General features: G+C 44.8%; 1 protein-coding gene and 1 long non-coding RNA gene across 7 annotated transcripts; one reads left to right on the plus strand and one right to left on the minus strand.

The window, feature by feature from the left end:
• Positions 1-383: 383 nt before the first annotated feature.
• Positions 384-36,206, minus strand: LOC115341332. 5 transcript variants are annotated; one of them, XR_003923358.2, is made up of 10 exons: positions 36,001-36,206; positions 35,775-35,923; positions 27,900-27,933; positions 21,360-22,390; positions 19,137-19,321; positions 16,076-16,372; positions 11,707-11,860; positions 5,513-7,249; positions 2,739-2,888; positions 384-620 (listed from the first exon to the last, which is right to left on the minus strand). It is a non-coding gene; the product is annotated as an uncharacterized LOC115341332 (long non-coding RNA). The 5 variants fall into 5 exon arrangements; XR_003923357.2 differs by lacking the exon at positions 384-620 and having other exon boundaries at positions 2,657-2,888; positions 5,513-7,173; XR_005932429.1 differs by lacking the exons at positions 384-620; positions 21,360-22,390 and having other exon boundaries at positions 2,657-2,888.
• On the plus strand, positions 34,949-48,326 carry NR2F2 (nuclear receptor subfamily 2 group F member 2). 2 transcript variants are annotated; one of them, XM_030014113.2, is made up of 3 exons: positions 34,949-35,114; positions 43,097-43,624; positions 46,723-48,326. In XM_030014113.2, the coding sequence occupies exons 1-3, from the start codon at positions 35,072-35,074 to the stop codon at positions 46,995-46,997; spliced, it is 846 nt and encodes a 281-aa protein (XP_029869973.1). In that variant the 5' UTR covers positions 34,949-35,071; the 3' UTR covers positions 46,998-48,326. The 2 variants fall into 2 exon arrangements, with proteins under 2 accessions (XP_029869973.1, XP_029869972.1); XM_030014112.2 differs by lacking the exon at positions 34,949-35,114 and adding an exon at positions 39,835-41,252.
• The last annotated feature ends 22,877 nt before the right edge of the window (positions 48,327-71,203 follow it).

Below are 71,203 nucleotides of genomic sequence, written 5' to 3' on the forward strand. Positions count from 1 at the left end.
TTACCATAAGTAAGCATCACACTTGGAAAGAAACCCAAAGTGTGTCCCAGTTCAAGTCTTTGCAACTTCTATGAAAATGTGGGTATTTTACTAAACATTTGTGCTAAATGAAAATGTAATTATCTTTTCCCTCATTCTATAGCTGGCAGAGAAGTGTTTTTTTCTGTCCTTCGGGAGTTTTCAAGATTTCATTTTTTTTCAACTAATTCTCTGGCTAACCAATAAGCTGCTTAAAAAAAAAAAAAAAATAAAATCAGACTGAGCCATTTGCTTCAGTAATTTCAAAATATTTCATTTTTTGCTTTCACTTACAGATTAAAAATTAAAACCAAATATATTTCAAAGCAAATAAATGTTCATTTAGAAAAATTTCTATTGGGACTCTTGCAAAGATTTTGAAATGTCTTTAACATCTTTTTTTCAGTTGAGAAGCCTCATGAAAACCACATTATTCCCTCCAAACCTTTTTGCCTGATTGGCGCTTTCCAGTACAAAGTTTTCATGGAAAACCCTTGACATAATCCACTTGTATCATAAATTCAGTATCTCAGGGTGTTCTTGTTTGGGTTGGCTTCTGATGAGGAATAATTGAGAACTTCATGGTCTGAGTTGATCCGGCACTGAAAATTTAAAATACTGTTGAAATTATGCATACTTCTGAGTATCTGTTCATGTAAAAGCTTACATTTCTCAAGGCCTGTGTACCTATGGCCTGTTGTCCCTTCCATTACTCTCAAATAGGACTGATCTGAAGTGTTTCTGTTGAAGTAAAAATTTGTCATAGGTCTTGCACAACTTTTACACTATTTCTTTGCCAGTGTGTAAACTCTGTAGCAAGTCTGTTCGGACTCTGTCTGCAAGCAAAATGCATCCTTGATATATCAGAGGAAATTTTCTTTTCTGTCATGCCAGACATGGAATTCACCAAATAGGCAGAAGAACTAGCACTGTTGGAGTGGGTAAAGCCATATTCACCAAAGAACACACTATTTTTTGTAGACAAGGAATCACTTTTCAGTGTACAGTTAGCAACATTTGGTAAATAGTAATACTTTAACTCCCAAAGAAAATTACCACTTCTAGTTTTAACGCTCACTTGTTCAAGGCTTACGTAGGTATTTGTCATGAACAAAAGTTGGAGTAAATTCTCTCCAGAAGAAATGTTGAATCAAGAGTGCAAGATTGTGTTGATGTTTCAGTTCAGCTTGAAGGAGGGAACCTTCTGCTGTAGATATCAAGTGATGCTCAAGGGGAAGAATAGCACATACGAGGAGAAGAACCAGCATGCTGGTGGCCAAGAGCCTACCACTAGAGATAAAGCCTGGGGACCGTGTCAAGGTAAGGGCCCTCACAAGCCACTCAGCAAATATTTTCTTTGCAACTTGTGCTGCCCTGCTTACCCCTTCTACCTTACCATCTTGTTAGTTTTCCTCCTCCCATTCTGCAGAATGACAGGAAAACCTGAGGTTTTTCACGGGTTTCTGGAGAGAGGAGCAAGCTTCCAGACAACCATTTGTCTTGCCTAGAAGTAGCTGTGCTTGCTTAGACCAAAGGTCCAGATAGCCCCTCACCATGTCTGTGGCAGAAACCCCTAGCAGATATGCAGAAAAATGTCAGAAGTCAAACACAAACTAGTTCTTCTTCTGAGGTATTCTCCTTGTTCCTGTCGCTCAGTGCATTGCAGAGACTGACAATAGAAGTTGCATAAAACAAAAATGTTTAATGGTATCAAAGGAACTGTCTTCCACGAATTTCTAGTCCTTTTTTGATCTGATTATATTTTTGGTATTCTGTGGCAGAAAGTCCTGCAATTTAATTGTGCTGTACAACAAACAAATTTTTCTTCACTTTAAACCTCTTCTGCTCCTTGTACTAACATAGTGAATAAATATTCCCCTCTTCAGAACATTCTTCATAACATTTGTCATCGTATAAACCTCAGCCATCTCCTTTCAAAGAGTTCTAAATTATCTAGTTTTTCCTTGTGTGGAAGCAGATACGTACAATTACCCACAAGACAACCATTATCACACCCAACTGTTGTTACTGAGACTGAAACTCTTTTGAAAATTAATTTATTTAAAATAATCCAAATGGTGCAAATATCTGAAGATCAGGCAGATCTATAAAACCTGCCCACAGCAAAATCATGCAATTAGAATCATGCTCATAAGTGTTGGAGTCTTAAAACATTAATAGATCATTTTAATGGAAGGAGTTATTAAAATTGTATTTGATTTCCATTATTACAACACTGAATGCACTATGGAAAACTGAGTTCGTGAGAGAAGTACAGCACAAAACAGATTCTTATTATCTGAGTTGGAACTTTAAAATAGACCATGCTTTACAGTTCTGCCTGAATTTTCTTTAGTATTATTTCTCTTCTAAATTGATAAGAACTCCTGTTTTTATATTAGAAAGAAAATGAGGAGGAGGATAAGAAAACAGCTGGAGATTGAAATAAAGCCTCAGAAAAGTAATTTGAGGAGAAAAAAATCCTTTCCAATGTAAGTAATTTTTATCATATATGAGATATGTTGTTCTGATCATAATGACTATCAGAAGTCCCATGAATTGCAGGGTTGCTGTAGATGATTTAGGAAAAGTCGCCCCAAATGTGGAAGTAATTATAAAGAAATTCACGACTCACTAGTAAGCATTCCTTGTTTTATTTCTGTTACAAGTAGACTGTAATTTCTGGATCTCTATCTGACATCTCTTTCTTGGGCACTTACCCTCCCTGATGTGTTTATAAAATTCCACGTTTCATTAGTGGGACATCACCAGAAAATATGATGTACAAACATCTTCCATAATCCAGTAGAAAGCAGAGTTTGTTGGAGTCAATGGAATCATTTCCATTTCCAACAGACTTAGGAATAAACCTGCAAGGGTTAAAAAAAAATATAACCATGATCACAAAGTGGAGGAAGGAATACAGTGAATTTGCTCTGCAACTGAGATATTTTTAGTTTTGTATTCTTTAGAATCCCTGTAAAGGTATGTCCCTTATGCCCAGTTGTCGAAAATAGCATTTAGGCGTTTAGACTTGAGTTGATTTAATCCAGTACAGAAGTGTGCTCTAAATTTTTCAGTGCAGCACAAATGTGCAAAAATGGTGTCTTCATTTTCAAAAGCTCCGTATCATTTAGAAGAACTGTGCCAATAAATTAAACAAAGGAGAGTATTTATATTAAAAATAGAAAGTGTTCTGTAGAAAAAAATATTCTCTATCTTCTGAACTTAAAATATGGTTTAAAATTCAATGATCAGACCCTTAGCAGGTGTAAATCATCACAGCAATGATGCTGTAACACTTTACATGATATTACCAAATTGTCTTGCTGGTAATAAAGAATATCCTCTATGGAATAAGGACCAATGACAGGAGAAAGTATCAGTTGATATTGTCTCAGCACGCATAAGTGGTAGACAGAAATATTCATGTGCATAATCTTACACCTTGCCTACATGATACCCAGTGGGCTAAAGTAATGGCATACAAAATTATCTTGGAAAAGGCAATTCTCAACAGAAACTAAAAATCTTATGAGTTGTCTGTAAGTTTCTCATAATTATACATGGCAAAAATGAAAATAAAACTAACAGGCATGCACTTGGAAAATGTTTTTTTAAAGTTTCTTTAAAAATCCAGAGAATATAATACTCAAATGTTTTTCAAGCCCAATTTTTCTGTTTCATCCCAAGAAAATCAGTATCTCTCTCCCCATTCCTTTCCATGGGTTTATTATGTCTATATTCTACAGCCCATAGAAATAAATGTAATTCCTATTACTCAGAAAGGTGATGAAGTCATTCTGATGAAACATGACAAACTTCTGCTCTGAATTTCTGGGGTAAATTTCGGGGGAAAAGGACACCTCAATGCAATAGCCACTTCCATGAAGAGCCATACAAGCTACGCCGTCTGCTACAGCACAGTTCCTTTAACACACCAACATAATGTGTCTTTTCCAGAATCAAACTTTTCTTTAAAAAGCAAGTGCTTCCCTTCCTCAGTATTAAAAGTGCATCTCTTCTGATGCTTGTGAAAATTATTTTTAGCAGCTTCCTTAATATGTCCATTTTGAGCAGCATAATCTCAGGGTTGGGATCTCAGATGTTCATGAAATGTGCTCTGACCTATGTGTTCTGCTCATGGCTTTCGCCAGTATGCCATGGTTTTTTTGAAATCACTTGGTTTTAATTCAAGTCAAGTCACTATGGGGATGGTAGGCCTAAATTCCATGTAGCAAAACATGTAGCTGATGACCAATTCCCTGTTTTCTCATATTGGTTAAGATCAATTTTGGTTCCACTATCCCAAAAACTTTAGAAATAGTCAACTAAGGGAGGAAAAGTATAGTGCATAGTGGTGAATGATGCTTGGATGCATGTATTTAAAATGTCCTATAAGTCCAGAATAACCAGAATCATGATGTCATAACCAGATGACATTAAAAGGCCAAATATTTACCATACATGAAGACAAAAAAATAGTCTCTATAGATTACCTGTGGGTATCTTTATTGCAGATACTGAAGGATATTCTAGATTAGCAGAAATCGAGAAAGAATTAGGCATATATGTATGATTAGTCTTTGATCTCATGTAAAATGTAGAAGGCAGAAAATACTATGTATTACAGGTCCCTGAGCAAGAATCATTATCTAGGCATCAAGTACAAACACATTACAATCAGAAGACTTTTTCTGAAGTATGAAAAAAAATCCACTAACAGCAGGAAGCAGAAATATTGGAACTTTCCCCTTGAAGCCCTCAAAACTAAATCTGGATGCCTCTGTGTAAGGCAGGCTCCAGCAGCACTGTCTGTCCAGGAGCTCTGATCAGGCTGTCTCCTGACCTCAGTATCTGCACAGTCCAAGCAGGGACACATTGAATAGTAGCATCTTTCTGAAGCTGCTTAATGTATTAGGCTCTTTTTTAACCTGTCGGTATCCTGACTTCTTTTGTATCATGTAACATGGAGAAGTGTAGCCTTTTTCCTTATTAATATAGAACATATAAGTATCCTCATATGAAGACTAGCAAAGTGCCACCTGTTGTAAAACAGCAAATATTTTGTATAGAGGGAAAATTCTGTGACCTGCCTACTAAATGAGAAGCATAAACAGTTTACGTATGGCCCCCAGTGAACTCATCCCATTTTGTGCATATTGGAGCTCTGCAAATCTCCAGAGTTTTGTGTTTAGCAAAGCAGATGTGCAAATGGAGATCCTGGTGACCTCACCTCTGAGAATCAGGCCTTTGACATACATTACTCTCCTGCTGACAGCAAGAGAAGTATGGATCAGTTGGCATTTCACACCTGCAACTAATGTAGAAGTTGTAACGATGTAAGTGAGCATTAGGAGCAGAAGTGATGCCTTAGACACGAACCAGCTATATTTAACAGGAAAGGTGCAAATCCACATTACGACTCGGGATATGTATTAGCTGCAGCCCTTCTTTAACCTGGAAAGAAAGAATTATATCCAAGGGAACTTACCTCAGAGAGTTTCTCTTTCCGCTGGCAGAAGTGATGATTAGGCTAAAAGTGGCCACTGGTTTTATCTGTAGTTGGGGAATATACGATTTAGTTCATACAGCTTCAGCTGGTAGGCCAGTCTCAGTTCAAGATCCTGATCTACTGTAAGTACCTCTTCACAATCAATAAAGCAACAAACTTGGAGTAGAGCCGAGGACCTTGCCCAGCTCCTTTGGCCTGGCCTGAGCTGACCTGGTGAATCTGCAGGGGGATGAGATCTTGCTGAACATCCAGAGTTCTCCAACTCCCCTCTGCCTTGGGAAGTCTGTGCCTCCAGACAGGCTTCTGGGGCCAGGAATTACAACAGCTTTTCACCCACTATTTTCTTGTTGGTAACAGATGCTCTGCACTGCTCCTTGGGCCTTTTGGAACTTCTACTAATGCTGCAGGATGTATTTATCCTATAATATTCATCACTGATTAGGGCTTTCTTCACTAAACCGGATATATCAACTGCAGAGCATTTGGGGTTGGATATGTTTGTCTGTTACTCCATCGAGGAGTAACAAATCTTGTTGGGTGGGTAGGAAGGTATCATCACCCATTATATCAGCTTGCTTAACCCAGGAACTCATCTCCACTTGATAGTTTTTGGAGGGTTTTTTGTGAGTGTCTAACAAGTGGCTGCTCTGATGCCTCCCAGCCTACAGTCTGATGCCTCATGGCTTTCTTCCTGGCTGAGAAATGTCACAGATGGAAACGAACAGTTTTGTTTCCTCCTGCCAAGCCTACAGGGTGGAGAGGGTCACACCGGCACATATCTCCTTGAAAAGTCAGGGGATGCTACCACCACCAAAATGGGCCCCTGGGCAGTTATTTACGTGACATTTGGCTTGAGAAAGGAAACCGGTTTGTCACCTCATTGCCTAATGGTGTGATCTCAAGCCAGAGCTGGGGCGTACCTATGGGCGCAACAGATAAGATTACATTATTAACAGTATACTCATCATGTTCTGAAGATATTCTAGTTTCCAACCTCAGAATGTGATACAACATTAGAAACGTGGTGGGATTCTCCATTACATGAATACTAATTTATGGGTTCTCATAACAAAGAAAACAAATCAGTTCTCCCTACTCATCCTCCTGATATCTGTTAGAAGATACAACAGCTCCAAAGTAGATGAGAGCTATCATAATCCATGACCCCCTGACCTGAGAACTGTGTATACATGTAGGAAAGGGGTTCTTACCCAGAATAACGTAAGCTATAAATGAAGTATGTGTGAATACTTCTGTATAACATGATAGTGTGTCTATAATCTGCAAAATGTATTTTGGATGTAGTTGAGAATAGTAGTGTATGTGATTCAAAGTAATCAGGTACATTAAAACACATAGGAAGGCCACAGAAGAGACAAGGGAACGTACAGGTAAAGGCAGGAAAAAAGGAAAGAGAATAGATGTGGAGACAGCTAAAAGGATGACAGGTGTGACAGGCAGGATCAAGTAGGACAAATCCAAGTAGTTTATAAGAAGACGGAAAAATGCCTCTCTGGCATTGTACCTTTTAGTGTTTCTCCACGATGATGTTATAGTGCTTTTTCTACTCTTGATGCAAACCAAGTATTGAAGTTCTCCTGGTTTTGGGTTTTTTTCCCCTGTGTAAGATGTCCTTTACACTGCGATGAGATCACTGGTATATTAGTTCATTTTAATCTTTTCAGAAAGAATCCAGGAACTGCGGTGAGGTCATGACTGCAGTAATGTATAAAAGGATGGGTTTATGGAGGAAAGGAGAAATTTTCCTCTCATTTAGCAAAACTGTAACAGAATTTGTGGCTCTCAAGTGTGTTGGACAAGTTAAGGTTTGTTTATTTTTGTCTGTTGCATGTTTTTGCAAAAGACATCCTGCCTTATACTCTCTTTTTTTTCGAAGTATTGCATAAATCCAACAAAGCTTGCAGACAAAGCACCCTGCTAGAGCAGTGCTCCATTTGAACAATCATCTAGAAGCATCTTTACCCATGGTACCTCCCCAGTCATACAGTCAAGAGGGGGGCAAAAAAATCAGACTCCTGTGATGACCTGAATGTCCTCACATTAGACCTTCTGTATCCTTCAGAAGGCAGATGCCTCACTGAGAACATCCTAGTTCCCATCTCTTTCAAGGAGGAAAAATCCTTGGGGCATCCCCCAGGGCCACGGTATCACTGTTTAATACAACATAATTGTGCGTCATTGATCAATGGAGTAATGTCAGGCATGAATTTGGACCGTGACATTTCAGGCAACAACAGCGACTCGGAAGTGCTGAATTTTCACTGTTATTCTGATTTTACGTCCAGTCTTTTCCACTCTTTGTTTGCTAAGTGAAGTGACAAGACTCAATTATATAATTCTGAAAGGTCTCTGGATGGATTTAGTACTGTAAAGAAATACGTAGACAGATGGAATCATATGCCTCACTTTACCATGGCCAATGTATTGTATTTTAATGTGTTGTAATGAACTTAAAAATTACTCCCAGCATGCTTGCTGCCTGGGTCAGAGGGGTTATTCTGAGTTTGCCGTCTTCCTGGATTCTTGAGATAATTCCCTCCGGATTTGTTGGGTCAACAACAAAGTGGTGATAACAAATACACTGCTGCTTTAATCCAGTGCTATGCTTTCTCCGTCTTTGCAATGTGGATTTGTGTGTACTAACAGTTACACTGTTCCTAGTTTAACAACTTTAGAGCATTAGTGACATGCAGCAAAAGACCAGTTCCCCTTTCACATCTAGAGACCAAATGTCCTGGATGATCTGTGTGACACAGCAGATGCTGCAGGTTTAGTTTTGCTCAAAGAGTTTAAGAACCTTAGTTACCCAGAGAGGAGTGGGAAATTAATGGCATTCATGGATAGCGATAGGGAACTGTGCGCTCTAAATGCCATTGCAAGCAAAGAAGAGCCCACCTCTACATACTACTAATATACATAACTATAGAAAGCCTTCCTATTTAAAAAGACTAATTAATAATGCTTAGTGGTCTGGATTTCTAAATATGAATTGTCAGGGATTTTAGTGGGCTTAGGGAGGTGGGGAAATGGGTTAATATTGCATTGTTTAAAATTACAGGGTTTTGATTGTTTAAAACAATAAGCGGATAGGGTTTCCATGCCAGATTTGAGACATTTGTTCTCTTTTATTTGTACTAAAATTTCAGCTTGAGCTCACATTGTCATTCTACCCAGACTGCTTCCCAGACGAGCTAATTTGTCTACCTGTGTTCCATTTTAGGCCTTGGTTTTAATTTGAGGATGATTCCTGCTAATACCAAAGACTGGATAGGACATCCATTAAAAGTCTACACAGCAATTGAAATGGAAAATTCCAAAAGAAACCCTATTAGAGTTTTTCTCCATCAAATCAACATTACAGACTTCTTATGCATTTCTTAATTAGACATTGATATTAACTGGACTGTTGCATGATTTAAATCTAGCTCTTAATCTCAGCTATTCTATGCTGCTGTAGTTTTTATGACATCCAACTAGCGACTGCTTTATGCATTAATCTATCTGGAAAACCACCTTCACATTTTTTTTGTCTTTTTTTAGAAGAATAAAGGCCCCAAGAAGGAAATGAAAGCTTTTGGGTTCAGCCATTAGTAATTTTCTGCTTAGTATTTGAAAAATTGCTTATTTTAATTGCTTCATAGAAGAAAAAGATATCAAAGCTAACGTTCTTTCTCTCCAAACTTTGTAATTATTTCTCTCAGACTCTTATTTGAAATGCCTTGAAAGGATTTTCATTGAAATGTAGATTTCTTCTCTTTCAAAAGTACTTTTATTCCCCCGTGCTTCTTTCCCTTTTTTTCTAGTGACTTCCTCTCTAGATTTAGAGCAAAATACATAGACTCCAATTTCTGGACACTGTAGCATGTGTCACACAGATGTCCCTTAAGTGCCATCTTCTTTAAAACTAACCTTCCCACGGCCTAGAGACCGAGCTGACAATTAGCCATAGGTCTTAGACAGCCTGGTATCCTCGGGCTTCCTCCACAGACAGTGAAGAAGAGTCATAGGTGTTACAGAGGTTTGCTATATCAGTCATACTCATTCTGAAAATTGCTGTGTGATTTACTTATTAATATCACTACCAAAACCAGGGGGAGCCTAACGGAAAAGTTTTATAGATGTTAGTGAGCGTGTCAGTGAACTGAAGTTTGGGGCTTGTGATGAAGTCTAGGGACAGGTAAGCTTTGTATAGTTTTGGGTTCTGTTTCCAGCAGTATAAGTCCTGAATACCCTAATCCAGGGAAGAATTTGCTAACCAAAACCTGTAGTTAGTTCTGCATTGTACTTAAACATCTGTAGCACAAAGCTTCAGGATCATGTTGGCCTCATCAGTAATCCTTGATACCAATACAGCAATAGTAGCAAGAAGTTCTTTATTTCACCTATACATTTTCAGGGAACATTATTTACTAATAGATTATGATCTGGTCAAAATGATCTATACATTCATTACATCTAGAGTGGGCTTTCATAACTCACAGTATCTAAGAATGAGGCAAAACTCGCATTTGTTTATAGTGCAGCAATTCTCCTCAGCAAAAAAAGGTGCAGAGAAAATACTGTCCTAAGCACCTTGTGATCTGCTCTGAGTCCCAGGTGATTTCTCATGCCAGCTCAAAAACATCTTTAAGAGCCTCAGAAGAGTGGGACCTGGCTGCCTCAGAGACTCCTCAAAATATAGCTGTTCTCTCTGCAAATAAGCGGCCCTGCAAGCCTAGTGCAGTCATGGCTAAGGTTATCTCGTAGGGGGAATCTTCACAGTGGAACAAAACATTTTGAGAAGAAAAGATTGAAATGAAGCTAAAGCATTCTCAATATCAGATTTTACTTGCACTTTTTGCAATAACACAAAAGGAAGAAAGAGAACAAGAAAATGAGTTAGAGGAAGATGGAGAGAGAGATGGTCTATTAAGCAGAGCTACTTTTTTACTCTCTGAATTTACAGTCCTGATAGACATCTTTATTCAAAATTACTCATTTTTTATATTCAGATACTACAGTTTTCAATACTAGGTCCTAGATTTGTCTGGACAGATTACCCTCTTATTCCCACAATGAAACTTAATTATCCTTTTTATGTCTTCAGATACTTTCAGTCATTTCCTGAACTGTTTCTGGGGACAGAGCAGCTGATGGGTCAGTGAGTAAAGCAAGTACTATGCATCCCTGTTGGCCACACATTTCTGAAGGCAGAAGCCCTTTGGCCCCAGGTCTTCTTAGAAAGATTTTGAGCACTAGTACATGTAATTTGCTCAGATCTACTTTTGCTGAGCTTTTTTTTTTACTAGGCAGAGACTCGGCATTTTCTCAGCACCTTTCTGTGTATTACTTGGAAGGATCTAAATGTGAGTAACTCACCTGGAATCTGTAGAAGGTTATTTGAATGATTCATCTCTGAGACAAGAATAACCCCTCATGAAACCCAGAATGGAAATGACTGCATGGTTTAAAACACACCTTCCTGTATCACTGCTCTTGCAGCAGGAAGGAATGCATCTGAGTAGTTAAAGTCCAAATAACTAAATAAATTTGTTCAAAGCAGCAGTAGTAGCACTGAGGGTCATTTAAGTTGCTGGCATTGAGTAGTTACTAGACTTGAGGACACTTCATTGGTTTCATCTGTGAAGAAACCTACAGCCCACATTATCCATTATCACTACCTTCTTTGTCTGAGCAAAACTAACAAAGGGTAGTCAACATGGAAAGGTTGCATGAGATAACCCAAGACTTGCAAGTACTAAAGAGAAAATTGTAATGAGTATCCATTCAGACTTTGAGAGTTATTTTTTAGCTCTTATTATTTTTGTAAAAGTCTCAGTTCTTGAAATAAGAAAGTAAAGAAGTGTTACAATAAATTAAAACATAAATAGGCTTAAGAAAATCACCCAGTTCATCAGAAAGCAGAGAAATAGCACAACTGGTGTGTGTTATAGAATCCTTTATGAATTAAATGCTAAATCCCAAAGGGCTGACCCGGTTAAATAATTTTAATATATAAATAGAGCAGGTGTTGCTGTGGTACACAGGTATGCTTCATTGGCTTGAACAAGTAGTGGTCAAATGCAGTTTCACAACTAGGCTGGGATTAACAACAGACTTTGTATGGACTTTATACATTCCATAAAACCCAAATTAGACAAAAATCTACTTACCCTGGAATAGTATTCATATTCCAGTCACATCTCTGCATGGAAGTTGCTTCTTCCAAATCCAAATTGTGACCCCAGCCTGAAAGCAGGGAACAGGATGGCACAGTATCACTGAGACTGCATAGTCTTCCCACCAAAACCAGAGATTAAGACGGCACTGTGGAATAAAACACAAGTTTCTCTGTCACACCTAACCTACATTTTTTCCTGATGAGTTTATCACTCTTAATAATTTCCACTAGCCTGAGAGAACAGATAATCTGTTTTCTATAAATACAATAAATAGTGCTTCAAAGGACATGGCATTTATTCAATTCATCATTTCAGTGATCCAAAATAAATGTGAAAAGAAAAGATGTCTAAAGCAACAAGCAGCAGAGGGTCTTGGGCTGAGTCCCCATTTTTGCTGCTGATGGGTTCTGCTATCTTAGACCAGTAACTTCAACCTGCAGCTGGGGTGCATTTGTCTGCCTCCATAAAGCAGATAGCACCTTTTATAGGGCTCTTACAGTACAGTGTACTGTACAATCTGTACAGTGCATGGCAGTAAACTAGGTCCTGATCTCATCTGTGCCCTCGCTCCATGTGACTGGAAAATGGGTGATAAAAAATAATAATAAGCTCTGAATAATTATGTATTGTCTTTATAGTGAAGCAGGTCTTGAGAATTGTGAGCTTTCCACTGGGAGAAGTCCCATATAAAAAATCTCCCTGGCATAAAAATGAATCGGATCCTGTCACATGAATGGCCTGCATTTACCATTCTTTTCACTTACTTTCTAGTCGCTCATTTTTTGAGCTGACTTGTGCCTGTTCCTTGGTTGTCAGCAGAAGCTGGGTAACAAGAACTTGCTGGAAATGGAATATTAAATAAACAAACAAACAAACACAGAAAGAACTGCTGACTCGGCAGATGCGCTATTACAACCATGATGTAAAACTATCAAACAACAAATGTAACTTCTGAATGTCTCATGATTCACATCACAAACAGCAAGGGAGAAAAGTGAAAGAGGATTTTGACCAGTACTAATGAATTTGGAACAACACTGGATTTTGAGATCATAAGCAATTCAGGATGGGTCCGGATTGAATTCTTGGTCTGTCTGAGCAGCATATGTTCTCCTTCCCGTAACCGTTGCAGCATTAAGCACTGCATCCATCATCTGTAAAAAGGCAGCACTTGGACTACCCTGATAGCAAGAACTAGTCCGCTATAACCAAGAAAATCAATCAGCATCTCAGATCTAGGATACTGAAAATGTTTGGGAAGTTCAGGAGAACACTTCTCTCCTCCCAAGCTCCTGACAGCTCTGAGTGTCATACCAGGGCTGCTTGTTTCATCTGGGAATTGGGGAAGGCACATGTTGCCTAGACTTTGAAGCTCTTAGAAAAGGTAATAGTTCATACGTGCTGCATTGGGCTCACTCCAGGTATGGGGCATCTCCCCCAGGAAGATGGAGCAAAACAGAATAGGGCAGAGAGAAACACTGTGAGTAACCTAACGGAGGTTTTGGTGGGAAGAAGGGGAGATCAATTATCGGAAAAATCTGCCCGCCATTAAGTGTCCTGGAGCAACTATTGTGACACTGAAGCAGTGAGTTTCCATGTGGCTTTAAGACATCTGCCCTAAGGAAGCATTTGCAATTGAAACTGCATCCTCTTTTTCTTAACTCTCCAATTCCCATGGGCCAGCAGTTGCCTTGCTAAATGAAATGCTTCTTTAGGGAGACCGGCTGGCCCCGGGGACTGGTAATGCAATATAGTGCCTTTCATCTCTCACCCATGAACCCAAGTCAAACAGAGTTTGGTAAATGGCCAATAACCCTTACCATCCCAGGGGCTGTTTGGGTGACCTGTGTGAAATGAGGAGGGTCATCTCTGTGTCTGTTTACTAGAAGGCAAGCGTCAACTTCACCATAAAAAGGGACACAGTTACTACTCATTATCACCCAATTTAACATTCTTAAGCCAAGAGAATAAGCCCGGAAAACTCAGCCATCTTCTTACTCAATGATGGTAGTCCCAGTATGTCAGGGCTTGAAGTACATTAATGAGGACAGTTGCATTGTAGAAAACCAGGCTGTGCCTCTCCTGTGGACAAGAAATCCAAGTCTGAACAGTGGCACGTGATTGAAGTTCTCCCCAGATCTATGTGGAAATGCCCAGGAAGAATGGTTCAGTTTTTAGGTGCAGCAGTCACTGAAGCATAGCCATGAAGTTACAGAAAGCTGCAGACTTCTGCAAATCTGCATTTAGGGTCTTAAATAGACACAGGCAACCTGCATAGGGACACAGCATCCAGCACCGATAGAGTTAATGTGCTGAGAAATCCTTCACTGGAAGGCTCTGTTCCCTCACCCGTCATGAATATACTGTTCTGGTTACCAAAATAGCTGTATTTGGAAGGGTTGAAGGCCAGAAGCTCACTGTGCTACCCATTCTTGCCCTATGCACTGCTCATTTTAAGGTCAGACCTTTAGCATCAGGAACCTGTTAGAAGAAAGAAGAATCACTTTAAAAGTTGTTGCCACTCTGGGGGTTACCCTGGAAGGTCCAAGAGGGGAAAGGGAAGGGCGGGGGCAGATAAACACTTGGTCAAATGAAAAATCAGTTGCCCCTAAACTTCAATAGATCTGCATAAACCTCCAAAACCCACTCAAAACCCCAGCCAGCTTGTTCTTACCCACAATGTCTCTAGTCACCACTATCATTTTCTAGCCCTTCTATGCCATAGCAATGATAACATTGTCATTGTCAATTCTGAGTTACTGTTTAATCCCTACTACTTGATTAATTGCACTAAATTGGTATACCTATATTAATTAAATGGAAGACGGCAGAGGCAGCTTTTACTTATTCTTTTGCGTGGACCATTTCCCAGGGCTTCTGAGGTTGTGGAAAAATAACAATACAGACACACCACACGTCATATTTCAGCTCAGCTGATAAAGCTATTTTACTCATACAGTGGCCCATGATTTTTTTCACATATCACAGTATAGGCTTAATTACCATGCTGCTGTTGCATGGCAGCTCCCCTTGCTTTTTTTTTTTTTTTATTTGTATTGTTTGCAAGTCGTAATCATGTTTTCCTGTCATCCCCGAGCAATGTGCGTGCGTGCGTACAGGCAAATGCCAAGCTTGGAAAGGAAATTTGATGCGTGTCCATGAATTGGAGTTTTCAAACTTTGGCTGAAGATTAGTACATGTAAACATAGCTCTGCCCCCCTCATCTTGGATAATTGGTCACAAATGCTACTTGACACTTCTCAAATCAGACACTTTACATACTTCTGAGCATAGCTGAACTTTTTTGGCAGGAATTAATTTGCTTTGCAACTCAGCCACTCATTCCTGGCCCGATCCCTACTCCAGTGATTTCAGTGCAATGTTGTGCCAGTGCGAGAAGAACAGAGGCAGGACCAGATCTGTTTGCTAGCGTTGACGAGCCTGGCTTTGTTCACTCCCTCAGAAATACAATTACTGCAGCTAATGTTCTGCCCTTTGCCAGCCTTGATTAACAGTGGGATTTTTACCTTTAAGTCCCTCTTTCTATCTCAATTACTGGACAAGTTACATTGCATCAGGGGACAACTCAGAAAAATGAAGAAGGCAATGTAGCATCACAAGAAAATGCAACTTCTGACACACCAGGACCCTACCACAGCAACATCAGCTTTATGGGGGAGGGCTACAGACACCACCCGCCCTCAAAGACATTGTCTCAGCTTTCTCCTACCTCTCCTGCAAACGGTGCACGCCCCAGCAGAGAAGGGGAATCCATTTCTGAAGTGCTGATGAAGTTTGAAGTAGCCACAGAATTTCATGCTATTAAGCAGCCTCCTGTTTGCTCTGACATTGCTGTGCGTTTCCTCACCGAGCACTGGTACTGCAAGAGCTGAGCAGACCATATGCTCACTCAGAAGGGCTGCCAGGTCTCAGGGAGCATTACTGTGCCTACTCCAGGAGGGGTTTGGGGCAAGAACACTTTCCATAAAGGTTTTCACTAGGAATATTGTATTTTATCTGGTGATTTCTTTCTGTCCAGCCTCTGGACTAAATGGCAGTTTATCAGCATATCCATGTACATCTATGAATAACCAATGGAAAATATCATTCACCCTTTATTCACTGGGATGTTGATAAGCTGCAGCATATTAAAAATGTTTGTCAGTTTGTTCTTTTCAGCTATCAAATGGGATGTGTGCCAGCATGCCCTCCTCATGCTGGCAGCTTCATCCAGAAAATGGAGAAAAAATGATGAAACAATGTCAGTTCTAGAAGAGGGCGAAGGTTCGCATGAGTTATTTTAGCATTATTGTCTTGCTCATCACTAACACCGAATCTGTAAATTAGATTGAGCTCCTACCTGCTGAAGCAAAGGATGAAACTCTGTGCTGTGCTTCAGGTATAGACCATGAGAGGAGCAAATACCTGGTCACGCACTCATGTTGCCTTGGTTCTCAGGGCTTCATACAGCTGGAAGCACTGATAAGGAGCCAGGACAGGAACAGTCCATGCAATATTTCTCCGACTTCTGGTAGCTTGGGCCGTGACTGAGAGCTGAACCACCACCCAGCGACAGTCAGGGAACCAGCTGCACCGACCACCTCCCCGTGTGCTTGGTCCCCACACTTTCCAATCCTGGTCTTGTGATGGTTCATCCCTAGAAAAGAAGGGTAGCTGCTGTTATAAGAGATATGGCAGATTCACTCTGGAGAAGCAAATGCCCTTATTGCCCCTGAATTTGCCATGGAATAATGCAAGAGAAGATATTGCCTGCTAGTATGTCTTGGGTTTTCATAGATTCTTACCTTAAACAGATGGAGATGTATCTTACTTCCTCCTGTTTAACTCTGATGTTGGAACCATATGGGAGTGGTGGGTATAATATTTATAGGTGAACAAGGCACCAGTTGGCAAAGAGATGCAACATAGCTCTAAAGCCTGAGCTAAGGAGGAGGCTTAGTTTCCATTGCTATTATCCATCACTATATAAATTTAGCTTTCAGGTCCTAGACATTTTAAAATAACACGCCTAGTGTTAGAATAGAAGAGTATCGGAAAAAGTGAATTACAGGTTACAGGCTTCTAGTATTTGCAGTAAAAGAACTATTATAGTAATTACACCTATAGAGTACTCATTTATGTTGTTATTATGGGAAAAGGATGGTAGAATTAGGATGTACGGAAAGAAAATCTTGCAGAAAGGGAGCCAAATGATTTAGCTGGGACAAAGAACTATGATGGCTACTCAACACACTTCTGTTTTCAGCACGTGAGCTTACCGTGTGTGTGTGGACCCGCAATGTTCAGTGGTTTAGGGGAAACCACTATAGGTCACTGATGTCTGGTAAAAATGGGAACAAACCACAGCCCATGGAAAGGCCTGACGTCACACACAAAGCCCCAAACTGGGAGCTGGATGCCTTATTGTACCGGTGAACATCTCCATAGTCTTTGCTAGGTGAGAATGGAAATTGCCCAAATGACTCTGTGAGCTCGATACTTCACAGACAAAAATCCTTCCCCACTGCCAGAAAGATCAAACCCAAACTCTTGAACATTTGAAATGAGACCAGAATAAGAAAAAAAAATCTCTTTTTCAGGGGAAAGGTGAATCTCCATTTTGACTCATTATTTTGTGGTTGGGGATAAGTGGCCATTATTAGTAGTACATAGGTACCCACTGTTGTAAATCTACTGCGTTACCTCCTGGATGTCATTACTGAAAGTGAACTGTTGCTTCAGTGGCTAAAGATTTACTCACTTAATGCCTGGTGTCATCAACAAATTCAGGCTGGCAATGACATCCTACTTGTCTAAACTAATATACAGCTTTGCACTCTCCTTGTGTTTCTTCCCATTCAAACTTACGGCTTAGTGTTAACGTCTACCGCTAACCAACATTACAGCTGAAGTGAATGAAGTGATGAATGAACACACAGTTTGCATGTAGATAATTAGAAGTCCGGCTGAGCAGATCACATTATTTAATGTATCATCATTATGTTTGTATTTTAAAAGCATCTAAACAATATTATTTCTTCTAAAACTCCATCTCTTCAGTGCTCTGACACCAGGGATGAATTGTGTTATGCATTTTGGTAGAGATTTGCTTTCTAAAAAAATGATGGATCCACTTGGAGCTTAAATCATTGCTGTAGTAAGTTAGTAAGTTGTCCCTACTTGAGAAAACTCTTGTGTCAGGGGTAAAACTCCTTGTTTGGCTGTGCTGCAAGAAACAGGGTAATATTTAATTATGACAATTCAAACTCATCTGGTTTCTCCAAGTGCAGACTATATTGATTTACAGTACTAATATAGAAAAGGCAGGATTAAAAAACTGGTTTATTTAGAAACTTACTTATTCCTAAAAATGTCTGTTCAGCTCATTTTTAAATTTGATTTCTTATCCCAGGTGAATTACATTGCATTTCTGAATCTCAAGAACTGCTTGTGCCTGATAACAGCTAATCGAAGTCCCAGCATAGTTCAGTCATTTTGATTGTAAGATTTTTGTTTGTTGCTTTATTGGACAATGGTGTTTGCAAAAGAGAGATTAAGAGCACCAGAGACAGCATTACAGACCATAGTTAGTGCATGAGACTTAATATTAGTATAGGACCACAGTCTGTAAGATCAGTGGCAAATGAAACCAGCTTGCAGACAGAATCAATGTCTTGTTCTGAAAAAACAGTAAGGAAAATCCGTGCCAGCGTTTCAGCATGACAAATGAACTTAGGCAAGTTGAAGATAATCACGATTATTTAATATTCCACAGCTTTACAACTCAATACTCTGTGGACAAAAGATCAGAAGGCTGCTGAGTCCAAAGTTTTGAATCTTTGGGTCAATATGCTTCTCATGTCTTCAGCATTTAGTCTAATTTAGGAGGAAACAGTTCTGAGCTAAGATAAGATCTCAAACAAAATTGACGTGGGCTCACAACATGGCCTAACATAACAATTTAATCTATCCTGTGCTTCCCCTGAAAGAAGGCTTAATAACTGTGGTATGATTTCACCTGCTGCTTCTAACATTTGCTCATTCTTTTTTCCTGAGCAAATTTGGACTATCAGATGGAGAGCAGCTTTGTTCATGGTAGACAAACTTGAATTCATTTAGGATTAATAACAATGGGTTCAATCCTGGATTCAATGGCAGTCTTAATGAATGGAGTCCTTGGAAGACAAATATTTGTTTGTGTTAAAGAGAAATAATTAATTCTCAATTTTCCTGGGTATGAGGTGATTACAACACATATCAGAAAATGTTTTCCCTGTGTATCCACCCTTGAGCGTACGAACTGCAGGAATGTTCCCCAAGCCCTGGCATTGCAGATACAGGCCATTTTGACTTTGTGAAACTTCAGATTTTTAAGTAACAATGAATTATTTGGTGTGAGGAAAAACGTGTCTCTTACTCACAGTATTATCTCAGGCCCTCGTGGTGATCTGATGCCGGGGAGTAAGGCGAGAGAAAGGTCCATGTCGCTGCGATCCGTCAGCAGTCGTAGCTCACGACAGGACTACTCAGATGGAGGAATCCAGGCTGGATCTGGATTTTGGCCCAATCCTCACCATTGTCTTAGACGTGGGCATCTTCCAAATTCCTGTGGGAAATCCCGCATTCTTTACTACTTTCCCTGCCTCTTAGGAAGCAACCGGCGCACACGCCACCACCATGCCTGGCCAGGGAAGAGCTGGTTGAGCCGCCAGGCTGGGCTGCACTGTCCAAAACTGAGTACCCGCTGACCTCAGTAAAAATTAGAAGGCTTCAGTAAATTTACCCTGCAGGCAATATTACCCTGGAAAAACATCGCCCACGTTGCTAGAGTTTAGGACAACAAATTAGAGCTTTTCATATGCACTGGAAGCTTCCCCCCCGCTTTTTTTCTCCCCCCTCCCTGCCCCCCCAGTAACATCCAATTGCTTAATTCCATTTGAAATCACCCAGGGTAGGCACCTAAATAATCTTGTCCTTCATGCCTGTCAACATCTTGAGGCACCTAACCACCTTTAGAGATGTGGTGTGAAAGCTTGTGAACGATGCAATCGAGGAGGGAAACAAAAGACAAGTATCCCTATTTGCTGCCCAAGAATCCACAAAGAATGCTGCTTCAGCTCTGCTCTGATTTCTAATTAGATTATGAGTGATGTAGGACTCTGAAGCCAAGCTGGAGTTTGTGCTAGCACTTTGCATGTATGAATGACAAAGGGACACCACTTTCATATTGATTTAAGCAAGCCAGTGGAAGAATGTTTAAACATCAAGTGCTTGATGCCCCAGTTTGCCAGAGCACCTGGAAATATCAAATTAATTCCAGGTGTTCTGCCATTAAGACAGGCTTGCTGCTTTTACAGCCACACACACAAAATGTGGCTCCCAGTTCCACAAATAAAAACTGAGTGGTTTCTGCTCCTAATGCCTCGACAACTCTGACATATTGCAAGTTCTGGAAAGAATTTTAATCTACATAGTTTTTTAAATGGGGAGGGGAGTGAGGGGGGAGGGATTTTAAATATGCTGCATACAATTTGTGATGGTCATCTCTAAAATGCAGCTCCATTATCCTTTTCCATTTGGAATGAATGAGGCTAATTAATTTCAGGCCATACTTGATGAGGTCAGCACCATACGAAGGGTGCGTGCTAGACATTGCTAATCTCTTTCAGCTGAGAGTGATGAATTAAAGATGAAGCATTCCTTTGCAGGCCTAATTTAGAATGTATATCAAAAACCTACAGCAAATAATACTATACCCTACAACAAAGGAAAACTTGTTCTCTCAGGCTCCCATGTAGGGTTGATTTTAAAGGCATTTTCATTTCACTTTGGAATTCCAGCTGTGGATGGGTGAAACAGTTCAGAAAATTCAAGCTTTCTCTCCTTCTATTGCTTTTATGGACAAAAGTAGGCAAGGGGGAGGCCAAGGGGAGAGAGAAACTAGTCAGTGTTTGATCCTGTGTATACTGTGATTCTGACTGTACGCTCGACATTTAGGAAAGCTGCCAGGGTCTTATGCTTCCCCAAGCACCTGTGACGTGACACCCCCCCACCCCCCCAACAGTGCACACTGAAATTTTACTGTTGGATTTTTTTTTAAGTCTGGGGGGAAAGCTATCAAGTGTCCTGTGTTGTTCAGCATCATCTCAAGGATGTTTTGTTGGACATTGCAGGCTTTTCCCTGGGAAGAAGGACGGGTCCGGCAGTTCTGCTAGGTCACCCAACAAGGACACAAGAGCTCCCAAGCCAACACGGAGCTGTGTTTGTCCGTAGGGAAAAACACCTCCCTATGCAAAAAGGTCCCATCGCATGTAGGGGCACAGGTAGCAAAATTTAACAGAAAAAGTCACCACGAAAGCAACCACACCAGGTCTGGAAGCAATACATATTGCTACAGGGCTCTCAAATTTGCTGAACTTGGGGCTCAGCCAAGCTTTGCCACCTTTCCCTTAGGCAAAGCCCCCCATAAAGCCCACAGGGGTTTCCCCCAAGTGAGGGACTGCAGGATTTGGCCCTGTGGGCAGCAAGAAATTAACCTTAATTGTCCTTTGGGTAAAACAGGGACTATGAAATCCTAATCCGGCCTCGGAAGGAGGCTAAAAGCAATAGACCACCAGCTTCCCCACCACTTTGCTGTTTAATACCTGGCAGTTTCTTGAAATTCTTGACAGGTTGCTGCAGCGAGTCGAAGTTCCCAACTGGTGGCCATAAGCGGCTGCTGTCTTTGTATCCCAGTAGTCCTCATTAGAACAAAGCTGCTTCGAATTAAATCCAATCTACATGCCGAATCAATCTTTCAACCCTTTGATTGCTTCTGAAAATATTTATATTTCTTAATAATGCACATTTTGTCCCACAGCCCGTGATTAAACCCAGACAAGGTCCAGAGAAGCCTGAAGTATATGTGGAAGGGGTTATTTTGGACAGGAAAAGAAAGATAAAGAACACAGGTTTTTCCTATTGTGAAGCCATTAGAGTGTATAAATCTAGCAATTGCAGTTGTATAAGCATCAGAGTGGGGTTGTAATAAATACAGATTGGAGTATTATAGTAACCAAATGGAGTTTATGGATTATGTTCACTAGTTCATATTTCTCAGCTACTACAATCTAACTAGCGTCATGCTGCACTCAGCTCTATTAATATTCCCTTTTAATATTCTCTTTACATGTTTGGGGGGGAAAAAAGTTAGGAATCAACTGCTGCTCCCTGTAAAACAAACATGTTTAAAGAATCATGCCCTCCAAAGAAAAAAATAAACAAGGGGATGCTGTAAAGTGACTGTGTTAGAAGGGCACGAGCTGCGGCTGGCTGAAATAGGCTCCATTCTGCTTAAAGTTAATAACTTCCACCTGAGTGAGGATCTGGCCCTAATGCAGGGCATTTCCTGCGTGAAAATTAGGATGTAAAAATGAAGACAATAACTGCTACTATCCCTTACCCGGGTAAATTTTGAAGGTGGTAAATAACAAGCTTTGGCTGGAGATGAGAAACACACAAAGGCTTTGAAGCTGTGCTTTGTGGTAAATACCATATTATTCCCTCCTCAAAAGGTAGAATACATCACAGGTAAGATATGTGGAGATGAAGGGACGGATACATTCCTTGGCTGAGAAGTAGCCCAGATAGGGCCTGATCCTCCAGAGCGGGGATTTGCCGTCGATTAAGAAGGTAGCTGTGGCTGAGGACACAGATCAGATAAAGGCACTGTACCTGTCTCCCTCCCTAAACATAAATGACTGCCCTTGTCTATAATAAAAGGGAAAAATTGACTTCAGAAAACATGCCACGATAAATCTCCTTGGATAAAGTAGTAGAATGCCTGGGTGAAAGGGAAAGAAATCCTAGAAACTAAAAATATATTATGCTTATTTAATATCGTTGTCAGCAGCAGCATCCCATGGTAAATACAGCTAATATACCTCAGCAGTGGGCTGGTAAATGCTTGTGATAGTTTTGCTTGTGACAGTTTCTCCTTTTATAAAGGAGAGAAGGAAATATTCTCAGTTAAAATATTATTCATTGATTCTTTCATCACATATTTCATTATACTAAGCTGTAATTTCCTAAATATGTTGGGGAGGTGGTATTATTATTATACATATATCCTGAGTCTTGACAGCTATTTTGCATTAATATATGATTTGGATGCTCAGTCTTTAAGGTAGAGAGAAGGGGTTTTTATCATCGCCAAAAATAAGGGGAGAGGAGTGATGAAAAAAACCTTTCACAAGTAGGGACGGATCCAAAATCTAATCACACGCATGAAAATCCATTTTGGATCAGGCCCCCAGCAGAACATTGTATAGTATAACCAGTATTTTCTGAATGTCTTCTATTGTTTGACAACCCTGATTTCACACTAAACTTGGAGTTCGTTTCCGAACAGAAGCCTTTTGTATAGAAACTTTAAATCATATCCCTTCATGAACACACACATACCATAGAGGATATTGTCTTATTAAAGAGTTTAAGCCTAAAGGTGTATGCCTATTTTTAAAAGAAATTTTCTGATTGTAGATAACTGCTCAATTTGATTTAGTGTCCAATGATAGTGATGGGGTTGATAACTGAGCATTCATCGGTAATTCATCTTGTGCTAGTAGAAATTTACAGCAAAGCAGTGCTTTCCCAACACTGACAAGTCCTATTAATCTTCTTCAGACACATTTCAATAGGTGTCTCCATCTGTGCCCAACATCTAAACACTCTGGCATCACTAGGGACTTGGAGACACCTTCATTTCAGGTTACACTAGTGAAAATGTGATACTAGATTGTACTCTATTTTTAACCTAATTCTCTCTTTTCATTCAATTAGCCTTTCTTGCCTGCATTTTTCTACTCATGTGTAACATCCTTTTCCCAGGAAGAGCTTAAAAATGAGATTTAGTTACTTAAAGAGACAGAATCTGCCAGGGCAAGAGCAACCAACAGCTTAATACATAAAAGCAGGGTAATAGAGCTCACGCATACAGTGCGGAGACCGAGTCGCCAGCCGCAAAACACGTCCTGTGTTGCATGCCCACGATACTGCCTTCCTGATGCACCTCTTGCAGGCATTGTTCGGTTAGGACAGGTCTGAAACCAAACACCCCACCTCCAGCTTCCCAATGTTAAAACAATTGCAGAGTATTTGGGGGTTGAAATCCAGTATGTACCAAAACACCTCTGTTTGTTCAGGCTGTACGGGGATCACCACCATACATCCCCACTTCACTTTACATATACGGCTAATGCATGAACAAACACAGCACAGTCAAATTACAGCAATAACATTTATGGGTGGATTATGTTCCAACTTCCTCGCTTATTATTAAAAGCAAGTAAACTGCAAAGCACATGGAAGAGGTAGGGTGCAAATGCGGGCGAATTTCCACTCAGAACCAAATGTTGTTTTTTCACTTTCAAAGCTGCGATGAGTTTGTTAGCAGACGCAGCACAGCTTTAAAGCTTACTTATTCAAAAATGTATGTTTGGGTTCTCTTTTTCCTCCTTACTCCATTTACGTTTGCCTTTCAAAGAAGAGCAGATGCACACCATTTGGATTTGGGTGGCTCCTACTTGCTCTGAACTTTCTTCTGAAAAGAGCAAACCATGAGCCATGCGTCTGCTCCACAACTCAGAGGCAGTTTCAAACTTTGTTTCTGGCTTTATGAAGTTCTCTTGTGAGTCGTATTATAGATCTAAATGACCTTATTGTAGGTGGCAAGTTTAAATGTGCCATATTAATAACTTGTTATCCAAGACAAATTAAGTCCTTATGTGTCAAAAGCACTCTGCTCTGGATTACCTACAAGACAAGTATTTATTGAATAAACGTTGGATCCAATTTCATTTTAATGTGACTGACTGTATGCTTCAGCCCCTTAGAATGAGATAAAAACACTCAAAACCTATAACTGTGTTGCAACATTACACCTAACTTGTCTATTTCTATTATTGTCTTTTTAATGTGGGATATCAAAAGTGTTTGGGGTTTTTAAGGATGCTGATGATTATGATGATGATGATGATGTTGTTATTATTATTATTATTATTATTATTATTATTATTATTATTATTATGGAGAGAGAGAGAAAAAAAGACTGGCATTCAGCCTAAAGAGAAATCATTGAAACAAATTAATCCTATGCCGTTTAAATTGACATGGTAATCCATCATCAGCAAAGGGAAACTCTGAAAGCAATCTAGAATCTGCAGTGTTCTTTCACTGGCCCTCAGGCACAAAGACAGATAGTAAAAGAGGAAGAGGGAAAAAAAAAAAAATCATAAAAGTTAGCAGCACCTTAGCAAAGGGAAGAGCTAGAGAGAGCAGCTTTCACTTTTTCCTACTTTCAACCATCCAGTTCAGAACGCAATGCTGATTAACCTTCAGCCGTTGCCTACTAATGTTTACTTCTGTATGTCAAATCACCTTTGGCTGCTGAGATAGGAGTAATTTCAAATAGTGCAGAGCCCCCATCCTATACAAACTCTACCATTGAAAACTCTGCCAAACATCAACTTGGGCATTTCTGCTTACAGAGGGCCTTTTATTAGCCTAAACTTGATCATTCCAAATGGACGATAAATTCTATCTTCACAGCCCTGGACAAAAGAGCTGTACTATCCTTAGGAGTTTAATAGCCAGGATTTTCATAGAGCTAGCATGAAAAACTGAGGGGTTTTATTTGGGTTTGAGTTTGGGGTTTTTTTTTTTGTCTATCCCCTGCTCTTTCAGCAGGGCTGTCCACTATAATGTATGTTTCCCAAGGGTTTTTTCAATCTAGTTTTAAATATCTAAAGTGATGAGACTTTGTGCACCTTTAAAATTTTATTATACTTACGGTCAGAAGAAAACATAAACCTCTTGGGCCTTGAAAGCCCATTGCAATACAGCCATTATCCCTATAATGTCAACAGAGCTACAAAATTCTCTAGAAATAAACCTTTTAAGAACAGCTTTCCCTGCCTCGTGTTTTCGTTTAAGGTCAGTAGTGCATCACTTTTTGGAAAATGTTTCCCCTCTCTGGCCAGATTTAGCAATCTGAAATAGAATGTATATTACTAAATGAATAAGTTTAATTTTAGACGCTGAAAAAATAAATAGAAGAAGAGAGCTAGGGCAGGAATAATACCTTTCAGTTAGAAACAGACATAGTAGAAAGAAAAAGTCAGAACTTTAGTGCCAGGGGCAAAGGGGTGAAAGGCTGGCTAATACGAACCATATCCAACATCTGCCCTATTTTAATTTAGCAGGGATAAAGTTTCTTCTTTTTTATTATTAAGAAAACTTTATGTGGCAGAGAAACCCATGAGCTATGTTATCAAAACTGTTTTATTGTCACACTGAAACTTAGAACTATTAAGAATTGGTGGAGCAAAGAGATAAAAACTCCCCCTTCTCTCTCCTTTTATACTCTGTGACAAGCCTGGGCTCAGGTCCTGCTGTCTGGGATGTCCTTTTCACGTCTTTATGAAGTACTGCACTTGGGGCTGTAACATAAAGGGGAGGTTAATTGTTCAGGATGGGTCCAAATGATTGATTCTCCAGGTAAAAAAAAAAAAAAAACAAAAAAAAAAACCTGAAGATTTAAAACAAAATACTGCTGCAAAGACGTTCACGGTGGTCGCCCTCAGAGATGAGTGATGGTGGTGGTGTACAACAAGTGTAAAGAAGGGCTGGACTGGGGAGCTAGCTGTATGAGAAACAGCCCAAATTGCCAGGCTGGGACATGATCTCACTCCATCTAAAGTTTTCCACCTAGATAGTGCAAATTCTACTATAAAATAACAAAGTATACTAAAACACATGTGAGTAGCTGTAGGAGAAAAAGAGCAAATTGGTTTCTGACAAAAGAAGGATGAATACCTTTGGATAATCTAAAGTTGGAATTTGATTGAAAGCATAACAATCCTTTAAGCATCAATATGCTTAGGATCCAAAATATGGTTATTTTATTACCAGTTAATACTTAGATCAAAGCAAAACACTGTAGCTGGAAGGGACATTCTCTCTGGAAATAAAGTTCCATGTAATTATTTCCTATTAAAAACTAAAACTGGTCTTAGATTCAAAAATTTGTGCTTCCTTACATGTGATATAATGCAAGCTTGTCAAGAGAGAACAGACATGCCATTTTTCACTGTTTGCTGGTATCCCTTTGCTTTAAAGTTTTCAGTTTAGCTTTAACCTTTGAATGTGAAAAATTCTCATCCAATTTACCTCAGTGAAACACAGGGGATTATTTTGGATAATATCGACTAATTTCTTACAAACAGAAATTAGAATTTGATATAAACCAGCACCATTTTAAATAAAGTCTCCAAACATAAGGAGGTAAAATATAAAGAAAATGATACAGTGATTAATCAGCAGTTGAAACTTAAACATTAAATTGTAAACAAGTGTTTTACTCTTGGGTAAAACAGCTCATCTTAATTCAATTCGGGACATGGAGTTTAAAATATGCACTCAAAATATTTCCAAGAAAGCTGCAACCTTTCAGAGGAGAGAGATAAGAATGTATTTTAATTATGAGGTTATAAATATGCGATCTAGTTTTTTTTTTTACCATCCCCTAATGTGGTACGTAACATTGTTCAGATGCAGTTATATATCTATCTGACTGTCTCTATTCCTGTCCAGGGTTTTCTTTTTAATTTTTTTTTTTTTTTTCCTGATAGTTCAATCTCTATTTATGTCATCTCTGATGCAGGCCCTGGAAAAAAATAATGTCTCTTTCTGTACTTATAAACTACCACAGAATAAATAGGGAATGGTTCCTTTTTAAAACTGATGGGCTAGTATTATAAGTAGCAATATGAAATATTTAGACACATTATTTCAAGCTTTCCGGCTGCTTCTGATTCTGCTAATTATTTTTGATTTGTCACTCAGAAATAAAAAAAAAACTTTAAGGAGTTCATTAGGACTGCAGAAAGGAAGAAGAGTCAGATATAAGGCAGCAATTATAACTTGGTTTTAAGAATTTTTTTATTTTTTGCTGACTCCTCAGCTATATTGTTTAGTAGAAGGATGGCTACAATATAATTCTACATTAAAACCTTGTTAAATAAAGAAGGAGCTGAGACATTCAGCTAGGATATTGTTTGCTAGCTCAATTAGTATCCAAAGAATTTGAAAGTACAATAAATGTATCTGAAGACCATATCTAAACATACTTACCAAAAAGTACCCACCTCTCTCAGCAGTTCACATATTTCTGCCTTCTGACTGGGAGGGGAAAAAAAAAGAGAAAAGAAAAAAAAAAAAAAAAAGCAGTTCTGATGTATAGGTTAAGACTGGCGTATGGCAAGGTTTGTGTGAAATACAAAGAAACCTGTATTTCACTCAACAATTTCATTGCTTAAACATATAGTTTAGAAGCATCTTTTCCTTAAACATGTGGTTCAATAGCATTCTCTTCAAAGGAACAATTCAATGTGTTAAAAGATTTAAGAACAAAGAATGTGCTGCAAAATGCAAATTCTTACAGTGTTATACTGTGTATGCAATTATGTATGTAGGCAGATAGATATAATTTGAGAGTTATTAACTTTCAACATCAATGATGTACCCTGAATCAATACAATGTAACTACCTATTAAAATATAAACCAGGTGTGTTACCAGGCAAATACAGTCTGAGAAGCTTTTCTAGATTTTTTTTTTTTTTTTCTTTAAAGATTACAGCTCTACTATGGACAAGAAGCTCAAGAGATTGCTGCTGGTCCTAAAGATGGAGATTGCTTTGCACCTTTTTTTTTTTTTTTTTTTCAATATTTGACATTTCTAGAATATTTCATTTCCTCCACGTTTGAAAAAAAAAAAATTTTAAAAATCCCACTCTGAAATGGTGTAAAGGGAATGAATTTTTCTCATAAACATCCATACATTTATGCACTTCCCCATGCATGGGAACAAGAAAAGTTCCCTTTCCATTTCCATTTTTCCTTTGGCTCAAGGGAGGGGAATGGAGGGAGCAGAAATCATTTTAAGCCTTGCCCCCCCCCCGCCCCCGTCGGATCGACCCCTCTTGCAAATCCCTTTCTTCTGCCCTCCCTCCCCCAAACACACAGCCTGCCGCAGTTAACCTTGGAGCCGCGCTGGGGAGGGAAGGGTTAATGAAACCAAGCTCTTTACGACCTCCAGGGTCAGACTCTTCCTATCTGCAATCTAAGGAATTAGGTAAGGAGGTTATAAGATTATAGTGAAAGGAGTTATAGGCCCTCGTAGCCTCACACCTGAACATATTGGGCTAATCCACTGGGATTCTTAAAAATCGCTTCAGCTATGGAAAACTGTTAATTAGGCTGAGTGTATCCCGAGGTTTCCTGTTGCATTAGTGATCCAGCCGAGCTGCCTGCGCTCTATAGGCTCACATGAAATGCGCTTAATATGCCTATATATATATATTAAATTTTTTTTTTTTTTTTCCCCTTCTCCACAACTAAAGCCAGCATCAGCCACCGATTTCGGGAGAAAGCAGAGTTTGGGTGAAACTCAGCCCGAGAGATGAACAAAAGTCATTTCCCCCCGCCTCGTCCCTGAGCCCTGAGTGCCCGGCAGGCTATTTGCAGCTGTTTCTAACTTCAGTGTTTGTTTACAGTAGCAAAATTAGCACTTGGAGGAGAAGTGAAAAGCTGTTTTCACATCAGTTTTACTCCTCGGTTCCTAGCTTTAGATGTCTTCCCTCCCTTCCTCCCAGCAATCAGCATCATTTAAAGTGCGGCTCAAACTTTCTCCCGCTCCTTTGACTTAGTTCTCTGCAGTCGCACCCTATTTTCTGCTAAAGAAAAACACAGAGAGAAGGTATCGTTTGAACACGGCCCAAACGTCAGTGATTCGAGGCAATAATAATATATATATATATATATATATATATATAAAATCCCGAGCATCCCTAAAGAACGTATTTTAAGGTCGCTTGGCAGAGCCCTGCCCTGCTCCCAGCTTTCTGCCCTTTGGCACTTAGACACTTGCTCGTCTCCAGCAAAGTTTTCTTTAATCCGCCGAGACACCCCAGGGCTGTACCTGAGCTACGGCTGAATTGCTCCCTACGACCGATAAAATCCTGCAGCAGCAACTCCCCAACTTCAATACTTAAAGCACGGGCTGGTTTTAGCCATTTTGTCATTTGAAGAAATGCTGATTTTTTTTTTTTTATGTCATTTGTGGTCACCCTCGAATTGCAGTAATCTGTAGATTACATATTACGAGCCTTGTCATTACGTGGATAAAATGAGGTGGTTAAACGCTAAAATCCATTTTACTCACCACATTTGCTCGGGGGGGGGGGGGGGGGGAGAACAAACTTGTAGAAGGATTTAAACACCTCGCATCTGAGCTGGATGTGCCCTCACTTCTGCTGCTGCAGAGCTCCCTGCCTGGTGGGCGCCCGGGGCTGGAGACCCCTCAACTTCACTTCCAAGGCAGGCGCCCGTTTACTCCAGCCCTCGCCTTCCCCTCGCTCCTGGGTCTTTTGTCCCCATTTTCGTGGTGTCTCAGCATTGCTTCACAGGGGCGACTTTTCTCTGCCTCTCCTGCGTTTGCTCTGTAGCATTTCTAGGCTCCTACTCGCCTCCTCTCCCCCCCGTTTGCCTCTTTCATGTGTGCCCCTGATCCCTCTCCAGCTGATGCGATTCTTTAGAAATGTGGGTCTTATCCCGTCCCTACCTTTGCCGGCTCTGATTAGATATTATTTTTTCATTGGCTCTGCTACAATGGGTTCCACCCTTTAATCTCTCGATATATTTTCCCCCTCCCGGTATAACCAAATCCATGAAATTCACAGCCTCTCTCTTTGACACGACTGGCTCGTCTAATCACTCCGTATCGATTTCCCTAACTCTTTTCATCCAGCTGAAGACACATCTTAAAACACTCCAAGCCAGAGTGTGCTCTTTGCTTTATACACACTAATAAAATGATTTACCCTTCTCTCTCTGCTCTCCTCACAGGAGAAAATCGTTCAAGTCCCGGCTATTTGTGTGTGATCAGTAAATATTTAGTGTGGCGACATCTTCAGCTCCTCTCCTGATCAATACGCAACCCAACAGGAGGTGGACTATTGTCCGGGTAGTGACTTGCTGAGATCTCCTTTAGATGAATTCTTTGCCCCCCATACAGTCTGTTATGATTTATCCTCGAAGGTAACCAGGAGAGAGAAATTGAGGCTTTAAAAACGTCTGTTTCTAACCTGTTTACCGTGACATTAAAGCACCTAAGCAAGGAATGGCTTATTCTTCCCCCTCTCCCATCTTCCTTTGATGGGCTAACACATCCAAAGCGCTGCTAGAAAACGAGTATCAAACCGGGCAGCCGTCGCACGGTTGCTTCGCATCCCTGTACCCCTCTGCCCCTCTTCCCCGGCCCCTCCAGCAAAACCCCGTCCTGTCTCTGCAGTGCAATGTCACGATAAAGGGGCGATTTCCCGGTCCCGCTCTGCAGCATCTCCGGGCAGCGGACTCGCTCCCACAGCTCTGCCTCAGCGGGTGGGTATCGAAGTGCCCAGGGATGGAGTGTGCCCCAGCAACTTCCAGCCCACCTCCCTCCTCCTCCTCCTCCTCCTCCTCCTCATCGCATCCCGCAGCTCTGCCTGCCCCAGGATCAGGCTGAGGCAGAGCTGGGGGCTGATTGCTTTTTTGTTTGTTTGTCTGTTTAGGGGGGGGGTTGGAACGACGTGGAAAACCTGCAGTGAAGAAAAAAAAAAAAAAAAAAGGAAATGGAGAAGAGCTTAAAGCCCGGTTCCTGTGGTTAACCATACACGAGAGCTTTCCCAGGGTGATAAAATGGACAGAAAGAGAAGTTCGTGAGTGTATGTTTTATCCTGATCTGTTATTTCACTCCTGGGAAAGCCTATGCCTCGAATAGGAAATACTTCCACTTGTAATTACCCCAGGACTGTATGCTGTGTGCCCGCTGATCTCCGGTTAGGTGTCTGTGCAGCACACTCAGGCGAGACAGCTACGCCTTGTGTGCGTGTGTCTGTCTTTGATGCAGGGCTGGGTGCCTATACACAATAGATACACAATTATATCTGTAATGTGTGTGTGTGTGTGCTTACTCACATCATGTCCTATAGCCTACAGAAGTGCCCAGCTATTTATATTATTTCCGTGCGTGTGCATTTGCACATAAGCTATAGGTCGAAGGCACTTCTCTCTGTAAATGTACATTGCATGCATACGTGCTGCATAAAGATATGGCTGTGTGTTACAGATGTGCGACTGTTATTCAAATCTCAAACCAGCTACATCCACCTGTTAACTTTGTTTAGAAACCACTTTCACTAATGGCTTTTCGCTAACTTATTCAGTCCGTTACTCGAGTATAGGAGGCAATGGAGGGGAAAAAATCCATATGAAACCCTGCTTACAACCTCTCTTCGAGAGGACACTTTACACACCTTGCCTAGACAGGGCTCCTATAGAGCGCTTATCTCTCGAATATATCTTTATACTAATGCATACTTAATTGGTCTGTCTTGACTGTCCATATAAAACAATTTAATTAGGGTGCTTTCTGCTTTGGAAAGAAAGAAAAAAAATCTGCCCAGCATTTATTGTATTTAGCACCAATACAGGCAGAAAATGTTGCACAAGTTTTTGGTTGAAAGAGCACCTATGTGTCCATTGAAGGGCGTTGATCCGAAAAGACAGAGAGGACAAGTAAAATCGATTTGAAGCGACCCTCTCTGTCCCTTTCACACCATTCAGACACTCCATTCCTTCTAAGACAAAGACCCAGCGCCTTGGGAATGCTGGCAAGGGGGGGAAAAAGGAGGAAAGAAAAAAAAGGGGGGGGGGGGAAGGCTTCAATCCCCCCAAGCAAAAGGGAGAGCTCTGAAATTCCTTCATATTGCTGTTATTTACCCCCCCAAGATATGTTCAACTCCAGGATTTTCTTCAATTCAGCGTCTAACACTGCTACTGCGAGGAATGTCCCTGGAAGGGGAGGAGGTAATTATGGCTATTAGTGCTGCGAGCCCAGCCTCAACCTTGGTCACTCGCAGGCTTTTAGGGTTAAAATAGCCCTCACCTCTGACCCCTGCGGAGCAAAGTTGTAGCTATCGCCACAAGTTGGGCCAAAGTTTTCAAATCCAGGGCTGGGCAACACCGGAGGGGGGAAACTTCTCCCTGGAATTATTTTTGGTTGGGATCTTAATCATCTTTAGTCTATTTAATTGCCTTTCCCTCCTCCTTTTACCAAACAATCCCTTTCGGAGTGGTGGGGGGGGATCTCGAAATGCCCTGCTCCCACTACCTTTCCCACTGCTCTTTCCATTTAGGTTTAATTTGGCAGATTGTTTTCAAGCATGAAAATGGTTATCATCAAACTGAATTACTAGGTCATCCTTTCATCCACGGATCTCAGGAATAAACGGGGGGGGGGGGGGTGTCCCCCTTTAGGCTTTCCCCACCACGACCCGTTCAGCTTTACAGAAAAGGAGCGTTTGGAAAAGGAGAGAAAGGACGAAAAGCTTGAATTTGTCTCCTGGGCTTTCTGCGCACCTTCACGATCCTCCTCGGCAAGGGGGGGGATTTTGGAGCTGGAGGGGGGGCAAAGTGAGGAGGGGAGGGAGCCCACAGATGCAAGTACCCCTCTGGCAATAATAAAAATTCATTCAAGTGGGCTATGTCTCCATCTTCCATGTACTGATTAGACTTAACAAGAGTGGAAACTTGTGTAGACCATATTTATGGTATTAACGAGCAGTTAAAAGATTTATCCTTCTTCTGATCAATATTGTTCGTGCCCGCCCCCTCCCCCCCCCCGGCGCCCCGGCCCTCCCCGAAGGCTGCAATGACAATCGCCTTCATACTTTTTCATCACCGATCGAGGTGGCAAAACCCTTTTGTAATTTTCATTAGCCCAGTAAACATGCAATTAACATGCAGCACTGTGGTTAACTTAATTCCTGTTTTAAGGCAAGGACAAGCAAGAAATGGAAGAGCGTTTGTTCCATTTGTCAAGTATGACACACTTCTTACCCTAACAGTTTCTTAAAATAAAAGCTCGGCTCCCCACCACCACGACCCACCACCCCTCTTTCCAGAAACCCCCCACACTGATACACACACACACAAAAAGGAGCAGGAATCCATTAGTTGGAGAGTATTCTCCTGCCAAAGGCGGTATAATGTATTCCAAATTTTTCCCAAGCCCTCACTGTACTCGGGTCCCGTCCCCCCCCCGCCCCGGGAAGGGGGCTGACTAGCTGATATTTCTCGTGGGTGAAAGATTCAGCCTCCTCCTAACCGTATTCTTTTTTTTTTTTTTTAATAAAATAAAACTAAACGTGCTTCCCATGTCTAAAAGTTGCCATGTTTGTGAAGGGGGTGGGGAAAAATGTCTCCAAGGGTTTCAATTAGCAACAAATGATTATTGCAACGGATTTTTGGTAATGAAAAAATGTGGAGTACCTCTTTCGAGCTGGGATCTCAGGGGCAGTGAAAGAGAGAGAGAGGGGGAGAGGGAGAGAAGGAGAGAGAGAGAAAGAGATTGCTGATTAGCTCGGATTCTTTCCCAACTTGCTTTAGCGTGTGCTTGCGTTCCCTGCCGACCCTACACAGGACACTATATATTTTTTCCCCTTCGGTGCATGTGTTGATAGTTCAGCCTGTAGTTGTTTGCGGTTGGCTTTTTTTTTTTTCTTTTTCTTTTTCTTTTTTTTTTTTTTCCTGCCGGGGAGGGGGGAGGGGGGAAGGGGGGGGGGGGGCTGAAATCGGTCGCATCCATCCTACCCCCACAGTCATTAAGTTAGGAGATTTCCCTCTCTTATTTTTTTTTTTTCCTCCCCAATTGGAAGGGTGGGTTGTGAATATTTTTTCTTTTTTTTTTTTTTTTTAAGTCTCGCCTTTCCAGCTCCAAACAAGGTGTAGACGAGACGCTCTTCCTTCTAAGGAATGAAATGAGAGACAAGGATCACTCAAAGACATCTCCTACCTTGGGCTTGGGGATTTTTTCTTAAAGGCGAGGCGCACATTCCTAAGCAGCTATGTACAAAGCCCCCCCTGAAATCTTGTCTGTGTAAAGTTAGAGTGTGTTCAGGATTTTTTTTTTTCCTCTCTCCCAAGGCTGATCGCTAATAATACATCGAAAGCACTTCCCTTTAGGTTGTGGGAAATCTATTCCCTTCACCTTGCCTCCTTTTTTTCCCCCCTGAAGGCTGTAACTTCACTTTTTTTTTTTTTTGCCTTTTTTTTTTTTTTTTTTATCAGTTTGCACAATCGCTTAGATAAACACCAAGAAGGAGACTTCTCTTTAATTACCCAACGCACATCTTTCTGGGGGGCAAACAGCGGTCTGATTATTTTTTTTTTGTTTGTTTGTTTCACCTGCCAAACTAAAGGAGAGGTAGAAAAAGGAAGATGCAAGCGATTTGGGACCTTGAACAAGGCAAATATGGTTTTGGTATGTTTACTTATAGTTTTTTTCCTTCTTCTTTGACACTTTTTTCGGGCAATGTGTTGTGATTCTTGTGTTTCTCTTTTAAGGAAAACAAAAAATCCAAAAAAGCAAATGTTAGCTAACGTACGTCTTAAACGATCGTTTCTAAGGTTACGTGGGTTGCTCTAAGGAGGGGAAGAGGGGAGGGGGGGAGACCCAAGTATATGTAATTGCAGCACCATCAGTTAGCACGTCCTTTAGCTAAATAAAGCAAGCAACAAACAAACAAACAAGCGACCAAACCCAACGACCGGAATCGGCTTCCAGGTCCGAGGCAAGGCAAAGCGCCTCAAAGTCATTTCCAAAGCAGCGTCCAGGAGGCAGAGCCCGGTCGCTGCCTCCCCTGCCTGGGTCTCAGGCTGCTGGGGGGGGGAGCGGCAGACTGACCTGCTCGGGGAGGGTGGGGAGGGGAGGACAAGTCTCTTAACTTAAGTGATAGGTATTAAACTGCACGGAATTGTGTCGCCGTGTGCAGCTGGCAGCGTTTATTTAGGGGTGGGGGGGAAGGAAAAAAAAAAAAAAAAAGAGGTCGGTGGTGAAGGTATAGCGCCGAGATCCCCTCTCCCCCTCCGGTCCCTTCTCTGGCTAAGCAAGTACAATGGAAAGAAGCTGGAATATACTCACCATCCGAAGGTGTGGTTGGCAGTTCGGCTGAGGCTTTAAGGCAATTATTTATCCTTTTTTTTTTTTTTAAGTATTATTGCAAAGGACGTAGATCTGACTTTAAGCAGCAAAAGTGTTTTGCTCTGACAACAGCATGCGAGGCACGGTTCCTCGTTTAAAAAAAAAAAAAATCACAAAACAGGATCCCCCCCCCCATTCCCTTACCACCACTATCCCTTAAAAATACCTATTCGGTACAGCGCTCGCAGAAACCCTGATGCAGAAATCTTATAGTCCGGTCTAGGAGTGCCCAAGCCAATTAACTTTAAATCCTTAGGAATTAATCAGATTAAAATGTACAGAAGTTTCATTCTCGTATGCATACGTGAGCCAAAAGTCGTTTCCCTTTAAGAGATCCTTTTCTTTTAAAGTTGAATTTTAGGCAGATAAGAGACTTACACTAGGGGGCAGCCAGATACTGTACTTGCTCCAATCTTCAGCAATTTTTTTTCCTCTCTCACAGCATATGCTCTGATTTAGCACTGTAAATTTTTCAGAGGACCCAACTCTGACAGCCCCTGGTGATTTTCAAAGTACCACAAGCCAGTGGTTAAAAATTGCATTGACTTGGAAGTTCAGAGGCACACAATAGGAGCCACTTTCCCTATTCATGGAACTTCAGTGTGGTGGAAGAGAAAAACACACACATACTACATTGAGGGAGAAGAGGAATTCATTGAATTCTGTTAGACGTAACTGCTTTCCACTGAGTTCAGAGCGAAACTCAGTATTTGTTCGATGCTGTATTCATATTGCGATTTAATCTAGAAAGAATTAGAGGACTGTTAGGCAGCTTTCTGCCAGGAAAGCAGCTTCCCCCTCCTTCCTCCTCTTTTTTAAAACCTAAAGATTTACACCGGCTCTATCCCCTACTCTATTTTAGCAAAATAAATCCTTCCACTCCCTCTCATTAAAATAAATTTACATCTGCAGTAAAATGGCAGGAGTGATGCGTTTGTTTATTTGGAAAACCAATGCGGTCTTAGTTTTAAAACAGAGCATTTCCATTGTCATTAGGCTCGGAGAAGGACAGTTGAGAATCTCCCCCTTCTTTGTGAGGCGCTCAGGTTTCGAGTATTATTTAGCGAAATTAGCTGCAGTTTCATTTTTACATTCATCTGTTCTGCCTCAACCCACTCGCAGGGGTGTTTTCAAATAAACAGCAAAGCATCTAATGGTGCTAATAGATAGTTATATTGCTGCATCCCTCGAAGAGCAAATAGTTAATCTGGGGCATTCTTCATTAATGCTTGAGCAATCAGCGTATACGGCGGCTTTTAAGCGTATATCAATGGCTTTTCATTTTTACGATCATACGTTCAAACTATTAATATTGTACGTCCTGTTAAAACCGCTTTCTCTTCTGATTTCTGCATTTGTTAAGACGGCATTAATGTTTTTTCATGTGGTGAATTAATCCTGTTTACTTTGTCACATTTGAGACAGGAAAGGTTGGTGTTGGGTTGGTTTTTTGTTTGGGGGTTTTTTTTGGTTGGGTTTTTTTTTTTCCTCAGGAAATTCAGCATCAGCAACAATCTGTGACTATTCTGCATTTTGAACCCCCACCTTCTCCCACCCTCCCCGAAAGGTGACCTCCTTGACTCTGGGTTATTTGGAAATCATAAGGCAGTTCCCCACATTTTAATGGGGAAAGACTCCTTTCCCCTCTTCTGCCTTTCCAGTCCCTCCTGGTCCCTGTTTTGGGGAAAGGTTATTTTTGCTCCGTCAGGATCAATGGGAGTGCCGCAGCCTTGCCTTTGAAATTGAGCTGCAGTACATCTTCGTTCATGGGGTCTTAACACACCAGGTTTCGAAGCAGGACATTGTCAAGTCTAGGTGCTTTTTACAACTTTCCAGTCATCTCAGCACCTGCGGCTTTAGCCACATATATTATTCCTGCAGCAGAAGGGGGTGTGCATGTGGCAACATGAAAAAGTGTGTGTGAGGAGGTGAGGGGCAATTAATCCTTTACAGAGTTGTGCACAGGTCTGTGTCCCCATGTCCGTACTCGGTGACCAGCTCGAATGTGAGCGTACGTACATGCGTGTGTTTGCAGAGGAGGAATTGCCTGGCCGGGCATTCTTCTGTCTATTTTAACGTGTTTTCTTTTTCTATCTCTCCATTCCTTCGCCTGTCCGAGTGTCTTTTGGCCATTTTCACCAGGAGATGAACTCAAAGTCCCTGTTCCGCTGCCGGTAGCTATATTCAGCGGGAAATAAATAAACAACTGTGTACTTAGATCGGTTACCTCTTTAGTGGTGCTCCCACTATAGCACAGAGGTTGTGTTACCGTGTCAGGGTACGTGTGATCCGAAGGGGGGGAAAAAAAAAAAAATACCCCCCACAAAACCCCAAAATAAAGTTAAAGGGGTCGAGATGAGCTGCGCTACGGCGATGCCGCGGAGGTTGCGAGGGAAAAGACGCGGGTGTCACATTCTGCCGAGCGGCGTTGCGGGGTTTTATTTCCTCCATCGCGCTAAGGGGAAGGGGTAGACGGTGTCTGGCGTGAAACCGCCGTCCTCTCGGCCAGCCCGCCGGCTGACCGGGGCGCCGGGGAAAGAGACGCCCGCACGGGGAGGAGCGCTCGGGAGGAGCGGCGATGCCCCGTTACCCCGCCGGGGACGGGGCTGGCAGAGCGGCCCGCACCGGAGCGCCGGGGCGGGACACGGGACACTCGGCAGCACCCCGCGGCTCGGCGGGCGGCCGGGGCACGGAGCGAGCGCAGGTGCCGCCGCCGTCCCCGTCCTCCTCCCGCCGGTCAGCCCGGAGCGAGGCCGAGGCGGCCGAGGGCAACGCCGCCCCCGCCAGCGCCCGGCGGGACCTTCGGCGGGCGGGAGCCCGCGTACCTGCGCAGCCCTGCCCCTGACGGGGAGACGGCGGCCGCTCCCCTCCCCCAGGCGGCGGCGGAGGGGCTCGTTTTTATTTTATTCGTGGGAGTTTTATCTCATTTTAGCGTCAGTTTTTCTGATTTTCACCCGCGCCCCCCCCCCGCTCCCCACGACCCCCGAGGCCGTGCCCCGGCGGGCGGCCCCAGGTGAGGCGGCGGCGCTCCGCTCCCCTCGCCGGGCTCGCCTTAACCCCTGGCCCCGACGGGGGAAGCACGACACGGCGGGGAACCGGGGCGAGGAGTAAAGAGCGAGAGGAGCGCGGAGCCGGCGCGGAGCGGCGTGCGCGGGGGGGGACGCCCCGGCCCCGGCCCCGGCCCCCGTGGCGGCGGCGGCGGGGCGGCGCCTGCCTCTAGGACCGCGCGGGCGGCGGCGGCGGCCATGGCAGGCCGCGCAGGGCGTCGCGGCCCAATGAGGGCCGAGGGGCGGGGCGCGAGCTTTTGACCAGTCAAACGCCGGTCGGGTTGCCTTATAAGGCGCGCGGTCGCCATGGCAACGTGCGCTAAGTTGCAGCAGTCGTGTCAAAGTTCACTCTCCCGCCAGCGGGGCGAGCGGCCGGCGGGGAGCGCGCTCGCCACTCGGCCCACACGCCGCCCGCCCGCGCCGCCGCGCCCCGCCCCGCCCCTCCCCTCACCGCCGCCGGGGGGGGGGAGCCCCCGCTTTTTTTGGGGGGGGGGAAGGGCTGGCGCTCTCTCCCCCGCTCTCCCCGTGGTGATTTTCCCCTCTCCCCCCCGGCTGAGGAGCGATGCTGCGCGCTGGGTTATGATCCTTCCCTCCTCCTCCTCCTCCTCCTCCTCTCCTCCTCCTCCTCCTCTCCTCCTCCTCCTCCTCCTCCTCCCGCTCCCCTCTTTTATCATCCTGGCTGGCTGGGCGCTGCGCTGGCGAGTTGACTCCTTCCCTCCCCCCCGCCCCGCGGCCCCCCCTCCCCCCCGCCCGCGCCGTGAGCACCGGCGGCGCGGAGGCGAGAGCCCACTTGCGAGGCGGCAGAAGCAGCATAAGGCAGCGCGGCGGCGGCGGCAGCGGCGGCGGCGGCGGCAGCGGCAGCAGCAGCACCCGAGCGGCGGCGGCGGCGGCGGCGGCGGGAGCGGCGGGCGGCGGCGGGAGCGGCGGCGGGGACACGGCGCGGCGGGAGCGGCGAAGCGGCTGAGCGGGGCAGAGCGGAGCGCAGCGCGGCGCGGCGGGGACGGAGAGGAGGAACAAATAAAGAATCATAATAATAATAATTAATAATAATAACAATAATAACAATAATAATAAAAAGGCGAGGAGAGGAGGAGGAGGAGGAAAAAAAACAAACAGCCAGCCCCCCCACCCCCGAGCCCAAAAGAGGGAGAGAGAGAGAGAAAGAGAGCAGCGCCCGGGCGGAGCGGCGGAGAGGAAGAATTAAAGCGAGCGAAGGAGGGAGGAGAGACAGAGCAGAGAGAGAGAGAGGAGGAAAGAGGAGGAAAAAAAAAAAAAAAAAAGCCCACAAAAACAAAGCGATCGCAGTTGATGTTGCTGCTGCAAGCTGGACTTCCAAAAACTACGGCGAGACCGTCCGCTCTCCGCGCCGAGAAAAGTCTCCTCAGCTGTGCGTGTTTTTTTCCGCTGTGTGTGTAATCTTTAACCTTTTATTCATTCTTATTTTGATGGCTTTCCTGAATGGCTGACTGCGAGCTTCCCTGGACCTGGCCCCCAGACACCCGCCTCTCCTCCTTCAACTACTCTGCTGCAGATCAGCTCTAAGAGAGAGAGAGGGAGATCTTTGAAGAGATTTTTTTTTTTTCTCCTCTCTCTCTCTCTCTCCCTCTCTCCCCCACCCCCACCCACCCCTTTACTTTGCTCTCCTGGAGCCCAGACAATCGACTCGCAACTCGCCCCCCCGCACACACACCTCCATCGCCCCGTGCTTCTGCACCTTCGCCGGTACCGGGAGATCCCCCCCACCCCGACCCCCCTGAAAAAAAAAAAAAAAAAAAAAAAAAAACCAAGGCAAAACAACAAAAGAGAGAGGGGGAAAGAGAGAGAGGAGGGGAGGAGGAGGAGAAAAAAAAAAGACTGCTGCAAAGCTGATCTGAAAAGCAAAGCAAACAAACTTTGAAAATAAAGGGGGAACAGGAAGTTTGGCAACGGTGTCCAATAGATATGGCAATGGTAGTCGGTGCGTGGCGAGACCCCCAGGACGATGTGCCCGGAGCTCAGGGAACGCAGCCTTCGCAAGCCCCGCCGGTGCAGGGACCTCCGGCCGGGGCCCCGCACACCCCACAGACCCCGGGGCCCGGGGGCCCTCCCAGTACGCCAGCCCAGACCAACCCGCCAAGCCAGCAGAACCAAGGAGACAAACAGCAGCAGCAGCAGCACATTGAATGTGTGGTTTGTGGGGACAAGTCTAGTGGCAAACATTATGGCCAGTTTACCTGCGAGGGTTGCAAGAGTTTCTTCAAGCGGAGTGTAAGGAGGAATCTCAGCTACACTTGTCGTGCCAACAGGAACTGTCCCATTGACCAGCACCACCGCAATCAGTGTCAGTACTGCCGCCTCAAAAAATGCCTCAAAGTTGGCATGAGACGGGAAGGTATTGGGATTTCATTTGTTTTGCAGTTTTTTTTCACTCGCTGCGTTTTGGGTTTTGTTTTGGTTGTTGGTTTGGGTTTTTTTTTTTTTAATTATTATTATTTTTAACCTCCCTCCCCAAACCCCAAACCCAGCCAGAACCTTTCCCCCCCCCCCCCCCCCGAATAAACAGACAGAAACTTTCTCGTAATGAAAGAAAGAGGTGTTGGAGGGGGAGGCAGGGGCTCTTGCATGCTCTCTCCTGCACTCATAATTGATTTGTGTTTGTTTTGATTTTGCTGATGGAGGTTTATTGGAAGTGGATTTTTAGTTTCACGCTGCTTACGAGCGAGATGATTATTCTGACGTGTGGTTACTTTTCCTTCATGCTTCCTCCTGCATGCCCAGCGTTAGCCCCCGTCCCCCGAGCAGCTCTGTGTGCGTGTGTCCGTGTGTGTCCCTGTGCCTGTGTGTGTACACACACACGCAGCCTCACGAGATGCACGCGCGCACACACACACACACACGCACACATACATATATATATATATATATATATCTCCTCCAGCACCCTCCCTTAGATTGCAATTTTACACAGGCAGTTCAAATTACTATTACAATGGGACTCACCCTACCGAGGCTCTACAGCACTCCACTGTGGATTCCCAGCCGGATTTTTCCTCCTTTAAAAATATATATATATACACACACGCATATCCGCGCGTGTGTGTACATACATATTTCCGTGTGCCTGCCTCTCCTGATTGTTAGTATCGCACTTTTCTCTTCTTCCTCTTATTTTCTTGTTCCTCCAGGAGAGGCAGGAGGGGGTAGAAGGGACCGGGGGGGGGGGGGGGGGGGGGGAGAAGGAGCAGCCCAGAAGTAAGTGTGGGGTGCTCGGGTCTCTGCAAGTCGAGTCTTTGTGATATAAAATTAGACGAGAAATGTGAGCCTGCAGTTTTCCAGTGCATGCTCTGTGTCTGGACGCTGCTATGTAGGTTAAGGGTTAGGGGGCTTGGGACTTGCTGGGCTCCTCTCTTTGTGTTTCTGCAAGAGTAACTAACCTTGTAATACGTGCGATAACAAATATAAATCAAGCACATTTTTAGGCGTTCTCCCTGCTTGCTGTCTCTCTGCCTCTGAGCCCTTTTTCTCTCTCCTTTTTCTCTCGCTGTCACCGTGTAAATTTATTAACAAAATGAAAGGCCCACTTTCCATGGGCAGCTGAGGAAGGTGCCTTTGGATAATGCCCTCAGTCTCGCCGGGGGACCTGCCAGGGATGTTGTGGGGTGATCTCGCCTCCTTTGATATTTTTTATTGGGGGGGGGTGGACTATGTAATAACAGCAGCAACAATATATTCAGTGGGCGAGAAACGCATGTGGGACCAGCGCCGGGGATTTTGAACTGAAGTGTTTCTTCCCTCTTCCCCCCCTCCCTCCCCATCCCGCTCCCCCAGCCTCAAATCAGTAAGCTGGTTTAGATGTAATGAAGAAAAATACCCGGACACACAAAGACGCATCCCACATCTTTTGAAGGAGGGGTGGTGGTGGAGCAGGCGGGGGGGGTGTGAAATAACTGAATTGTGGTGTGTTTTGGGAAGTGAGGATCTCAGGCTCCTTCAGGCAGTCCTGGCCGAGCGGCTAACATTGCTCAGCTTTTATTGTTGCTTTTACTTGACCCGGGAACCGCGGAGCCTTAAAATGGGGTGCGGGCTGAACTCTGGCTGGAAAAATGCATGTTCCCCCTTAAGCTGACTTGGTACGGTGTCACACAGGCACGCACAGGCACACAAAGCAGGCTGTATTTGAACTGATGGTTGCAATTCAGATATTAATAGCTGTAGTTTCTTCTTTATTTACTGCAGCGGTCCAGAGGGGCAGAATGCCACCCACACAGCCAACTCATGGTCAGTTCGCCTTGACAAACGGGGACCCTCTCAACTGCCATTCCTACCTATCCGGATATATCTCCCTTCTTCTGAGAGCAGAGCCCTACCCCACCTCCCGCTTTGGCAGTCAGTGCATGCAACCCAACAACATCATGGGCATCGAGAACATTTGTGAACTGGCAGCTAGGATGCTCTTCAGCGCGGTGGAGTGGGCCAGGAATATCCCCTTCTTCCCAGACCTCCAGATCACAGACCAGGTGGCCCTCCTGAGGCTGACCTGGAGCGAGTTGTTTGTCCTCAACGCTGCCCAGTGCTCCATGCCCCTCCACGTAGCTCCTCTCCTGGCAGCTGCTGGCCTCCACGCTTCGCCAATGTCTGCTGACCGAGTGGTCGCCTTTATGGACCACATACGAATCTTCCAAGAGCAAGTAGAAAAACTGAAAGCATTGCATGTCGACTCTGCAGAATATAGCTGTTTAAAGGCCATAGTCCTCTTCACCTCAGGTAGGCAGCATTTCTTTGCTCTTCCTTTTTCCTTCCCCCGGCCCCCCCGAGAACTGTTTGCTCTTGCAAAGTGTTATTGCCTGCACCCCATCACTGCTCCCTGCCCCCGAGAGCCAGCGCTGTCTCTTTCCTTTTAGGAACTGGTGCCCTGTGGTCTCCCCTTCAGGGCCTCGGATCTGAGCATCCCATCTTCGAGGCAGTGCGAAATTAAAAAAAAAAAAAAAAGACATAATAACACACACACACACACACACACAAAAAAGGCAACCAAAACACACCCCAACCCTAGTTGAATAATGCTGGGGACAGGGGAAGAGGGGGCTCGGGGAGAGGCACCCATTCGCCATGAGAGACTGCGCTTTTCCCATTGAAAATAATATTTTATTTAACAGTATAGCTCTAGGTTGTTGCATTTAATGACACGCATCCGAACAGCAGCAAAATCTGTTTGATGTTGTTAAATACAAGTCGTCCTATCAGTGAAACCACTTTAAAAAGAGGATCATTTTATGGGCAGCCAGGAAGGGAAAAAAGCCCTGCAGGATTAAAAATTGAATTAAAAAAAAAAAGTTAAATGCGCAAAGCTGAGTTTAAAATATGTTCCCTGCCATCCCATAAAATAAAATAAATCAACTTTCCAAAGAGCTGTCTCTGATTTAAACAGAATGTGGCAGTGAGCAGTTCTGTGTCATTTAAGCTAAGGGGAAAAGTTTGCATTTGTACCCAGCAGGAACTGCATAGTCCAAAGCGAGTAGCGGGTGCGAAAAGATCATTACCATAAGTAGACAGGGATAGTATGAAAAAGTAAGAGGAGACTGAAGCTGCCGCTTCGCAGTGTAATTCCGGGGTGGCACAACCATGCCTCTCCCGAGGAAAAGACCTCGAGGTGTTTCTTAGATAATCAAAGAGAGGGGGGGAAAAATATGTGTCAACTTTTGCTGCCTAGAAATAGTGCATGAGTTATAAAGTAATAATTGAGTGCGTTGTGAAATCTAATTAGCTTGCACTAGAGTTTAACCTGGGTGAGTAATAATCCTGATATTAACTCTGGAGGCTAAATTCTTTCTTTCTTTTTTTTTTTTTTTTTTTTTTGAGGGGAAAAAAAATCTGCTCGCTAATTTGTGCAATACGTTATCTCAGATTGCTAACTTTAAGGCTGCATCAGCAACCCAATGTGCTGGAGCCCTAGAAGTTTTGGGATTAAGTTTAAAAATACCTATATTTCTCCTGTAACTCATTTGAAAGCTTGGGAAAGTGGCCACGCGATAAACATATGAATGGAAGCAGGACCTGTAAAATAATTACTCATCGGAGTTTTTTAAAGCCTGATATCAGGAAACAGGAAAAAAATGTAGTTTATGTGGGAAAAGAAGGGCTCACAATCCGTTCCTTGTTGTGTTAAAGGGGGTCTGGGGAACGAAGTCATTTTCTGGACTTTGTCCAGGTTCTGGGTCGTGACCTAAACTTCCTTTTATATATTATTGCTTTACACATAAAAAACTTCTCTTTTTTTTTCCTTCCCCCCCCCCAAATTACTCGTGCTAAAGTCCTAAGGTGATCAATGAGCAGGGCGCATCTAGCCACAGGGAGACAGGGATCCTGAGTGGGAAGGGGTGTACGTGGGGTGCTTATTTTATTTTTCTATCCTTTTCTAGGATGCATTTTCCTTTCCCTCGCTCAAACGCTCAGCGAGGATCCCACACACGCTCACATCCCTCCCCAGCCCCTGGCCAGCTCACACCCACACCGAGGAGTTTATTTCCAATCCTGCCTTTTCTCCCAAATCACTTTTTTTTTTTTTTTTAGCCTTCTGAGAAAACAATCGTCCGATCCTGTCGTAACTGTTTAATTTATTACTATTTTCAAAATGTGAGGCCTGGCGTGTAAATTGCCTCCCAACTAGATAAACGTTTCTTGTTATCTGATTCTGGGGAAGATAGCCGCATGCAAAAAAAAAAAAAAAAAAAAAAAAAAAAAGGAAGGGTGATGCATGCAGCTTCTGCAGCACCCCAATAACACTCCCTGATGTAAAGCAGACGCACATAGATGCATATAATGTTTGCTGCAGCCCTCTTTATAGACGAAAAAAAAAAAATCTGGGTTCTAATGACTCGCAGAATATGCATGTGTTAGCCCTGTGCCTAGGAAAGCCACAGGGAGGTCAGGTCACAACCTGTGCTCTTTCAGCACAGACGTCTCTGATTTAAAGGGAACTTATTGTATTTTAGCGTATCAGGAAAAAAAAGAGAAAAAAATGTCCAGACCCTATCAGGGAGTTTTCTTCTTGTAAGGGCCTTTAGGTTTAAAAAGAAGAAGAAGAGGAAAAAAAAGAGGGGGGAGTGGAGGGGGGGGGAAGAAAGAAAGAGAAAAGAAAAGAGGGGGGAAAAGAAACAGCTCAAATGAACAGAGAGATCACAGTTTGCATGGCTGCCTCTGAATAGGCTAAACTGACAAGATCAGTTTTAAAGGGCCACTTAAATCAGTTTCAAAGACTGAAGAAAAACGCGTTGTCTTCTTTGGGGGAGAATCTGTTGCTGGATCCGGGGCGCCATTATCTTTGGCTGGGCCAGTTTTTTATTATTATTATGATTTCTGTCACTATTATTAGTATTCCTTCGCATCACATGGTTGGGCTCTCCCCAATTATTTTCCAAGGGGGGGGGGGAGAAATAGTGGCTCCCTTTCCCCACTTTCGACTCAAGCCTTCCCCGCCCCCCCCAGCCTTTCCCCCTAAAAATACAGATATATGAAATTACGCTTGGCCAGCGCCTCCTTGTCACTCCCTCAGGTCTGTCGTGCCATTAGAAATCTTGAATCTTGGAGATTCTCAATCCTAAAGGAGACCCTCCAGAAGAGAGAGAAATACAAACACACACACATACACAGAGAGAGAGAGATTGTCCCTTTTGGTAAAACCTACTTAAACTCTGGGGGGCGAGGTGATGGCGCACTACCTACACTTAATTCTAGCAATAAAAAAGATCAAATTAAAAATTTTTAAAAAAACAAAAACCAAACTTTTTAATCTGATGATTGTTTTTCTTTTTTTTCTTTTCTTTCTTTTTCTTTTTTTTTTTTTTTAATACACTTTCTTCTAGATGCCTGTGGTCTCTCTGATGTAGCCCATGTTGAAAGTTTACAGGAGAAGTCACAGTGTGCTTTGGAAGAGTATGTTAGGAGCCAGTATCCCAACCAGCCAACACGATTCGGGAAGCTATTACTACGTCTCCCCTCCCTTCGCACTGTCTCCTCTTCTGTCATAGAGCAATTGTTTTTCGTCCGTTTGGTAGGTAAAACCCCCATAGAAACCCTAATCAGGGATATGTTACTGTCTGGCAGCAGTTTTAACTGGCCTTATATGTCCATTCAATAAAATATTCGAGAGAGAAAAAAAAAATTTTAAAAAAATTAAAAATTGAGAAGGGAGATGAAAGAGAGTGAAAGGAAAGCAAATGACATTTGGGTTCTGGTTGTTTCTTAAATTTCCTTCTGCTAAGAAAGGATGTAAAAGGATGTTACAAGTTTGCTAAGAGAAGACAGGAAAAAATTAATGGACTGTGAATTTAAAAAGAGACTGTCAAATGAACTTTTACAGAATGCATTAAAAACTCCCGTGTCGTTCAGAAAAAAAACTTGCTACTTATCATTTTTTGTAAAAAATAAAAAAAGAGAGAAAGAAAAAAGAAAGAAAGAAAAAAGAGAAAGAAGAAGAAAAGAAATGATGGTTGGCTTTTTCTTTTTTTCTTTTTTCTTCTTTTTTTTCTTTTTTTTGGGGTAAACTTTTTAAAAAAAATCTCGCTTAAAGTGCATTTAAAGGAAATTTGGAGAAAATTAGCAGAACGGAAGAAAGTAAGTCTTTTTTTTCCAAATTATTAATTGTCCTATGTGTCTATGTACCTATAGCTGTTCTTTTTTGTATTTTTCTGGTTTCAAACCAGTTTATTCTGTGGTTCTATAATAATTTTTTGATATAACCTTGGCTTCTTTAAAAAAAAAAAAAAAACTGTGTATCCTTAAAATATATGTTCTGAAAGAATTAAAACTGAGTCCACGAAAGTATCATAGGAAGAAAGGAAAAGAGAAAAAAAAAACCCTCAACAACACAATGATGGAAGCGCACTTAAGGTGGTGACCCAAAATCTAGCTTGAAGCTGAGAGAGCTATAATTATATAGACCCGAATGAACCACACGTGTCATATAACTACCCCCAAATCTAGGTTTTTTGATATTTCGGTCAGAAAATGAACTGTGGGGATTTATTATAGGTAGAAGGAATTCGTGTCCAAGACACACTATGGTTTTGATTTAAAAAACAAACAAACAAGCAAAGTGAACTTTTGTAATTTGAATTGGGTTCCACATAGTTCATCATGAATTGTTATTAAACTCCTCTATCTGTTTGTATATTTGCAAGCCCTTTGTATTATAATAATTGTTGATATTTTCCCCTTTTTAAAAAATACCATTGAAATCAGCATGACAAAATAACACTGTTGGCACTTATAGATAACGTGATTGATTCAGTATCTTAGAGTTTACAGTTTTGTGTTTAAAAAAACTGAAGGTTTTTTTTTTTAAGTGCAACATTTCTGTATACTGTAAAAGTTATAATAACTGAACTGTTTGGTCGAGTCTTTGTGTGTTATATTCCAAGGAAAATTGAAAGTATTCAGAAATTAAAATATTATTTGATATCTGAAACTTGTTTGGCTGTCATAAATGTCTTTCAGAAACCACATTACTTCTCTATAGTTTGCAGTCATTTAAGTCCATAGGCGATTGATTTGTTTACTTGTCACAGTAAGTTTGTAGCAGATGTATTGTAGTGTATTTACCTGTTTAATTCTGGGATGGGGGCGGAGGACTTAAGTTCGTGGTTTATCTCTGGTTTTAGGAAGTACTATGCTGAAATGGTAAACCATCAACCCCCATTCATCTAATCCTCCTGTTAATTAAAAATGGATTTTCTGGAAAAAAAAGGCCCTTATTTTTGTCACACTTAAGTGCCTGCGTAGGAAAGGTATTGTTGTGAAAAAGTATTAGAAATCTGGAGATCAGTATCTATTTTATGATCAGAATGGGGCGAAAAATCTTTTGTAAATGTCTGACATACGCGCACAAGATCATTCAAGCAAGGTAATAGCAGTATTGTAAATATAGGTCAGTTGTTTGCAATGAGTTTTCTTTAAGTATGTGTGATTTTTTTATAATACTCCGTAGTTGCCATCTATCGTTGTCATTGAGAGGTCTTCAAATGGAGTGGCTTTAGCTTCTAGCACTGAGGAGTCGGTTTTTAATGTATATATACTCTCAAGTGGATTTTTTTTACCTTAGACTGTGAAAGCATGACCACAGGTCATCTCTATATTTTACATATGGGATATATGTCTGTATGTATACTTGCATACATACATGCGTAGGCGTACATGCATCTTTCCTGTGTAGTACAGGGCCCTCTCTTGCAGTCCTCGCACAGGCACAGCTCCCACTGATGCGGTGGGGACCTGCCTGGGCGAGTGGCATAGGATCGGACACACCATTTGTGAATTTAGTGCTATCCCGAGCAGGCGAAAAAAACCCAAACCTGAAGGAAGGCAAGATGATGTGGTTTTGCAAAGGGTTGATATTTTGGGTTGTGTGCGTGCGTGTCTCTTTTTTTTTTTTTTTTTTTTTTCCTTTTCTTTTTTCTCTCTTTCTCTGTCTCCCCCCACCCGCCCTCCCCTTGGTCTATAGCAGATGCTTTGTATGTGAAAGCTTGCAATTTTGTTCTTGTCTGAGGCTTCCCCCTCTCCCTTTTTACCGCACGTAACTACACCATGTTGTGGTTTCACAAAAAGAGAGAGAGGGAGGGAGAGAGATCATTCTGTAAAGTCGATTAAACCCTGATCTTTAGTGTGTTCCAGTTAGACACATCTGTACTGGGGGCAGAGGGGCGTATGACTGTGAATTTGAGCAGAGTTTTACATCTGAATCATGGCTCCTTTTCTATAAATATATAAATATATATAAATATATAAATATACTATTATTGCAGGGGATTGCTGACCTCTAGATTTAGCTTTTTCTATTGCAAGTGCTATCCATGTGAGTGTGTGTGTGTGAAGTTTTTATGCTTACTAAGAACACAGGATCTTGACTTGTTTGTTTTGTGTTAGTTTATTGTAAACAACCATTTGTTGTAAATTGTTATTGGCATTAAATTATAATTTATGATTTTCAAATCCAAAACATTCTCTGCTTTTTATGTTTTAAAGCCTGTAAGCTATCTCTGTATTTATAAGTTTCTTGCAGCGAGCTTTGGTTCACAGAGAATAATAGTAAACAGAAAATGCACCAGGGTTAAATAAAAACACACACACACACACACACACACACACACGCGCACGCACACACACACAAGCCCCATGTATATATGTTTGGAATGCTCAGAGGAGGATTTGTTTAGGGACTTCAGTTAGTTTTAAGTTTATAGCATTTAAAGAAAGTTTTTCTTTTCATGCTGAGTTAGAACAAAAGATCTATCCAAAGATTGAATTGGACAAAAGAGGAGGGTTGGGATCGAGAAGCTTGTTCTATGTGGAATTGAGGAGATCTTTTTTTTTTTTTAATGAAAAAAAAAAAAAAGCTGCTAAACATGGCGACTCTTTCCCTTTAAGTCTCTAATTTATTTTTTTCCTTGCGGTTCCCCCCCTTCCCAACCCTCCCTTTGATTTTTTTTTTTTTCCCTCTTTAATCTGATCTCAGTTCGCTTTATTCCTTCCCCGCCACCCCTGCCACCGGCGCGGGGAACTGGCGAGGAAAGACCCAAAGGCGACCCGGAACGAGAGCGATCGCTGCAGAGCCGCCCGCGGTGCAAACCACATCTCGGGAAAGGTCTTCTTCACCCCCCACCCCCCTTCCTCCTCCTCCTCCCTCTCCCTCCCCGCCGCCGCTCTCCCAAACCTTCCCCGACCCCGCCGGGGGAGCGGCGGCGGGGGATGGGGGGGGGGGTGGCCGCCCGCGCTGTGCGTGCGCGGGGCGCGGAGGGGGCGCGGAGAGGAGGCGGCTCTCCCAAGTTCAGACAAAAGCGGAGGGTTGGGGCGTAGAGGAGGTGCTTTGGCGGGCGGTGCCAGCCCGCCTGTGGGGCTGGCGGGGCCGGGCAGCGCCCGTAGCCCGCGGGGTTCGCCCGTGGGGCCGCACCGCCGGCGGTCGGGGGAAGGGGCGGGCGGGCGGGTTGGGCGGGTGGGTGGGAGGGGAGGACGAGGTGGGGGGGGGGGGGTGGAGGAGGAGGAGGTGAAGCGGGGGGGGGGAACCGCGGAGCGCTGCGCGGCCGCGGGAGCGACGCGTGGGAAAGTCCGCCGCGGGGTCCGATGAGCTCAGCCAACATGGCGTCCCCGGCCCTGCTCGGTCGTTCCGCGCCGCGCGGAGGCTGGGGGGGGGGCGGGGGGGGGGAAGGGGGGGGAGGCCTCCGGCCTCCCCCCGCTTCCCCCCCCCCGCCCCCCCCCCCAGCCTCCGCGCAGGGTCCCCGCGGCCGGGGGGTTGCCGGGCCGGCCGGCGGGAAGAGTTGCCGGGCCGTCGGACCGGCGGGTGTATCTTCCCCCGGCGTTCGTATCCCATCTGCATGTAAATGACCTGTGGAAGCATCTCCCCCGTGCGAGCGCGGCTCAATGGCCATTGAAGCGGAGTCAGCCCTACCCCCGGGGTGTTAAACATTTAGGGTTTGAGCCTGCAGAGACAGCGGGATCCTCGGGAAGGTGCCTTAAAAAGAAAGGGGGAAAAAACCAACACACACACACGCACACAAAAACCAAAACAAAAAAGGGGAAGAGAGAAAAGGGAGGAAAAGGGAAGGAGAAAGGGGGATGTTTCCAGGCGCTCCGTAACCGCCGCTGCTGATAACAGGCGGGATGTGGGAATGGAGATGGGATTTTATTTTTATTTCTTTTTTTTTTTTTTAATTAAAACTTTAGTGGGTCCTGGGGATCGTGCTCGCTTCGCTTTGCTTTGTAGAATGGAAAGAGATACACGGAGAAATGCAGGCCTTGTCAGGATTTATTGAAGTTGGGTTTAAAAAACGTGCTTCAGATGATTTTTCCCATTTTCTCAGATTTCAAAGGCTCCCCGCAGTGCGGCTGCCTAATTAATGGTGAAATTCAACTAAATCTAATTATGCAGTAATTTTAAAGCAGTTAGTCCTGGGCGCTGCTTTGTAATAGGAACCCAGTTTTTAAAGTTTGCTTAATGTGTTGGTTTAGGGAGCTGGGGAGGAGAGGGGTGTAAGAGGCTGAGCTGTGGGTTTGTTTTATTTTTCCTCTGTCCCCCTCTTTTTTTTTTTTTCCTTTTGTAAAGCAAAGAAATGCAAAATATAAACCCAAAACACCCATGGATAGCGAAGGGTGAGGAGAGAGGCTGTGTTACCCATCGTATGTGATACGGGTATTGAGTGAGAAGCACCAGCGAAAGTGTAAATAACACAGTAGTTAATAGGGACCATAAAGGTATTCCTGGCCTGTGGATTTCCAAGTGCCAAGCTGTTTTAGAGAGGATCTTGAATCCTGCGGTAATAAAGGGGCAACGGAGACACACAGCGTCTCTTCTTGGAAAATAGAAACCAGATTTCTGCTATTGAACATCTATTGTCATTAAGAGGAGAGGCTTGTGCTCACGAAGTTATAAATCTTATCACCCTTTTGATAACACAGTTGTAATCAGTTAGCATCGCATTCAAACCCAATTGTAAAACTGCCTAATTTAATATGTCATACATGTCATTAAAACTTTATTTTTCCCCCTTCTCTTCTCCCCCCCCCCTCTACCCATTCCCCCCCCCCCCCCCCCCCAAGTAAAATGTCAACAGATCTGGCGTGGTAACGTGCAGCAGGGAGAGCCCGGGGTGGCTGTGCAGCTCAGGGGGCGAGCCCGGTGCTATGCTGAAGAGGCTTTGCCTTCTTCCCATCTAGGTAATCGGAAGCGTTTATATCATATTAGAAGAAGTTTAGAAAAATAGTAATAATAATAATAATTTAAAAAAAGAGGAGGGTGGGAGAGGAGGATGAAATCCTTCTCCTTCCTTCACAATTGCAATCGCTCAATGAAGTTCTTTGAAAGAAACTTGTCTTACGATTAGCTAAGCAAACACATCTGCTTTCCTAGTTTGGGCTTAGCTAATTATCAAAACAAAGGGGCCGTTTCTTCTTCTACCTTGCTGGAAAGAAGATGTTATTTCAGGAGTCCTGTCCCTCCTCCTCCCCCCCTCATCCACACACACGCAGCCCCTATCCCAGCCCTTCCCAGCGAAGCACCACGCTCGTTTTATTGGGATTACCGATGGGGAAATGAGTTTGCGCACTTCTCTTCCTAATGTTAAGCTTTATCATTACCTTCCTTGGAACAATATTTTTCCAACCAAATGTCCCTGCGGCAGGGCGGAGTGTGGAGGTGGGGTGGGAAGGGGAAGGGAGGAGGGAGAAGGTGGTTTTGAATTGCGGACCAACTTCGCAGCTATTTGAATCAAGCCTGCACTCGGTTGATTTTAGTTGACAGAGCGTGTGTTGAAGCTGAACTCTATAATTTGCACTTCTGTTCTTTTATTAGAGTTGGACAACGAACTAATGAGCTTTCCCCCAGCACAGTGTCACTTGTATTTATTTTCTTTTGGAAACTTTTAGATAGAAGAAGTGTTCTTGAGAAAGGGCAGAGGTGGGGGGAAGGTTTCGCGTGGTATTTTGGTGGTTTGGTTTTGTGTTGGGTTTGGTTTTTTTTTTCCCTGGAGGTGCGGGCATCAACTCTGTGTTTGTGTGGATGTGTGTGTGTGTGTGTGCGCGCGTGTCCCCGTCCCCCGCGAAAGGCGACCCACAGGGTATTAGAGGAGGATAAGCTCCGAGCTAGATGTGAAATCCGGGCGATGCTTTCCTTGGCATGACTCGGACGGTGGGAAGGTAACGCAGAGGTGATCCTCGCCAGATACCCGAAAAGAAAAATAAATAAATAACTCAATAAATCCTTGCTCCTTAGGCGGAGGCTCCGCGGTGCGGGCGCGCTGCTGTGCGGAGCGATGGGCGGTGAGCGGCGGTAACCCGAATTTGATCTGATCACTGCAGGAGCGGGTTAACTTTATAAAAGCAAGAGGTGGCTCTAAATATGTACCTGAGAGAGAGTGGAAGAAGGGATTTTTTGGAAGCAAAATAGAAAAGTTTAAAATAATTAAATAATTAAATAAATAAATAAAAGAGAGGGAGAAAAAGCCCAAAGGAAGGATTTCCACACACACAAAAAGCAGGGCGAAATGTTTGTCACTACGTGCCCACCAACGCATGAAACTGCATACGTTGCTCGGAGCCTGCTCTACCCGTGTGAGTCGTGAGATATTTTGAATTTTGATTCCAGTGTGTTTTCTTTGAACTGGGCCTTTCGGTTTATTAAGGCAGGAAGAGGAACTCAGCAATCCTCTTTGAAACACGCTTGGTTTAACTATTTTACACAAGTTTGCCCAGGTCCCTGGAGATTCTCCAGTTGAAGAAGATTGAAATTAGAGTTAAAAGCTGGCGGGGGGGGGGGGGCAAGGGGGGGGAGGGCGAGTGTGAAAGAGGGTGATGAATCTATTGTAAATGCTCTCCTGTATTCTGATGTGTTGGAAATACAGGACGCAGAAATATGCGTCGCCTTGTTTGATCCATACGCACGCATCTGCATGTATGCGGGTGTATGTCATATACTCTCTATATGTATACATGCAGGCACATATGTAGGCCACGATTAATATTCTGAGAAATGCAGGAGAAAAAGCTGGTATTTAGCGGCCATACGGAAAGGTGCACACTGACTGTTTCCCAGCAGCTTTACTCCCAAACTTTGCCTTTTCTTTTCTTTTCTTTTCTTTATTCTTCTCTCTTTTTTCCCCCTTCTTGTAAATTGCTGTTAACGTGTGTCTTTATGTTCTGTCTATAACTAGGATGTAATCAGGCGCCCCATGTCTCTCTCTAAAAGCATTTAATAAATGTCTATTAAAGCGCTACAAATGTAAGATAAATTTAGTGGCGCTGCTGTCTCCCTGTATCCAAACGGTAATGATGGATTTATCAACAGGGATTCGCCTTCAGCGCAGTGAGAGAGATTTACTCAACAAATAAGTCGGAAAAGCACCCACCCAAATACAATCATTTATACGGAAACTGATTTCTTTACAGCACCACAGATTCGAGGGAACACACCGCTTATTGCCTTTTTTTTTTTTTCGCTTTTTCTTCTTCCCCCCCCCTTTTATTTCCCCCCTTTTTAACATAATCAGTGGAGCTGGAAGCGTGTGTCTGCCTCTGTTTTGGGAGTGTTTGCTTGCTTGTTGCTAGTGGAAGCTCCCAGACTCGGTCAAACCCGGATCAATGCCTAATTTCTCAGCATCACCCTCTCTCTCCCCGCCCCCCCTTTTCACTTATTTCTTTTCCTTCAGCCCAAAAATGTCGACGATACGTGTATTCGGTATCAGAAGTCGTCGAGTTTCAGAGTCCAAGATGGATGATAACGGGGGGGGGGGGGGGGGGGGGCGGGAATTGTCCCCGAATTATCTGTGTGTCACTTCCCAAATGCGTGCGAGCGGCTCTTCGGAGCCACACCACCCCAGAGAGATGCTGCCTACCTCTGCTGAAATTTCTCTCTCCTTTTTCTTAGCCTTTGCTTTGAACCCTACCCATTAGCCTGTATGCGAATAAAAGGAATGAACTCAGAAAGAAACCACCATTCATTGTTGAATTCAAGCACTGTAAAAAAAATTACTGAAATGCAGCCACATAGCGCCCTTAAGATTATTTCCCTTTCCTAGAAAGTAGCTCCTAACCTCAGATTTCTCTTCCCCCCACCCTCCCCGCCCCGGTCTTATTTCCCCCCTTGACCACATCTTTCTCCGATTCGCCTTGGGAAAAAAAAAAAAATGCATGTGCTGATTTGATGGAGTCCTTTAAACAGCGGGCATGCGAGAGCTGTATTCATTCTGAAACATTAACCCTATTTTCTGAATTTCCTTCCTTTCAAATAGCTGCTCGTATTTTACTATCCTGGATCCCCGATTTAAACATCCGCAGCTCTAGGAGCTTGTTAGATACATCTATATTTTAATTTAATTTAATTTAATTTCGGTATTGTACTTAACAATAAATAAACCCGAGTACTTGTATTTTCCTTTGCAGAGAGTTTTTTATTCTTCTCTAGAAATTTCATTGAGATGTCTCTGTACTTTGTTTGTCAGTTATCTTTGTTCCTTTTAAATAAAGGGCTTTTAAATGGACTTATTGCTCCCAGCGTGGGTTCTTCTCTCTAAATGTTAGAAAATTGTGCCATCTACCCGCTATTCTAAGTACTGTCACACTCAGAGACCTCCAAGGACCTTCCAGCCCCAACTTCAATACAACTGTGTCAAAGGGTGCCTAGTAGCGAGAGGAGAAAGGTTTGCGTGGATTTTACAGATTTCCAGCCTGAATCGCTTTCTGAAGCGCCAAAATGATCTGCAAAGATGCAGTTGGCTTCCTTTGATGGCTGGCTCTCCGGCCCCAGCTCCAACCCAAGCCTTTGCAGGAACTAATGAAGCCTCCCTGCCTTAGCTACATTGCACTTTCTCTCCCAGTGCATAGTTTTCCTGCTAATTTTAGACACGAAAAGTGTGGGTGTGCAGGGAAAAAGGGGGGGGGGGGAGGCAGTGACTCTTATGTCGTTTGTGGGGTTTGTTGGGTTTTTTTTAAGAGAAATCGTCAGATATTTATAGCCATGGCCTCTAATGATGAAAATATATTGTTGTTAATTGAAAAAAAGTTTGCTTTTTAAGGTTGGTTCTGGCTGATTAGCTAGGGATGCTGCTGGCTGGGTTTCCAAGTGAGGGATGAGGAAAACAGAAATGTATATAAACTTTACAGGCCTTTTTATCTCCACCCAAATACTTTGCACAGTAACCCAGTTCTACCCCCTTAGCCGGACTGGAACATTAGTGTTCAGGTTTAAAATTAGATTTTGAAATCTGTCTTGCTCGTGGGTAAGTAGAAGTAGTTGGGAGGGTGTCTTAATTTTATTTTTTTTTTCTTTTTCCCCTAAAAATTAAAATCAGAAGTGCCTTCTAAATCAGTTAAAACGGATTAACAGTTTCCAAGTTTATGGTGTAGTTACATGTCTTCGAAATTATTTTTGCACCCCTTAGGAGTATCAGGAGAGAATTGCGAGTGTCGGCTGAGTATTTATGGGTGGGGGAAAAAACAGTGATACGCTTTATGACTTTTATGACTTGTTTCACACTGTTCGAGAAATGGAGTTTTAAGCAACATACAATTAAAACTATATTGCTCTTTGGATAAATTCCAAGAAACTCCAGAATCAATTAGTTTAGATCCTTGGATACTTGTTGCTTTTATATATATATATATATATATATATATATATATATAAAATATCAAAATGTAAAAACGGCCAGCCAAGGGCAGTTTTGCTCCAGATGTAATTTTTTAAGTCCCCGCTATATAGACCAGACAGGCTGCACAGACTCGCTTCTCCGATTTCTCATTTTGCATTTATTCCTGTCGGAATATCCAGGCATCACAGAATCATTTTTCTCTCCTTTTTTCCGTGCGTTGCCCCGTTCGTTCCCTTTCGGGCTTTTCGGGCAGCTTCGCGATTTGATTTTTTTTTCTTCCCTCCACCCCCCACCCCCGTTTGATTCTTCCCAGTGTCTTTTTAATCATTCCGGTGATTATTCCTATTTGTCAGGTACTAGGGTTAAAACTTTATCCTTCGCTACCCAGAAACTACCGCCCCGCAGGGGAAGCCAGATTCAGCCACTCATAATTCCCAGGTTTAAGGATAATGCTAATTTTGAAAGCGCCTTCACCAGCCGCTCTCTTCCCTTGATCACAGACTGGTTAGTCACCTTAAGTGCGATCTTCCCCCCTTCCCCATTTATTTATTTTATTTTATTTTATTTTATTTTATTTTATTTTATTTTATTTTATTTTATTTTTTATCTTGCCCCACAGCCTTTTCCACACCACATTTCTCGGGGCTGCCGTTCGCCGTGGTAGTGGGGCTGCCCCCCACCCGCTGCAGCCGGAGGGCTGGAGCTCAGGTCGGCTCAGCTCCGGGCATCCCAAATCATCCCACCGCCCTCCATTTCTTCCTTGGAGATCATTGTCTGTCCCTATTCTTTGCAACGTTTATTTTTCTGGACAAGAAAGTCGTCCCCGGTTGTAGATGTAATGGAGTCCACTCGCAGGTTTTCCTTCCTACATGATCTAATCTCAGCCAACAAGTTTCTGCCTTAACTCCTGCAACATTACTAATTAACGACCACTGAAATTAACTGTAAAGTGACCTAAAATGTCATCCTCTCGGCTGACAGCTTCAGCCTTAAAAAGAAACTTCAGGGAAAAAAGGGGGACGGGGGGTGTCACTAAATAATAGTAGTAATAATAATAATAGTAATAATAATAATAGAACTCTGGGAGACGCATATGCGAAATATCTTGCGGGAAAAGCCTTAAAAGAGACATTTGACATCCAGACTAGTTTTACGTCGACTCTGAATGAGGCTCAAAGGAGGAGGGAGAGGAAGGGCTGCCATCCAGCAAAGTTTGCTGGACTTTATTCAGATAAAACTCGATCTTTCCCTCGCTGAAGCCAACGGCGAACTTGTACAATAGGAGGCAGGTCAGAGCACATCACACTGCCCATATTGTCTCCTGAAACATGGGGAGAACCCTGCCACCTTCTTCAGCTGCCTTTTTCAAACATTATTTTTATTATGCCCCACGCCTGATAGACACCCCCTCCCCGAACGTATTTTGTATTTCCTCCTCCCTTTATAGGAGGATGATTCATTTTACACTGTCACCATTTCCAATTTTGATGCCTTACTTTAAAAAAAGAAAAAAAAAAAAAAAAAGAGTACACTATTCCTACCCCAAAGGTCTCATTAGCTTCCGCTGGCTGCTTTTAAGACAGCAGCTCGCTCTCTGTCCTCCAGCTGTATTTGTCCAACCCCTTCATCTTCTCATGTTTTATTTCGAGGTTGCACGGAAAACAAGAAAAAGACCCCAAACGCGAAATCCCCGAAAGGTCAGCTTCTCCCCACTCTGATCGCAATCCCCTCGCAGCCCGGAGGTACCGTCCCTCCTCCCGCGACGAGCGGGGCCGCTGGAAGTCGGCAGCCCCCGGGGAGGCGGCGGGGCCGCTGCCGGGACCCCGCGCAGCCCCCGCGGCGAGGCCGCTGCCCGCCGCCCCGGCCCCGCACCCTCCCCCGGGGCACCCCCCGCACCCCGCCAGCTCCGCAGAGCCTGCGAACGCCTTCCCCTCGCCGTCTCCTGGCCCGCTCCGGCCAGAGAGTGGTGGTTATCATTCTTGTTATTGCTGTTATTATTATTAAAGGCGATATTCAAATGGGTCCCTGTTTGTCTTCGCCACCAGTGTGTTGCAGAGCGATTATCTCATATCTTTCCTACAGAAGTAAGCTATCCCTCAGCCCTGGGTCAGGCATTGATCTCTCTGCAATGTAACAAACGGCCGGGTTAATTTTCCCTCATTACCATTTCCATAGCTCAGGCTCCACACACAGGACGGAGCCCTCCAGCCCGCAGCCCCGGCTGCCGCTGTGTGCGGCTCCCGGGCGGGCACACACACACACACACACACGCACACGCACACACACATGTGTCACGACAGCCCCCCCCAAATCCTCACACCCCGCTTCAAGCCCCCCCAGCGGCATGGGGCGGGCTCGCTGCTTTTCTCTCCCGTGTCACCTTGCCTGACCCCCCCCCCCTTTGTATGGATTTGGGGTTTTCTTGGGGGTTGTATTATTTTTAAAACGTTGTTCTGCTCTCTATAAATTAGAAGGATTTTTTTTTTTTTGCTCACCCCGTTTACTTCTTAATCTTTTTTTTTTTTTTCCTTGAGTCTTTTCATTCACTGGTTGCAAAAGAAAAGGGGGTTGGTCAACACCAAAATGGCAAAGTTCAGCTTGGAGAAAAAAAAAAAAACCCTCTAGCTACCTACAAAGGGGCTCAGGGCTTTGTAATGGCAGAAAGAAACAAAAATGAAAAGAAAATTGCAGTTGAGGCTAAAGTGTGAGAGTGTGTTTGTGTGTATGTATATCTGTGTGTATTTTTAAAGGTTTCTTTGAACTGCCTTTGTGCTGACTAGGCAAAGCTCCTTGCCAATGCTAGTCACGGTTTAAGGAACTTTGAGTTAACCTCTTATATCGAATGAATCTTTTCATTTGGAAACCAATAAATCTCAATCTCTAGCCACCTTTTGTAGAACAGGCTGGGGCTTACCAAGGCAAGGCTGAAGCTTATAATAAAGAAGAGATAAAGTTTGCCAAAGTTTTTTGGTGGTTGTTTTTTTTTTTTTTTTTCTTTCCCCTTCTTCTTCTTCCTCTTCTTCTCTTGTAAATAAAAGTTTTGGAGATGGCAGCATTTGGAAGCAATCCGGAGAAGGACTTGGATCTATGCATTGTTTCACAGTAAGCCTATTTACTTAAATAGAGTCTTCAGGGATTCAAACACGAAAATGATTTATAGTTTTCCAACAAGACATTATTTTGGTCAGTTGTTGAGGGTGGGGTTGCGGAAAAGGAGGGGGGTCCATACAGTCTAATAATCAATGTGTGTCTATGGAAAGTGAAAAGGGAGGGGTGGGGAGGGGAGGGTTCTGCAGATAAGTAGGGTTAACACTATAAACATTACAGACAATTGAGTTTTCCCATCTGAGCGGGAGTTGGGGAGAAAAGGGGTCTTCACATTTGTCAGGCATTGGAGAGGAGGTGTGGGGGTGAGTGAGAGAAGGGGGGGGGGAAATACATTTCTCAAATCAGTTTGGAGTCACTCCTTTGGTTTCTGACTTGCACTTTTGCATATTGGGTATCATTTCTTTCAAGTACTTTGAAAGCCAGCGTTGCGTCTAATCTTTGGACGGGAGATGTGACCACAAGAATCAATGTTTTGATTTATTTTTCAGTACTTATCTCCTGTCTAGCCTCCTTCGCCCTCTCGCTGATTATGCCATATTTATACGTGTGTATACATTCTATGCATGTTATATATATAATGCCCCTGTAGACATCTTTTAAAAAATCATTCGCAATTTCTCTTTCACGGAGGCGCAGTTCACTTCTCAAGCCCTCTCTTCATCCTGTTTTATTTCAAGACGCTGTCTCCTTTCCGTCTCCAAATTGTTCCCATCCAAGAGTTATTAATTACTCTTACAAGGCGGGAGATTCTTAACTAATAACAAAGTTGTAAATTACCACCTTCCCTCAAATATTTCTCATTTGTCAACCCTGATTGATTTGATTAATATTCCACCGGCTGAGATCATTTCAAGTTGCACTATATAATCAGCAGCACCAGGCTGCTCAGCAGAGCTTCTGCTTTCGGAGAAGATTTCTCTCCAGCCCTTAAGCTGAAGTGTGTTTTGCATTTGCTCCAGAGGAGGTAAACGCGGACCTATCGCTTAAAGGACGTTAAGGTGCAGAGGCTGGATACGGTGTCGGGAAATAAAATGAACCAAGCGTGTCTGTTTGTTTAAAAAAAAAAAAAAAAAAAAAAAAGAAAATAAAAAAGGAAAAATCAGGGGAAAAAATCAGAAAAGAAAAAGAAACGAACGGTAAGCCCTCATGTAAGCCTGGAAGAAAACACGGGTTTCAGCCTTGCTTGGGAGGCTGGTTCAGCCCTCGCCTGAGCTCTCCCACAGACCCTCCTTGCCTTGCACCCAGACTATCACATCGCCTGGAATAAACACCCAGCACCTCGGTTTATGCTTTGCTTGTGGCCTCAGACACACAGAAATAATAATAATAGCGCGTAAACTCATCCCCCCCCCCCAACCTTGAAGTGATAGACAATAAACTTGGCTTCAGCCCCTCTCGCTCCACCGCGAGTGGGACTGGGATTTTGGTTCAAACCCATCATATTGGCTTAATTATGTGACTGTAAATAACGGCGTGGCGATCATCTTCCTCTGCTTTTAAGAAAAAAAAAAGGGTCATCTGGGTGAGCTCGCTGCCCAGTGCCAGAGCCGAACCTACGCGCACTGCTGCGCATATGCGTAGCCTATGCCTTCCGACCTGTATATACGATATAACGTGGAAATCACTATGTATAGAAGTAGCCCCTGCCCGCCTGAGCTGGGGCATCAGATCCCGGCTGCTGTCCTTGCAAATCATCGATAGCCGCTCCCTCCGCCACCACTTCAGTTTTAATCTTAATTATATTAAGTGAAGTAGCGGGCTTGCCATGGAATTGAACATGATGCATGACGGCTGCCTGTTAAACGATCGATTGTGAATATCGCCTTTCTCCTCTCTATCGATATTCGCAATACGCCTTATCTGCGGCCGGGGAGGTAGCGCTGGGGTTGGGTTTTGGGTTGGTTTTTTTTTGTTTGTTGTGGGGTTGGGTTTGGGTTTTTTTTTTTTGTGGAAATGTAAAAATGAGAGACTAGAGTGAAATAACATTCCGCCCAGTCACCTGCAATTCAATATGCACACAAGAGACGCCAATGTATATGAGACGATTTTAATTATGATTAGAAGACACACTCTGAGCAAGAGAATAGATTTGGAGGTAGGGGAGGGGGGGAGGGGGGTGTCGGAGGAACATTAATGAAATCTTTCCCCGCGATACTAAAAGAAACAAGTGGTTGATACAACGGAGGTGATTTGTCACCCAACTCCAAAGGGGGGTGGGCGATGGGATCTGAGCATCAGTCCTTCCCCCCCCCCCATCTCTTTGAAGCAAATGATATGCCATGATGCCTGCCTAACAGGCAGAGCCTCAGACCACGCCTTTGCCGGGCTCTTCCACCCCAGCTCCCCCCCGCCCCCCCCCCCCCCCCCCGCCCCCCCCCCCCCGGCTGATCGGCACGGAGCGGCGGCGAGCCCGGCCGCCGACATGCGGCATCAGCTCCGAGCAGCGCCGTGCTTAGGCCTTAAGTAGATTGTATTTGTGCACATGAAACCTTTTGTCTCGGCCCGCGGATCGCCGGCCTTTTCAAACACAGCCGAGAAACAGTTCAGGGTCACTGGCAATTTCCAGCCCCGGTGGGAGCGGGGGGGGGGGCGGACGAGACGGGACTGGGGGGGGGGGACACGACACACGGACACAGGCAAAAGGTGACCCTGGCCAGTTGCCTCCAGGACAGTTGTCGCCTTTGGAGCCGGAGCGGAGGTGCGGGGCGGCCCGGGGAGCTCAGCCCGGGGACTTGACAGGACCCCCCCTCACCCCGGGTCTGACCTCCGCAACCTCCTCCCCGCACCCCCCGGGCCCGCAGGGCAGCTCTCCCCGGCCGCTCCGGGGCGAGGGGCACCGGCCCGCCGTCCCCGGCCAGCCCCCCGCCCGCAGCCCCCCCTCCCGCCCCGCGCCGATGCTCGGCAATAGCCGGCTATTTTTCTCAGGATGTGACTTCCAAGTGGCATAATCTGTAGGAGTGTGAATCTGTTCTCGTTATGTTTGTCCCCTTCGGTATTTCTACAGGCTTTTTTTTTTTTCCCCTTTCTTTCTTCCCCCCCCCCCCCCCCCCGGTTTTTTCGGTATAAATTAACTCCGACTGAAACCACCAGATTGTTCCGAGGAGACTACCTCCCTAATGACTTCATCTCCAAAAGTTGACTGACACTCTAGCGAACTGCCAACACCTGTTTCCCAGCACCCAGACTCCAGAACCCACCAGACCTCGTAAATTTAGCTTCTCCCTTCTCCCCCCCCCCCCTTTCCCTTAATAGATGACGTGAATATCTAAAGGGAAGGGGGGGGGGGAGATGGAACTAGGTCACATTTGAAACTTTTTATTTTTCATCTCTTCGGAGCGAAATCTGGAGATAAAGGGGCCGGACACCTCCTGCCGCTGCCCATCCCCTGCGGGGTGCCCGGGGCTGGTGGCAGCCCCGGGGTCGGGCTCCGGGGCTGGGGGCCGCCCGCGGGTCCTGCTTAGACGGGATTTAGCTGCAAAGATCAGTCCTGGCGGGCAGGTCTCCGGGGCTGTAACCACGACCCGAGCCCTTTTCTTTCCCCCGGTGCCTAGCCCCTGCCTTTTCCCGAGGATGCTCCAGGTCTCAGGCTCTTTGGTCCCACCCGGGCTCCGCAGCGCTTCTGCCCCGCAGGTCCCTCCCCAGCCCCCGCCGGGCCTGATCCGTCCTCGTTGCAAGGGTGATGCCAGGCCGGGCCAAGGGGACACGGATGGGACCAGGAAAGGTGCCCCCCCTTGGGGGAGGGGGCCAGAGCCAGAGGGGCTGCCCCGGGAGGGGAGGAGGAGGAGGACGGCGGCGGGCATCGCACCCGCAGCCTGCGGGAGGGATGTACCCGGCTCCAGCCCATGGGTGCTGGGGCAGAGGAGGTGCAAATGCCCCGTCCCCCCCTCCCGGTCCCCCGGGCCGCCTGGGCATTGCCCGGCCCCCCGCGACCCCGCCGTTCCCCGCACGGGTTTCAGAGCTTCACGCTCCGGAGGAAAAAAAAAAAAATAGAAGAACAAAAGGAAAATGTCTTGTCAAAGGGGAAAATCTTTTCCAGCTGCGGCTGCAACCTTGCCGGAGAGGCTGCGGAGAAAACGGGCCGTGCGGCTGGGAGCCGGCCGGGAGCGGGCACCCAGAGCCCGGCTGCCCTGCAGCCGCCCCCCCCTTCCCGGGGCTGGGGCTGAACCTGACCCCATCTCTCCTTGCTCACCGTGCAGGAGGGCTCTGCCCCCCAACTGCGGTCACATCCCTCCTCCCAAACCTCCCACCCTGCCGGGGGAGCCTTTGCGATCGGGCCTAGAGCCCAGCGCGGGAGGAGGGCGAGGAAAGCTCCACAGTGCCCGGTGGCATCTTTGGAGGATGCTCCTTAATCCCGGCAACATCTCCCCCTCCCACCTCATGGCTCCGGGGGAGCTGCACACCCCGAGAGGAGCCAGCCCGCTGCCCGGAGTACCCCGGGCACGGGTTTTGCCTGTCCTGGGGAGAGATTTTTTTTGGAGGTGCTGGGGCACAGTGACTTTGCAGCGGTCTCCTTCCCGAGTGGAAACCCCCGGCTCCAGGAGGATCTCGGCCCCCCTCCCCCCAGTACAAAGTTGGAAGTTGTCTTCTCTAGAAAAGAGCCTCCTGAAATTAATAGGCTGCAAACATAATTAATAGGTGGAATATGCAAAACATTTGCGGTGTTTAAAAGGCTCATGGCAGATCCGCGTGTCTGTGCGAGATACTGAGATGTTGCAAGTGCTGGATATTAATGGGTAGGTTTTACGTAGCTTAGAAAAAAAAAAAAAAAGAAACCAGGTTTTCTTTTTCTCACTTCTCGCTCTCCCTCTCTCTAATCCAGGAATCATTAGCAACCCCCTCTGGCTACATGTTTTGCATCAGTGAAACATTATGACATAGTTGTAATACAAACTCCGCTGACTTGCTCTGCATCTTGTGGTAGGAAGTGCAATAGCAATGAAAGCATTTTTTAAAAAAGAGACTCTGGGCATTAAGTCGTCTATCTTTTCTTAACCAAAAAGAAACAGCAAAGGGGTAGGACAGGCAAGGGAGAAGGGGGCAACTTCTCAGCCCTTGGGATCCGCTGTCTGCACCGGGCAGGGGAAATTTCTTCGCAATCTTTTCTCCATCCTGTCGTCCCCCCCCCCCTTTTTTTTTTTTTTCATAATTCTCAGTGTTTTTCATAATTTCTGGGTGTTACTTCATCCCCCCGCACTGCCCCTTCGCACCCCCGGCTCTTAACAAACCCGGACCGGGGACATTATCTACCCGTAATATTAATTGTCAAAAGCAGCCTTTGCTCAATTATCTCTCTTCCACCTGTCGCAGCTGTTGGGTTATATTGTTCCCGGTAGAAATTCTCGCTGGAATTAAAAAATAGAGCGATTTTTCTCTTCTTTTCTGCTTTCTTTGAAAGAATCCAATTGTGCTACCGCCGGCCGGGGGCCCGGCCGCTCCGCACCTCTCTATTTTCTCCATTACTCATTAACTAATATTCGCTACTTTCTGGTAAAGTCAAATGGCTCTTAATAGCTCTTTATATTCTCGGAATAACATGTGGATGCTCTTAATCAATACTTAATAGCACGTTTCATGCTAAACAACTGCCATGTGTGCTGGGGGGGGGGCAGGAATCCTCCGTAAGCAGGAGGGCAAAGAGGAACCGGGGGATATTTTGCCCTCCGTTCTCACCCAAAAACCAGCGCTGGGAGATGGGGACTTTCCTTTCCATCGCCCCTTTCCCTCCCTGCCTGTGCCACTGCTCCCTCCTCAGCAGGACCGAAAGGGACCCCCCAATGCCCACGTCCCCGCGTACCACCTGCCTGCGAGCCGGCCCGCGCAGAGATCCGCGGAGCGCTTTGAAATGGGCATGTGACACTGTCCCTATTGTGAGCTTGGAGGAGGGTCTTTCTTTCTTTTTCTTTTTCCTTTTTTTTTTTTTAAATAATTTCCCAAAAGAGTCCTCCAAGTGCTGAAACTATTTCGAGACTTTATGTTTTCATCGTCCTTTTTACATTTGCTTATTCACTGCTTATTATTCCCTTAAGCAATGCGGGGATTTCGGACTGTATCAGCTAAGGCTGGTGGGTTTTTTCACCATTTACTTTTGTGTTGTTTTTTGGGTTTTTTGTTTGTTTGTTTGTTTGTTTCCTGGGGAAAACAAAGAGATTAAAAAATGTAAAAGGATCCCGAGAAATACCATAGTTATACGTGCTCCATGTAGTTAAAGAAATGACTCTGCCTTCTAAGTGCCATTTTGATCACCCAAAACAAAGTAGCTAAACGCCTTTTTTTTTTTTTTTTGTTGTGTGTGTGTGTGCAGAACTTACGGCAGGCGCTGCCCGTGCGCCTGTGTCAGAGCCGGCGGAAAGTGATCCTCCGATTTTGCTCATTTTAACCGAATGTACAAGTCTGTCGTAGTTGTTTGCGTTACAGGATACTTCGGAGTTCAATCTCCCCGAAAGGTTAGGCACCACCGTCAAAGAAAAAAAAAAAAAAAAAGGAAAGAAAGAAAAAAAAAAAGCTCTTACAGGGAGGGCGAGAAAAACTATCTGTTATTTTTTACAGCTTCCCTGAAACCTTGCGGCTTGTGTTACCCCGTGAAACCGTACCCTCCGCTTTTGCTTCCCCCCCGCCTCCCCGAGCGGAGGGCCCGCAGGTGCGCAGGCGGCGGGCCCGGCTGCGCGGCTCCCCGCGCCCTGCAGTTACGCCCTGCGCAGCGAGGTGGCGATAGGGAGCGCGGAACCCGGCGCGGCGGCGGCGGCGGCGCGGGGACGGGTGCGCGGCTCCCCGCGGGTGCGCAGCAGGGAGCGACCCCCGCCAAAAAATCATCATCAAGATCAATACTATAGATTTATATAAAAACAAAGCCCGGCCGGCGGCAGCTATCCGCGCTCGGACCCCCCCCCCCAACCACCACCCGCCGGTGCTCATTAACGCACCTTCCGCACCCGCGGACACTCTGCCGTCCCTGCCCACCCCAACTTAGCCCTGGCCCCTGTGCTCCCCCCCCCCACGTTGCTCGGCCGTGGAGCTCCGCAAGGCAGCGGGGGGCCGGCTCCCTCCCGGGGCGACGTCGGGCACCTCTGCTCCCTTTTTACGGGGCCACTATTATTTTAGCAGGCAAGCGATCACGCCCACGGCATTAAGTGAAAGCAAACGCACGGGAACAACCTGTGTAGCTTGTTTAAAATAATTCCTCCTCTTCCACAGCTTTGCCCCCTGAAAGCGAGCTGCTGCCGTTGCACTTCTGTTGCGGATTTATTAATAAACGCCTGTTATTGGCAATAGTTTTATAGAGCAAAATACACTACGGGAACCCGAACGCGCAGGCATAAAAACTCCTACAAAGGTGAATTCCCAGCGTGGCAAGCAAATGCAGACCAGCCAGTTTTGATGTGGTCAGGGAAGTTCCTGAACGCTTTGACGAGTACTGTCATTTCGGATTGCATTTCTGTGATTTAGAGTTTTGTTTACTGCTTTAACGTCTCTGAGAGAGAAAAAATAGTTCTTTCAGGGGTCTATCCTTTCCCTACAATACCTGCAACCTTCTCCGAAACGATCGGTTGTAGATGCGAAAAAAATTATGCCTTAATGGTGTGTGAGATGTACTCAGTGAGATAAATGGATCCGAGATACCTTTTCCTCTTTCTTTCTCTCTCTCTTTCTTTCTTTCTCTCTTTCTTTCTCTCTTTCTTTCTTCTCCATATTTTAAACAGCCTTCCTAAGAGTGCGGGGAAGAAACGGAGAGAATTATTTCCTGCTAACCCGGTGCCATCTTCCACCTTTCTGGGCGTCGGCAGTACATGTATGATCATACGTGATGCTTTGTCAGTGCGTGTGTTGCATCTCCGTCCTGGTCTTCCTCTGTCCCCTGCCACTTTCTCACCTTTTCTGTAACTTTTGGAGCCTGGTGTGTTGATTTTCTCTTTATTATTGTTTTTAATCTCCCCGTTAGGCACACAGGTTCCCCATGCAGGTCAGGTCATTAGGAATGTTAACGTCGAGCCAAAGAATTATAAACACGATCTCCAAGTCTCTCTCAATTCATTTCTTCAACCGTTTTATTCGGTTTAAGTGATGAAAAGTGACAGTTCTGAAATAGACAGCTTTTAAAAGTAATGAAGTCAGATGACGCTTTAACCTGTCGATTGCTATAAATCAACTTTGAAAAAGATGAATGAACAATATTATTTGCTGGCTTAACTAGGAGTTAATACAGTGTCGCATTAGGAGCTGCGGGGAGCTGAGCCGGCGTTGGGTGCTGCAGCCCTTCCCCAAGCCTCTCCCCGCCGCGAAAAATAACAACGTTAAAGCAGCAAATATTCCGCCTTGTACGGAAACCAGTGTCATTTTCACCGCTTTTATTATGGACCCTCGAAGGGAAAAAGGGGTATTTAAACGATCCCCAACATCCAGCTGGGAAAGGGAGGCATCTGCTATTTTCCTTTTTTTTTTTTTTTTTCCCCTTCATTTTTAGAGGCCTTCTGACCAGAAGTCTCGCCGCGTTACTGGTTTTTAAGGCCAAACAGATCCGAGTACTGAACCCACCACCTCCGCCAGACAATGCACGCAGGAACGTTTTCAAAATAAATATGGGCCATTTCCTCTCTTTTACCTGATTAATTTATTACCTGCATGCTAATAGGCACGGTCTGGAGGGGGGGGGGGGGGGAAGACAAGAAAAAAATCAGGAGGAATAACAGAGGAGGAAAAGGTCGATTCTTTTCGGGGGCGGGGGGGAGGGAGACAATTTTCGCTGGCGAAGCCTCTCTCCTTGCAAGTGCACGTGTGGGCAGATCACGGCCGAGCCCTCCCGTCCCTTCCCGGGCTCGCCTGCAACCCGCAAAATATTGCAAAGGAAGTAATTAACGCTCCTTTCTAATGAATTATTATGAATGAATTAATGACTGTGATTACATGTGCGGAGGGCTCGCTCCCGCAGGATCCCTCTGAGCCCTCCCCAAACCCTGCTTCGGTCTGGCGGCCGCACACACAGACCCCCGGGACGGGACCGCCCCGGTGCCCCCGGGCTCGGGGCTGGGGAGGGTTTGCTTTGGCTCTTGGAAAGGAGAAATACTTCTCAGATTTTTCTATACCTTTTTTTTTTTTTTTTTTTAGGTTGTAAAAGGGTTTTAAAAGTAGTTGTAAATAGAAAAACAAAGGACGGGAGCTCCGCCTGTGATACAGGGCCGGGGTAGATTTTTTTTATTACTCCCCCCCATCTTTTTCTTTCCTGCAGACAGAGTAAATCAAAGCTCTTGTCTTCGTTTCCCAGCACTGTTAACTTTCCTTGATTTTCCCAGTACCGGCTTTTTCCACTCCCTCCCCCTCCGCCCCGAAGTGGCGAGGGGCAGAGGTGCGCGCCCGAGACCGGCGCTCCGCGGGCGGCGGCGGATCGTGCGTGGGGCGGTCACGGCCCCGCCTAGGGACCCGCGACCACAAACGCGCTCCACGGGCTGGGGAGGTGGGGAAAAGATGTTATCCGAGCTTCTTCTATAAAGCTTATCGATTTGGGGCAAGTCTCGGCGCCTTCGCCCCCCCGCCCCGGGAAACGTAAGAGCAGAGAACTTGAGAGAGAAGTTTCTCTATTACTTTTAAGGTGACCTTTGGGAAAGTTTCCCCACTTTCTCTTTTACCGCTCAAGGACTTTATTTGAAGTTTCTTGGCTGACTACGCTCTCTCCAAAGCTGAACCTGCGTCTTACATTGCTCTTCTCAAGTCTCTTTATCCTTGAAAAAGATTGAGACGCAAATACGTTTTTCTTCCCTTAAAAAAAAAAAAAAAAATTGATCCCTCTGCATGAAGCTCTTTCTCTCTCGAAAAAACAATAACCTCTCTCTTTAGAGAAGAGCTTGGGAGAAAGGTAAAAATACTTCCATACCTGTTGCAATTATCTGAGTGCAGATCCCCCCACTAATTCCCCGTCCCCCCCCAGTTTAAAACATCAGCTGGTGCCTGAGGACTGAGGCTGGGTCCGACGTGAGCCGGCTGACGGCTTAGCCAGAGAAATTTAGAGATCTGCAGCGGGCTGTGCGTGGATGCCTGTCCCGGGTCGTGCGTGGCCGACCCCCCCCGGGCGGGCAGAGTGGGGGCCCAACCTTGCCCGTGCTCCGCCGCTCGGCTGCGGGGGGAGGGGGGGGGAAGCGCTTCCCTCGCCTGCCACCACGCGTGTATTTATTTTCCAGGCGTTCCGGGGAGATTTCCCCGAGGTTTATTTGCACGGAAGATGCGGAGGCAGCGGCGGGCGAAGATTTATTTTTTACGGTAGGAGTTCGTGGGGGCGACCTCGGCCCAGCTTCTCTTGCACCACCACCACCAGCAGCCCCCCTCCCCGGGGCTACCAACCCAGAGATGCCCTCGCCTCGGGCTGGGGCCGGAGCCTGCCCCAGCGAGTCCCCTGCCCCGGCCAGCCCCAGGGAGCCCGGTACCGGGGGAAAAAAGGCCACGGAAAGAAACTTTCCCCTCTATGATTGTGTTACCTTTGGCTGAACGTGTAATGAAAATCCTCGGAAAATGTTACACAACACGAGGATACCCTTTTGGAGCAAAGTTTCCAGAAAAACCTGGCCGCCTCCCCGGGGGCGAGGGGCGATGCTGGGGGCGACGTTATCTCCCGGGAAGCACAAGCGCATCCTCCGCGGTCCCGCTCGCCGCTTCCCCCCTTCCCGGGCCGGCCGCCGCCGAAACGTGAGCCCGAAAATAATATAACCTGTCTGCGGGCGCAGACATATCTCTCGCCCTTACAGTGTTACAAAAAAAAGCATTTAAATTAATCAGGGCGCTCCCCACGGCTGCTAATTAGGGAGGGAGGGAAGGGAGGGCTGGCCGGGGCCGGCGGGCAGAGCGGCCGCGGGTTTTGCGCTGCCGGTGTCGCGCCGGGAGGAGCTCACGGGTTGTGCCCCCCCCCCCCCCCCGTCCTTCCCCGGGCGTAAGGGCTGGGGAGGGGCCGGGGGTCGGTGCTTTGCCCCTGGCGGGGCGGCACGTTACGCTGCCGGTACCGCAGCAGAGGGGTGCGTGGTGGTGGTGGGGCGGCACGCGGGACACGCCGCTTCCACCGAGCTGTCCCGGGGATGATGGGATTAGGGAGGACATTGTCGCCGGGGAGCTGCATCCCCCCCTAAAA

The sequence above is a fragment of the Aquila chrysaetos genome, chromosome 5 (assembly GCF_900496995.4).
Source record: "Aquila chrysaetos chrysaetos chromosome 5, bAquChr1.4, whole genome shotgun sequence".
Taxonomy (NCBI): Eukaryota; Metazoa; Chordata; class Aves; order Accipitriformes; family Accipitridae; genus Aquila; species Aquila chrysaetos.

What these genes read in the sequence shown, in the direction of transcription:
- NR2F2 (XM_030014112.2), top strand. Translation starts at nt 40,823, where the DNA reads ATGGCAATGGTAGTCGGTGCGTGGCGAGACCCCCAGGACGATGTGCCC. An exon ending in AGTTGGCATGAGACGGGAAG is followed by an intron (nt 41,253 to 43,096) that starts GTATTGGGATTT and finishes TATTTACTGCAG; the next exon opens with CGGTCCAGAGGGGCAGAATG. An exon ending in CATAGTCCTCTTCACCTCAG is followed by an intron (nt 43,625 to 46,722) that starts GTAGGCAGCATT and finishes ACTTTCTTCTAG; the next exon opens with ATGCCTGTGGTCTCTCTGAT.